The sequence below is a fragment of the Syngnathoides biaculeatus genome, chromosome 2, assembly GCF_019802595.1.
Source record: "Syngnathoides biaculeatus isolate LvHL_M chromosome 2, ASM1980259v1, whole genome shotgun sequence".
NCBI lineage: Eukaryota > Metazoa > Chordata > Actinopteri > Syngnathiformes > Syngnathidae > Syngnathoides > Syngnathoides biaculeatus.
The window spans coordinates 35,807,011-35,879,099 of NC_084641.1; the positions used below are offsets into that span (position 1 = coordinate 35,807,011).

A 72,089-nucleotide genomic window follows, 5' to 3' on the forward strand; every position below is an offset into this window, starting at 1 on the left:
TATAAAATGTGTTGATGTGCTCATACAAGTACTAGAAAAAATAATAGTGTGAGGCGGACCACGTAATTGGTCTCTCTCATAATGTAACAAAAGATCCGCGTTTGAAATGTGTCGATGTGCACGTCGCCCAGCCAACAATGTCTCGATAGTGTTCATCGAGTACTGCGGCGACTTTGAACATACCCCTAAAAGCAACATTGCTAGGGTCCACCTCCTCCTTATATGCCACCACGGAGCCAAAACTTAGCCACACCAGCTGAGGCGCTGCGTTCGACGGTCACAGCTTCTGCAAAGGCTGCGCGTCAAGCTTTACGATGGGGGCAGCTCTGAAGAAACCATCCGAGAATGCGTTGCTCGGTCGGATGCGCGCATGAAGCGTTCCGGCCCGACTGTGACTAAAGCAGCACTGCTCGGCTCTCTCATAAGGCACACCGGCCGGCTGCGATGAGCCGCGAATGCTAATCTCCGCCGCGGGAGTGGATCGGACGGGATGTGGTTTGGCTGTGATCGGATATCATATGAATATGGATTGAAACAATAGTGTAATATTGCCCTGAGGGCTCGAAACAATAGTGTAAGATTGCCCCGGTAACTTCATTTGGTTGTGTGGTGTTGTCCTTTTCGAAAAGAGCTTCGGTGTCAGAAGGGGCATCGGAAAAATGCGAATATCTCTGTTTTTCGGCTTCCGTAGTAGCAGGCACTGCGCGTTTTCAACGGCGGAAGTGACGATGACGTCAAGGACAGATGACGCGACTAATATGGCGACTACTTTGATGCCGACTGCTTTGATGCCGAGGGATACTCAATTGCGCAACTTTGTGCATGGATGACGCGCTCTCCGCTCACTTTTTTTTTCCCGTATAGACATCGAAGTGAATACGTATATGAATATGTATTTTTCATTACAATATCTATTTTAGAATGTTTATAGGGATGACACCCGGGCTTTAAGCTCCAGTACCCTTCCCTCTCTGGGCTCATCTTTGCTTCTTCCATGCTCCATTGACCACAGTTGCTCCAACCATAAGAGTAACTCAAAGAAAAAAAAATGCATGGATTTATGAAACTTGGTGAAAGGGACTTTGGAGTAGACTCCCTAATGTTTAGCAAGTCTTCTTCCTCTGTGTAAATAAGTCTCACAATGTCTCCAAAAACTAAAGAAAAGGACAAAATTGTCAAAAATACCACAGATCATGGTTCTGAGGCAACCGCTCATCGGAAACATTTTTAAATGCACCAGGTTCAAACACTGTTGTGAAATAATCAACGTGGAAAGTGTTTTTGCAGACTTCCAGATCAAAGGGAAAGAAGTATTTGTAGTCTGAAAATATTAGTAAAGTTACAATTATTTTAAATGATTAAATGATTGAATCTTATTTGATATGTTGTGCTGCTTGGTTTATAGTGAATAATTATTTCTTACCCACTTCTACAATTTTATTCCCAAGTTTTGTCTTTGTATTTATTTTGTAACGTGAACGTGTATAACCTCTGAAACCATTACTGAAGGCCTACTTTTGCTGGTGCTGCTGCATGAATAAAAGTGGATGTTTTTACGAAAGTGTGGGGTTCGTCAATAGGATGAATAATTGAAATCATCATTCAATCAAATCCATAAATGTTTGAAATTCAACTGAATTGGGTTTTAAATGAACATTTCTACATTGAGCAGTAGCATTATTGCTGTCATTTGGTTGTCATGCTGTCACAGTCAAACACGCAGTTTCTGTTTTCTTTCTTGTGTTTTTCCCTTTCTACTTGAGGCGCTTGTTCTGAGTGCGAGAACACAATGCTCCTGCAGTCGTACCCGCAGGTGGATTATGTTAGCCCCTGCAACTTGAAAGATGGATGAATATAATGTGATATAGCGCCCCCTTGCAGAATTTATTGTGTTCTTCCAAACTGATATACTGCCGTGTGCGTGCATGTGTGTGTTTGTCTACATATCAGACTGTGCCTAGTAAAAGACTAAACAAATCGGCATCATTTGGGGCATAGTATTATTCATGGCGTCTCTCCATTCTGGACAGAGGTAAAATTCAAAGTGTCTCTTTTGCCTGGCAGGTCCATTCAAGGACACCAGATGCCGATGTGGGTTGAACCTATTACTTGGGAAAATAAGTTGCATTAAATATTCACTGGAGCACATGTCTGGAGAGGTGCAATCATGAAAAATTCATTGGAGTTTGAAGCGACATGTCTGCTGGAACATCACCTATCTTCAGGTGTGTTTTGTTGGAGTTTGAATAAGGTTTGTGTCTTAAACCCATCTATATTTAAAGCAGCACACATTTGCTTCCCCGTGCACTCATGTCTTGCCAATTGTTAAAGTGGGTCATGTGAAGGGGAAACATGATTCAAATTAATATTGAATTCCTTGATCCAAGTCAACACCAGAACCTTCTTTTTGAAATGCTTTTGGGGAACAGTGGAATTCAATCAATGAAGGAATATTTTACTTTTTAATCTTTGGAGCGAAGACAATACAAGTAAATGGAATCACTGCATTTTTTTTCCTGACCAGTCTCTGCAGTTATTCACATCTTAATTTCTTTACAGTGTTAGGTCCATCTGGATTGATGAACAAAACATTCACGTCAATCATGGTCAGTTGGCCTTTGGGGGCTCAAATGGGGTCTATGGTATCTGCTTGTGTTTGCCGAAATTTGGTTATCATTGTGGCTGAGAAATGACCTGCTCAGTTGGAAGATGACCTTAAAACCATGCTGAAAAAAAAAATCAAGAGGATTATGACCCATGCCATATATGCAAAATGGACAGCTTTGTATTTGTGGAAATTTCTGTGAAAGGATTTTTTAAAAGATGGTAAAGAAAAATAAGTCTTCTATATTTTGATTCAAACTCATGTGGCTTGACTACTCTGCATTTCACTAATGAAGTTAACAGTATAACATTCTCTAAGTGGATGGTGTGGGTAGTGTGCAACCAATACATTTAAAACGAATTGAATTGAATGGATTGCATGCTACACTAATTGTAATGGTTAATTATATCTTGCACATTTTTAGGAAAACATCTCATTGCAGATGTGCCCTGCAAATAAATTATTCCAAGTGGTTTTGTGTTATGAATTAAAATTAAGAAAATTGACCATTGAGCATTGTACCAAAAAATTTGTTCAAAGGGGTCATGTTTCAACCTTCATGAAATGATCTCGTCAACTAATAAAGGCTGCAAAAAATGTATTGCCCAAGTGTTTTTTTCAATTGTTTTGTTACTATAATGCTACAAAAAGTGCATAATCCACTTTGCTGTCATTTAAATTTTCATCAATCCCTTCAAAAATCCATGCATAAATCTTATTTCATGTTTTTTTTTTTTTATTCACGTTATCATTACTTTTGCATATAGGCATTCCTTTCATTTGATAAGCAATCCATCCATCCATCCATCTATCCATCTGTCCATTTTCTGTACACCTTATCTTCAGTAGGCTAATGGGCTGTATTGCTTCTCATCTCAGATAACGCTGGGCGAAAGGCGGGGCACACCCTAAACTGGCCTGCAGTCAATTGCAGGCCACATATAAACTAACAACAATTAACACTCTCATTCACACCTGTTGGTAATTCATAGACAGCAATAAATTAATCATAATTATTCCTATTTTATTTGTTGTTGTTTTTATTGTTAATAATATTAAGTAATCATTAATTAATTCCTACTAATTAAACAAATGAGTAATTCATTAATTATTTAAATTCATAATGTGATTAATTGCTTATTAATTATGATTAAAATAAGTTTGATTTATTAATTCATGCATGTTTTGTGAATGTGGGATGACGCCATTGTACCTGTAGAACCATTACCAAATTGTGACTGTTCTCCCTGCTGTAAATTATTTAATATAATTTTATGTAGGCCGTAGCCCAACTGAGCCGGGTCTTAAGTCCCCGACTCAATGCCGCTGGACATAAGCATATATACTCTCAAACGTTCATACTAAAGCTCTGCAGACTTTGCAAGTGGATGCAATAATCAGTACAAATACATATGAAAGATGCAGTGGCAATGATGGCACAATCTGTCAGAGAAGGCGGACAATGAGGTGTATCAGGACAGCAATGATTTGGAAGAAAGTAATGAGAAATAAGTAATGTTTTTGTTTTCATGACAAAATCCTTTTTAACATTGTAAACACAAGTAAAGACATTTTTAATTCATTTGTGCAATACTGTATGCATTTTTCCAATATGCTTTCACTTTGAAGTATTGGAGGAAGGGTTTCTGCTACATGACTGCACCACAGTACACAAAACATGCTCCATCAAGGCATGCTCACAAAAGTAAGATGTGGAAGAATATTCATATCCTTAAAGGTAAAATCCAGTGCTTTGCATGAACAGTGTATCCAATAGGTCATGTAATATGTACCCTATTTTGACAATGTGGTGATAAATCCTCTCTCATTTAATTGTGATTTGAAAAGATTTTTATCAACAATAATGAATTTTAAGGGCCGCTGCCATTTTCACGAGTCACATGACCTACATGCACGGATGTGACGTGTACCGTGCCGCAACAAAGGCTCGATTACATAGGACACCATTTATAGTATGCCTTGCGCCGATTTCTCGTATTTATCCTCATCTAATGAAGAAAAAGCAGTATTGGTTGATCGGGAAGACAGAGGAATACTTCCATACAGATTTGAACCTATGGCTGTAATTAATGTTGAATATTGAGATGGTTCTTCGAATGGAATGACGCGAGTCTGACTACTTGGAGGCCTACGCACAACTTAAGTGCATAAACAAAGCCCCCCGGGAGCTCCGGCGGCGGAGGCCTTGAGCCGAGCTTCGGTGGCGGCGGAGGCCTTTAGCTGAGGTTTGGTGGTGTGGCGGAGGCCTTGAGTCTTGCTTCAGCGTCCGAGGCAAACAGTCTCTGCTTTAATGCTTAAATGCATGACTTCCATTTGACATCACTTCATGCCAAGCTTTGGTACAGTAGCCTTTGCAATTACAGACGTCAAACATTTCCTGTACTTGTTCACCAGGTTTACACACACTGCAGGAGGGATTTTGGATCACTCCTCCACACAGATCTTCTCTAGATCAGACAGGTTTCTGGGCTGTCGATGACAAACACAGAGTTTCAGCTCCCTCCAAAGATTTTCTATTGGGTTTAGGTCTGGAAACTGGCTAGGCCATGCCAGAACCTTGATATGCTTCTTACGGAGCCGCAACTTGGTTTTCCTGGCTGTGTGCTTCGGGTCATTGTCATGTTGAAAGACCCAGCCACAACCTATCTTCAATGATCTGACTGAGAGAAAGAGGTTGTTCCCCAAAATCTCACAGTCATCCTATCCTTAATACAGTGCAGTAATCCTTTCCCATGTGCAGAAAAACACCCCCTAAGCATGATACTACCACTCCCATGCTTCACAGTATGGATGGTGTACTTGGGATGGAACTCATCATTCGTCTTCCTCCAAACACGGTTAGTGGAATTAGTTCAATTTTGGTCTTATCTGACAAAAAACTTTCTCCCATGACTCCTCTGTATCATCCAAATGGTCATTGGCAAACTGAAGACGGGCCTTGACAAGCTGGTTTAAGAAGGGGAACCTTCTGTGGCATGCATGGTTTCATCCCATGACGTCTTAGTGTATTACCAACAGTTACCTTGGAAACGGTGGTCCCAGCTCTTTTCAGGTCATTGACCAAGTCCTGGCGTGTAGTCCTGGGCTGATTCCTCACCTTTCTCAGGATCAATGAAACCCCACGATGTGATATCTTGCATGGGGCTCCACTCCAATTGAGATTGACTGCCATGTTTAGCTTCTTCCATTTCCTAATGATTGCTCCAACAATGGACCTTTTTCCACCAAGCTGCTTGGCAATTTCTCCGCAGCCCTTTCCATCCGTGTGGAGTTGTACAGTTTTGTCTCTGATATCTTTGGACAGCTCTTTGGTCTTGGCCATGTTTCAAGTTTGACTCTTATTGATTGTATGGAGCGGACAGGTGTCTTTATGCAGCTAACGACCTCACACAGGTGCATCTGATTCAGGATCATACATGGAGTGGAGGTGGACTTTTAAAGGCGGACTAACAGGTCTTTGAGGGTCAGAATTCTAGCTGACAGACAGGTGTTCAAATACTTATTTGCAGATGTATCACACAAATAAATTGTTAAAAAAATCATACATTGTGATTTCTGGATTTTCTTTTTTGGATTATCTCTCTCACAGTGTACAGGCACCTACGTTGAAAATTTCAGATCCCTCCATGATTTATATGTGGGAGAACTTGCAATATAGTAGAGTGTTCAAATACCTATTTTCTTCACTGTATAATGGAAAAAATATTCCATCTTGGTCTCTCTTTAACAATGACAAATTGTAAGTCATAGCTTCTTTCACTTATATATTAATCACATCTGATTTCAACTTGGTATTCTGTGGAAAAGATGTACAATATTAAAAACCAATAGTGATTCAACAAACCAAATTTTAATTTCCGAATTGGGGACAGACCCATTCAACTCCCACAATGGAGAGAATCTGTAATTAATCTTCTTGGCAATCTCTATTATGGGAATTGCCTACTCACATTTGAAGATATTAAATCTACTTTTAATCTACAAAACACATCTTTTTATTTTTATTTATAGATTAGGGCTTTGCTACAAGAACAGGATCCATCAAATAAGTTACTTGTAAATCCTGTATTAAACCTGATTGAACATTTAAAGACACGGGCCATGGTCAATATAAATATATATATGTATATATAGCGTATATAAATATTTATATTATATATTTTACATTATATTTCTATTTAAAAAATAAATTAATAAATATAAACCTTTAGCCCTAGATGCAATATGAATTCAGGAAATACCAAGTTGTGAGCCACATTTCATCCACAATAATGTATGGTCAAAATAATTTCATCTTCTAGAAACCCAGATCACAGATCTTATTTCTTATCAATTGGTGCACAAAACATATTTAACACCTTGTAATATTTTCAAATGAATTTCCTCCATAATTATTTTTGCACACTATGCTCTTTGAATTAACTAGTGATGAGAAATGTAAACCTGTGGCATATAATATAAATTAATTTCCATCCGCAAATTTTGAGCATTCAGGCGATAACTTGTAACTAACTGACTAAGTGGACTAGTTGTATGCCTGGTATTCTATTATCTATTCTATCTATTTTGAGCTTTGCTGTGAAAATTTGAGATTTGAGATGTACCGTAATATTTCGAAAATTATGCGCACATTTTTCCCAAAATATTTTCTAAAGCAGCACGGTGGAGCATCTGGTAAAGCGTTGACCTCACAGTTCTCAGGACCCGGGTTCGATCCTGCCCCCCCCCCACCCCCCGTGTGGAGTTTGCATGTTCTTCCCGAGCTGTGTGGGTTTCCTCCGGGCACTACAGTTTCCACCCACATTCCATTGGAAGAATTTTTTTTTTTTTGTATTTTTCCTCTGCCACAGCCAACATCATTGTGAGTCATACAAGTAATCATTTAATCCACATACTTGATTATAAATATATTCAGCTTCTTTATCAAAATTAAATAAAAGGTCGTTAATAGCTGAAGCTTCAAATGGATTTCACAAATAGAATTGACTTACTCAGCAATAGTCATCACAGTCAAATCAAGTTGTTTACCAAATCATAACTAAATTTAATTATCAAAGCTGTTGTTTATCTAATCATAACAACATTTATTTATCAAAGCTAAAGAAATTAATATGTTAAATTAGACAATTACTTTCCAATGTTGTTTTACTCCAACAAAGTGGAGTAATTTAAACTATTAAATTGCCTACACTCACGTATCGCTTTTTAATTTGGGCAAAAACAATAACTTCATTCTATTCGATCACGGATTCACCGCAGGTTCCTGAACACATTTAAAGTGGGACTGACATCCCTATAAACATTCTAAAATATATATCGTAATGAAAAATACATATAACAGTATTCACTTCAATGTCTATACGAAAAAAAAAAGTGAGCGGAGAGTGCGTCAACCATGCACAAAGTTGCATAATTGAGCCATATTATATCCGATCACGGGCAAACCGCATCCCGTCCGATCCACTCCCGCGGCGGAGATGAGCCATCGGGGCCCATCGCAGCCGGCCGGTGTGGCTTATGACAGGGGTATGTTCAAAGTCGCCGCAGTACGCGATGAACACTATCGAGACATTGTTGGCTGGGCGACGCGCACATCAACACATTTCACACGGGGATCTTTTGCTACGTTATGAGACCGATTACATGGTCCGCCCCAAACTATTTTTTTTTTGAGCTGTATACACACCTACCTGTTATTTGGAACCCACGACGCTCTCGTCCTCTGCACCCTTGCAATCTATTTTTCACAACGAACAGGGTCTCTTTCAAACTTATGAAGGGTAATTCCATTGTCCCGAGTGTTCAAGCAATGTCCAGCAATGCAATGAGCCGGCATTTTGGGTACCACGAAGGAACAATGAGCTACCTTCCCAGAGGTAAGACTAATGGAAAGAAACAAGTCCACGTGGGGGCGTCACTGTCCTTTACGTCACTTCCTGCGTCTTCTCGAAAAGAAATCCCTTAGAGAATTTTCATGGCGGGTGTTACAAAAAGCTGTATACGTCAAAATCATGTTTTGTGGTGAAAAACCACATGGGACCATATTGGCCGTGGGTTTTTCATTAATAATATACCAAAAATCATCCGTTTGATGACACTTAACCTTTAAGGTTGCATGATAAACCCACACAGCATACTTTGCAAATGCTGTTTTATTGTTACCAATTAATTACTCTGATATATCCTGCATCTATCACAAAAATAGATGCACTGTTTAAACACACTTACACCTCTAAAAATCTAGTTGCGTACATCATACAGGCATGAAGATTCTGGCAGAATTTACAGTCAATCTGAATATCTTGACACATTGGAACGGCTTGTGACCAACCTAAAGACCTCATCCCGAACTATACAGAGTCTGTCAAAGATGCCAGTCTTGAAATCCTTAATAACAGCATTGCACAACATATGAGCGACATAGAACACAAAATGTTGAAAGATGAAAATCTTGCTCGAAAGCTTGGTTACATGGTCTTGAACTTCAATTCAAATGAAACAACTGAGAGGACACCCATGTGAAGCTGAACACCACAAACAAGTCCAGTTACAACAAGTAAGTTAAAGGAGAAATCCAGTGCTTTGCATGAACAGTGTATCCAATAGGTCATGTAATATGTACCCTATTTTGAAAAAGTGATGCTAAATCCTCTCTCATTTAATCATGTTTTGAGAAGATTTTTGTCGACAATTACGAATTTTTAGGGGCACTGCCATTTTCGCGAGTCACATGATGTACGAGGGCGTATGTAATGTGTACTGTGCCATTCCAAACGCTCGATTACATGGGACACCAATATGCCCAGCGTTGGTTTCTCGGATCTATCCTCATCTGATGAAGAAATAGCAGTGTCTGTTCATTGGGAAGACGGACAAATACTTTCATCCAGATTTGAACCTGTGGCTGTAATTAATGTTCACTATTCGGATGGTTCTTCGGGCAGAATAACAGCCTCCACCACCTTGAAGCTCTTCTTGTGGCCCGCCACCGCCCAGTTCGTTAGCCCCGGACGCCGAAGCTAAACTAAAGACCTCCGCCGCCACCGGAGTTTGTGCCCCGCCTTCGGTGGTGGCGGAGGCCTTTAGCCTAGCTTCAGCGACCTTGTTAACGGCGAGTAGTCAGACTCAGCATCATTCCGCCCGAAGGACCATATGAATATTCAACATTAATTACAGCCACAGGTTCAAATCTTTATGGAAACATTCCTCCGTCCTCCCGATCAACCGATACTGCTATTTCTTCATCAGATGAGGATAAATCCGAGAAATCAGCGCTGGGAATAATAGTGTCCCATGTAATCCAGCATTTGGAACGGCACGGTACACGTCACATACGCCCACATAGATCATGTGACTCACGAAAATGGCAGCGTCCCTGAAAATTCGTAATTGTCGATAAAATTCTTCTCAAAACACTATTAAATGAGAGAAAATTTAACAACTCATTGTCAAAATAGGGCACATATTACATGACCTATTGGATACACTGTTAATGCAAGCGCTGGATTTCCCCTTTAATCTCAATGCCAGGTTGCCCACCGAGCCCACTCTAAAATGCACAGTATCATTTTCAAAGTAATTATGTCTGTGAAAACAGTAGGATTTTGACCCCTAAACTGACAACATGTTAATATCTTGCTTGTCAAAAATGCATTTCAATCCAATTGTTAAATCATATTAATTAATATTAAGTACTCTTCTTCTATGACAGTTTCCTTACTTTTTTTCCCCAGTTTTGTTGAAAACAATAGCATTCCAATGTGATTAACAAGATTAATCCGCGTTTTCAGTATATTTCTGATTACCATGTGTCAAACCAAGTTATCAGTAGGTGCAGTAGATTCTCAGAAAACCAAACAGACCCAGCATTCGTGGTGTACACACTCCTGTGGCTGTGTGCAATTGAACAATTTGTTGAAAGGGCTGTGTTTAAAAAGAATGTATTCCTTTTAATCACTAAACTAATATTTAGTTGTATGACCTGAGTTTTTTTTTTTTTTTTAATATATATATAACTGCTTCAGATCTGTGTGGCATGGAGCCAACCAACTTGTGGCACCTTTCAGCTATTATTCCACTCCAAGATTCCTGAACGACATTCCACTATTCATTTACATTTCTTGTTGTTGCTTCAGAAACAGGATTTTATATGTCACCCCACAAATTCTTGATTGGATTAAGGCCCAGGGATTGGGCAGGCCACTCCATGACAAACTTTGTATGTTTGGAACATAGACTTTTCATGTTTAGTAGTGTGTTTGGGGTCATTGTGTCGTTGAAACACCCATTTCAAGGCAACATGACCTGTTCAAGTATTTTGACATATGCAAACCGATCTATAATCCCTGGTGTGTAATAAATAGGCCCAACACCATAGTAGGAGAATGCCCATATTATGATGCTTTCACCACCATCTTTCTCTGCCTTCACTGTATACTGTGGCTTGAATTCAGAGTTTGGGGGTCGTCTCACAAACTGTCTGTGGCCCCTGGACCCAAAAATAAAAATTTTAATCTCATCAGTCCACAAAATGTTCCTCTGTTTCTCTTAAGGCCATTTGATGTTTTCTTTGGCAAATTGGAGCATCTTCTACACATGCCTTTTTTTTAACAGACTGACTTTACTGGGGATTCTCATAAATAGATTGGCTTCACATTGACGTCTTCTCACTTTCACAGTACTTGTCATGCTCCTGGCACCCTGCCCAGGCTGGGCGTGGCCAGCCAATTAGTCGGCACACACCTGCACCCTGTTTCAGCTGATTATACCCGGTACTTATAGGACACGGGGGACAACTAGTCCTCTGCCAGATCGTTGATTCCCATGCCTCGTTCCCGCACTCCCGTATACCTGACCTACTGTGTACCGACCCTCGCCTGTTCCCTGACTATCCTAGTAAGCCTGCCTCTTCTGATACTGCTGCTTTTCCTGACTGACTCGCTGATCATTGACCACAGACCGTATAAAGGCTTTCTGTACACTACCTGCTTGCCTCTGGAGTCGTGCATTTGGGTCTGCCCTCGAGCCTCGTTCGTGACAGTACTTCCAGGTAACGCCAGACTGTCTTTGCCAATCCGATTATTCTGCCATTCATTTTTTTTTTTTTTTTTTTTTTTTTTGTCTTCCACTTTCTGGAACATGTCTCTGGGTTTGCTCTCCATTTCAAGGCATTAGAGATCATCTTAGTTTAACAGCCCATCATTTTTGTACCTCTTTGTAAGGTTTCCCCTCTCCACTCAAAATTTCAATCAAAGTACACTGTTCTTCTGAACAATATGTTGAATGATCCATTTTCCTCCAGCTCTAAAGAAGAAATGCATTTTCAACAGGTGCTGGCTTCATCCTTAAATGTGAGCCACCTGATTTACACTTGTTTTTCATAAATTGATGACCTCACCGATTCATTGCCACCCTGCTATTTTTTTTAACACACCCCTTTCAAACAAATTGCTCAGTTACACAACCTTAAGAGTGTGTACATCATGAATCCTGGGTCTTGTTGGTTCTATGAGAATCTGCTGCACATGCTGGCAACTTGTTTGACATGTAGCAATAAAAAATATTCTGAAAATGTGTATTAATCTGGTTAGTCATATTGAACACTACAGTTCCTAAATGTAGCATTCAAGATCTTCCTGTGAAATTATACTTCTAAACTGGAGGAGTCGAATTTCCAGTTTGTGCTGCTCAGAGGCAAAAAGAAGAGAGGGTATTTGCCTCTTGGGTCTTTATTTCGAGCTGCTCAGGTTTCTGGAGATGCTTGACTAGCGGACAGTGATATTGCAGGGATAGAACACCTGATGAGATCTCATCATATTCATGTACCTGCAGATTCTTTCATTGTGGCTACAGATGATATGTGTCAAAGGGACGTAGGAAAATAGGAAGATTGTAAGGATGAAATGAATGCAACTATTGCAAAGGTAGGTTGAAAACTCGGAACACAACCACGGCGGAAGTGACGATGACGTCAAGGACAGATGACGCGACATATATGGCGACTACTGTGGTATCCAGATCATTGGTGCAGATATAGTTTGCATGTTCTCCCTGTGCCTGTGTGGGTTTTCTCCGGGCACTCCGGTTTCCTCCCACATCCCAAAAACATGGCACAATAATTGGACACTCTAAATTGCCTCTAGGTGTGATTGTGAGTGCAGCTAATTGTCTCCATGTGCCCTGCAATTGGCTGGCCACCAGTTCTGGCTGTACCCTGCCTCCTGCCCGTTGACAGCTGTGATGGGCTCCAGCACTCCTGCAACCCTCATGACGATAAGCGGCTAAGAAAATGGATGGATGGATTATTGGGTAAGTTAAAGAGGGCATTTTAGCAGCCTATTAATGTTTTTCAAAGAGAATGGCATATTTACCCGTCATGTGTTATGCCATAGGGTAATTCTCATCTGCCTCTCGTCCGGGTTAAAATATACTCATGAGGAAAACATTTGGTCAGGCTGGGTACAAAGTGATATCGGAGATGTTCTAACATTTAGCTTGTTGGCCTAGAAAGCCGGAGTTGGCATTTAGTGACATTTGCCTTCTCGGACAAATGCATTTGGAGGGTGGAGGGAATGAATAAATGGGGGCATCAGTGGTCTAACAATGAGTAGGCGATCCACATAAGCCCATTAAATCAAGTGGTGTTAGCATCAATTGTTACTTAGTCTGAATGATCCTCATGGGGCAGGGTAGTGTAGTCCATCAACCCATGTTGACATGATTTTTTTTTTTTTTCTTCCACTCAGATCCGTAGGCATTTAAAGTTTGAATGTTTAAAGCTATTGCAATAGTACCTATTTTTCCTATAGACTTCTGTTGAAAAGTGAATATGATGCCAACATCGTTGACAATTGTTAAGATAGGCATACATCACAAATAAAAAACGAATATCAAAGGCAATTTCTAACCTCTGGGGGCATCTTTAGTGTACAGGGTTGAATGAAGAGCGTTTTCCTGGTCTCTCCTAAAACGGTTAATTTTTTTTTACTCGGTTTTAGTTTAATACAGAAAATTTTACATGTTCTCTCTTTTTTACTCTGGGTTGTACTAAAATTCTATCGTGATCCCGGTATCAACACACAATTACCTATAAATGTTGTTGCTATCCAATGGAAGTGCCATTACATACTTGCTGACAAGTTGAAGTTTTTTAATATACAGGGTGAGCTTTGTTAAGATTTGATTTTTATTACAGTTGGATTGTATTCAAAATTGATTTAAATGCATCTATTTATTCAGTAGAAATACATGAATAAGAGTAAAAAGCATGAATTCAATGACAAATTTAAAATATGTAGAACTCCATGTTGTATATGCATTACATTTTTTTTTAAGTGCATACAAACTTAAAGGTCCCATACTTCACCAAACCAACTTTTTTTTTTCTAGTATTTGGGATGTTATATTGGTGGCTCAATAAACCTGAAATTAATTACAATCTTTCATGTAGTGTATGCCTGAGTTCCAGATGGTTTCCACAGAGAGGCCTGAAATCAGGTAATTTGAACTTCTCAAGCTTATCTACAGTACATCACTAGCAAAGATCTCTGCCTTTCCTTTGCTCTCCCAAGCCTGCAGTGTCAATATAAGTAGAATACATACAGTCTTAGCCAAATATGGAAAAAGTGGATCCAACATTGGGTTGGACAGAAGTAAGCAGTAAAACAAAACTGTTTTTTGTTTTTGTTTTCCTTTGTTTTAATAGAAGTTACACTTTTACACTAGGCCCATGTTAGAGAGTCACTCTATTGGGGTTTAAATAGCCAAAATATGGTACTTTTAAATGCTGTTTATTTCATCTTGGGAAATGTAAAAAGGTGGACGAAAAAGGCAAATATACTCCCAGCTCACAAACACAGCTAAGCAATATGCATTAGCTGAGCACCTTTTTAAAAGTAAAATTTTTGACTCGTCAGTCAATATGTTTCTTCAAAAGATTTTAGGATCATCAAGATGTTTTTGGTAAATTTGAGACGAGCCATGGTATTCTTTCCTGACAGCAGGGGTTTTTGCCTGGAAACTCTCCCATGGATGCCGTGTTTGACCAGTGAGTGCTGCAGGTATTTAGATGTTGTTGAAGATTCTTTTCTCCAGGGAAAGTTCCCCACTGTTCTCCATTTTTGGATAACGGGTCTGACAGTGGTTCGCTGGAGTCCCACAGCCTGGGAAATGGCTTTGTAACCTATTCCCGAGTGATGGATTTGTTTCTAATATCTTTTTGAATTTCTTTGTATTATGACATGATGCTTGGTTTCTTGAGATATTGCGGCTTACTTCACCTTCTCAGACCGATTGTGACCGAAGTGATTTTCTTCATTCAACAAGTATAGAAGGCTGTGACTGACGTCACTGCCGAGCATGCACATTAATTGCTGCTGCTCATTGGAACTGCAAGGCTGGCCTGGGAGAAGCTCATTCACATGTTGCAGCACTGCTGGTTTGGGTTGAAGCCAGTATCAGGATGCGGGACTCACAGTGTCACACCAGAGAAAGCATACTGGAAGCTGCCAACACCTTTAAAGGATGTGGAGTATCATCCAATTGGTGAAAGTGACTTTACTTCACCAAAGACAAAAACACACCAACTAGATACTGCCCTTGAAACTGGGGCCAGATCAGATCAATTCATTTCCAAGTTCTAGACATCAATGGCATCCCATGTCTCACCAATCTGTAGTCCTCCTCAAAAGTAGTCAATACAAAATTTAAAAAATCCATACCTACCAACCCTAATTTTCTTAGTCTATGTTACCGGAAACACAACATTATTTTTGTTTGGCCTTATCACAATGTTTTGACCATATACATGTGCTGTACCATATGTTATGTAAGTGCGAAAACAAATCAGTTGTAAATTTTGTCTCATTCTCCACCTAACATGTTGGGCTGTTCTGCACCCTGAAAATTGTGTTTAGTTCTACTTGTAACAGTTACGTGTGTGTGTGTATATATATATATATATATATATATATATATGCATGCACACACAAATATACATGAATTGCAATAAATGCCTTCCAAATGTTTTCAATTTACAGCTGTTGATACTATCTTTAAATAACAACATATTCAAGGAAGAAGGGGCATTATTTTGAGCTTTTAAAGCATACTTGGGTATTATATAATTCCACAAAGACATGCACTTAAGAATGCTCTCCACATCATTTTATGAATAAAGGGACACATTTTATTTGAATTTGCTGTACAGAGGGAATATTCCACTGATTTCCATATGATTGTTTGTTGGTTGGAACCGAGTCCGGATTAGTGCAATCATACAGCTGTGCTGGTTTGCCTGAAACAATAATTCTAAATAACAAAATGGTAATATGTATTTTATGTTTGGGCAACCTACTTAATAAAACAGAACACATCACATTCAAATTTCAATAAGTTGTTGAAAGGATGTGGATCTTTAAACAAGTTCCCAGTCCAAAAATATTTCATAATTTAATATATGTAACTCAGTACAGTATCAAAAAATAACCATATTATTTAGAGCACACAAGAAAAAATGTTTCAAAACAGTTTCAGAACATTATTCATTTAACATCATTATAAGCGGAAGCATATTTTCCTGTTTAGTATCAGTTTCAAGTTCACATGTTCCAAGTGCCAACACACCATGTAGCCATACATGGCCCACCATTGTCTGGGCTTGCAGATCTACGTCACCTGTTTACTTAAATGTATCACTCAACTGACAAAAAACACTTGCCAGTGACAAAATGATCTGAGCAGACACGATACTGGGACAGATTAGTCGTGTTTACGTCTGCCATGGACAATGCAGCCAGCTCTGTTGGAGCAGCCAACCACAGCACAGAAGTTAACCATACCTGGAGGCTGGTTGGTTTGTGCAAGTTTGAAAAAATAATGGGGTCACTGGTGCGTGGAGACACTTGTTTGTTGTTGTTGTTGTTGTAGCCAGGCAATCGCATTGTTCAGTTGACTTCGAATTCCAGGAAGGCAGCCACTTCCGTCAGGCGTTTCCACAGGTCTATTACGGTCAGCGTAGTGGGAGCCTCTGCCCAGCTGAAGATGTGCTGCGTGTCGTGAGGGCCCTGTCCGCATTTTGGGCAGAGGTTGACGATATTATTGTCGCCACGAGCCATATAGTCATTGAGCGTGTGACCCTCCAAGCAATCGCTACACTTGTCTTCCAATATGGCGCGAGGCCAAAAATCACCTGATTGTCACATCATGTCGCAGGCCTCTATAGTGGTAATCAGGGTTGGGTGTGCCTTGTGAAATTGAACTCACCTTTCCTAAATTTGGGGTTAGTCACAGTGACTGAGTGATTTAACAATGGGGCAATTGCTTTTTTTGCAGAATGTCAGAAAGGTTTGGATTTTTTTGTGCCTTAATAAATTCAACTGTCATTTGAAAACTACATTTTATAATGCTTTGGGTTGTCTCTGAGTGATACTAAAATTGATTTAATGATTTGAAATCAGAGACTCTAAATTGCCCCTAGGTGTGACTGCTGTCTGTCTCCATGTGCCCTGCGATTGGCTGGCAACCAGTTCAGGGTGTACTTGCTTCCTACCCGATGACAGCTTGGATAGACTCCAGTACTCCTGAGACCCTTGTGAGGATAAGTAGCTCAGAAAATGCATGGATGATTTGAAACCTTTATGTGTGATAGATAGTGTAAAAAAAAAGAAAAACAGAAATCAGGAAGGGGGCAAAAACATTTTTCACGGCACTATAAATTTTGATACTTTTGATACTTCAGTCATTTGAGAGGTTGTGTTTGTAGTATCCTATCACAAAGGAAATTGATGGTATTGATTACTAACAGATGCACATAAGCAGACAATCTCAGTGTAGCAAGAGGTGTAATAACATAAATCACATGCAAAGCACCAGGAGGTGAATTGCTTTGGAGGATTTGCTGAATCAATATAGAATTACGGGTTGGAGAATTGTAACCCATTGCTGAATGGATATTTTAGTCAATCCACTCCTATTAATAAGTAAATCACTGCATTTTCCAGTTTGACTGTAAAGGACTAAATTTTTAAAGGGGGCTGGGGGTGATAAAGACAGACTTGGAACATTACAATTTAAGGAGACTGCCACTACATTTTTTTGACAAACTAATATGGAACGCCATGGAAAGTTATCATTATTGTTTTAACTAGACGACTAGAATGAAAGGTAATATTTTTCACGAATCTATCACCTAAATTGGTTGAGTAAATTTGCCCCTAATGCAGGACAGTGGATGACGGATTCAAGTCTAACAGTTCTGTGGACTGGCGTTCAAACCCCGGCCCCGCGTGTGTGGAGTTTTGATGCCCTCCCCTTGCTTGTGTGTATTTCCTTCGAGCGCTCAGGTTGCATCCCATACCCCAAAAATATGCATTAAGTCAGGGATCTCAAACTCATTTCACAGTGTGTGCCACATATGGCCCCGGTAGATGTCAAGTGGGCCAGCCCATTAAAATTATACCATACTCTGCTATAAATAACCAAAATACCATGTCTTTCCCCTGTTCTAGTGTAAAGAAGCACAAGAACATCAGGAAAATGTTGAAATTTAATGAACATTCCTTTTACAAAACATTTTATGAAACACGTCAGATTTCCTCAGACAAATGTGCAATTTACTTTTATCATTCACATATATGCATTCCAACTGATCCCACTGATTGTACAAAGGCACAAAACTTTAAGAAGTAATTGGTATTGAAAAATATGGTAATGCACTAAGATTAAATGAGATTTATAAAGAAAGGAAATTTTAAAACATTTACACGTGCAAATAAACTCCAAATTTAATTGTCTTTAATTCATAGAGCTCACCTCACCACACCTTACAAACTAAGGAGAGTGCTATTAAATGTGTAAAGAAGAAAGTATTCACATGTCCTGTAAATGTATAAATTTCACACATGAAACACACATACATACATTTTCCATACTGAAAATTCAGAGTTGCATGAACAGTACAATTCCACAATACTTTTTTGTCGTGAAGTTGCTGACTAACATTAAACTGCACATTTTTGTTGTGGTGTCCATCATTGGCACCAACTCGAGAAACTCTTCAGTAAGAGTCAATGTCTCATCAACTCCACGGATAAATAAGGCCAGTTGTACCACGTCTATGATGTCAGTGCTCCCGTCAATTGCAACGAAAAATGCAATCAATGACTTTCAATTGGCTGTCTAAATCTGCTGATAGGTCCGAAATCCTCTCTGCTATAGTATTCCTCGTCAGGCTAATATTGGGAAACGCTTGTTGGTTCTCGGGACATACAAGTTCAACCGCCTTCATCATGCATCGTTTAAAAAAGTCACCTACTTATAGAAAATAAAAAGGAGAGGAATGAGCAAACACTGCATAGTTTGTTAATATACATTGTAAGGACTAAATATATCACAACAAAGTGGCATTTGTAGTTTAGGAAATTCAGGAATGCACTGTTGGAAGCCAAATAAAACATATGAGCCATATGCGGTTGAATTGTCCACCATGCCAGTGGTCGTGTGTGTGTATACTTTGAATTGATCAAGTTACTTAACATGTATGTATGTTTTAGAAATTTAATCAGGAAACAATCTTCTTTTGTAGTTTAATATCTTTGTAAAGAGAGACACATGCAAGAGATCTTAAAAGTTGTGTTGTGTCTCTGCCTGTCTCTCTGAGACACGTATGCAAAAGCAATGCCCAATAAACTAAAATAATTGGGAAGGAAATGAAAAATGAAAGACTGTACATCCGGTTATCCTTTCCTTGAGGGAAAAGGGAGGTTGGTGCAGCCACTTAGATGACAAAAAGGATCAAGAATCAATTTAGCAACTAAACAGTTTAGCTGCTAGGTCACACAACAACAGAAGACTATTGAAGTAATAAAATAATAAAACAATAAACTACGGGGTATAATACATATCATACAATTTTACCTCATTTAATGCTGAAGTTAATCTGCCAAAAACTACCCATGTTAAGTGAAATTTAGGATAGTAGAAGCATATTTTTCCTTTCATTTTTAGTTGTTTTTCATTTACAGGATGTTTTTTTTCATTTACAGTACGTTTTTGTTTACAGGTTGTGTTTTATTTCATTTACGTTATGAGTTTTTCATTTACCCATTTTTTTCATTTACAGTATGTTTGGTTTAAGGGTTTTAAACCCCTAACCACAAACATTTCAAACTTTACTCTGACAGGCATTAACATTTTCTCTCATTTCTCTTGTTTAAACACACTCAAATTTCAAATCTTCGTAGATTAAAAAAAGTACACGACTGTATTCTAAAATTAAACCGAAGATCAAAACATGTTTGAGGCCAAACGATTTATTGGAGAAATATACAACCATCCCTCCATCCATTTTATTTGCTTCTTCCTGCACCAGGTATAAGCCTTTTCCTATAAAACAAAAAATATTATAGTAAAAATTGTTTTCATGATCCTTCTATGAGGTTTGACATACAGGAAATAATTAGTAGCGACTCAGGCCTATTTTACAGTTCCTCTGTCCGTTGGTGCACTGGGTTGTTAATGGGGCTCCTTTTCTTCTGGGCGAGAATATTCTTATTAACAGATATGCCATGTTGGATTATGTTTCAGAACTGAAGCCGTGACGCTTTTGCGGGTGCGCTAACATGCCGCGGGCAGTTCGCTGAAGTTGTTTGGCCATGGTTGTCAAGCGATCAAGTTTTAATGCATCCCTCCTCCTCTTTCTCGACGCTTTGTCCTCTTCTTCCACGACAGCGACACACTGTTGCAATCATTCGCTGTAAAAAATTACACAGACACACATACACACAAATTGTGAGGCCATGCAAAGTGAACCACGTTGTAGCGAGGGAACACATAAAAGAATAAATACAGTATATTTTGTAATTTTCCTATTACAATGATTTGAGAAAAACACCAAACTCTGAATATCATCCGAGTTAGAGAAAATTCTAAAGCTTTGAAACAGCAAGGAAGTGAGCATTTCAACCTTACTTCCTTCTTCAGTGACAATGTCGTATGTAGTCACGCAGACAAGTGCAAAAGGGAGACACACTTATCAATGCAAATGTTACACGATCTCTCGAATGGGACAAAGGTAAAAGTGATGGGAAACATTCATTTAATTGGTATTTAGGACACTCAACCCATATTTAGGACACTCTACCCATAAATTGCTGGTTTGAGTTCTAACTGCTAAATTTTATCCATCCATCCATGATCTACCGCTTTTCCGGGTCGGGTCGCAGGGGAAGTAGCTTCAGGAGGGATACTCAGACTCAGGATAGCCTATCCCCAGCCACTTCGTCCAGCGCTTCGGATCGGGGTCTCTTTCCGGTGGAACATAGCTGGAACACCTCAGCAAGGAGGTGTGTTGTTCTTTCGGTAACGACCCACAGCTCATCCCCATAGGTGAGGGTAGGAACTTAGATAAACTGGTAAATTGAGAGCTCTGCCTTACGACTTAGCTCCCTCATTAACACAACGGACCGATACAAAGTCTTCATCACTGCAGACCCTGCACCGATACGTCTGTCAATCAACCACTCCATTCTTCCCTCATCCATGAACAAGACCCCAAGATACTTGAACGCCTCCACTTGAGGAAGGATCTCATCCCCGACCTGGAGAGGGTACGCCACCCTTTTCCGATTGAGGACCATAGTCTCTGATTTGGAGGTGCTGAATCTCATCCCAGCCGCTTCACACTTGGCTGCGAATTGCTCCAGGGAGAGCTGGAGATCAATGCTTGATAAACCCAACAGAACCACATCATCTGCAAAGAGCAGAGATTCGATGCTGAGCCCACCAAACCGGACACTCTCTATGCCTCGGCTGCACCTAGAAATTCTGTCCATAAAACCTATGAACAAAATTGGTGACAAAGGGCAGCCTTGGCGGAGTCCAACTCTCACCGGAAACGAGTCTGACTTTTTGCTGGCAATGCGGACCAAACTCTGACAGCGGTCATACAGGGACCGAACAGCTCGTATCAGGGGCTTCGGTACCCCATACGTCCGAAGAACTCCTACAGGACTCCCAGAGGGACACGGTCAAATGCCTTCTCCAAGTCCACAAAACACATGTAGACTGGTTAGACGTACTCCTATGCACCCTCGAGCATCCTGCCGAGGGTGTAGAGCTGATAAACTGTTCCACAGCCAAGACTAAATCCACATTGCTCCTCCTGGACCTGAGACTCGACTTTCCGATGGACAGGGGAATCTGCCAGCCATTCCCAGCAGAACCTCACAATACGTTTGGGCTAGCCACGTCGGACTGGCATCTTCCCACACCATCGAAGCCAACTCACCACCAAGTGGTGATCAGTTGACAGCTCCGCCCCTCTCTTGACCTGAACGTCCAAGACCACAAAGTCGATCATTGAACTATGACCTAGCATGTCCTGGTGCCAGGTGCACATGTGAACACCCTTATGCCTGAACATTGTGTTTGTTATGGACAATCCGTGATGAGCACAGAAGTCCAGTAACAGAACACCACTCAAGTTCTGATTGGGGGTGAGGGCGTTTTTTTCCAATCACGCCCTTCCAGGTCTCACTGTCATTGCCCACGTGGGCATTGAAGTCCCCCAGCAGAATGAGTCGCCAGAGGGGGCACACTCCAGCACTTCCTCTAAGGACTCCAAAAAGGGTGGTGACTCTGCACTGCTGTTTTGTGCATAAGCATGAACAAACTACCTGCAGGCGAAGGGAGGCTACCCTCTCATCCACCGGGGTGAACCCCAATGTATATGCACCGAGCCGGGGGGCAATAAGTATACCCACACCTGCTGGGCATATCTCCCCATGGGCAACTCCAGAGTGGAACAGAGTCCAACCTCTCTCAAGAGGAGTTGTGCCAGAGCCCAAGTGGTGCATAGAAGCAAGTCCGACTATATCTCATCGAACCTCTCAACCTCACACACCAACTCGAGCTCCTTCCCTGCCAAAGAGGTGACATTCCATGTCACTTGAGCTACAATGAATAAAATAAGAATTTGAACATCGTACCATATTGCAGGTTCTCCCACTTAGAAATCATGGAGGGGTCTGAAATTTTCATCAGAGGTGCATGTCCACTGTGAGAGAGATACTCTAAAAAGAAAAATCCCAAAATCACAATCTATGATTTTTTTTTTAACGATTTATTTGTGTGATACAGTTCCAAATAAGTTTTGAACATCCGTCTATCAGCTAGAATCTGACCCTCAAAGACCTGTTAGTCCGCCTTTAAAAGTTCACCTCCATGTATTATCCTGAAACAGATGCAACTGTGTGAGAACACCTGTCCACCCCATACAATCAGTAAGACTCCAACTTGTAACATGGGCAAGCTGTCCAAAGAGACCAGAGACAAAATTGTACAACTCCACATGGCGGGCGACGGAGAAATTGCAAAGCAGCTTGGTAAAAAAAAAAAGTGCACTGTTGGAGCAATCATTAGAAAACGAAGAGGCTAAACATGACTGTCAATCTCAATTGGAGTGGTGCCCCATGCAAGATATCACCTCATAGGGTCTCAATGATCCTTAAAAAGGTGAGCAATCTGCCCAGGACGACACGACAGAATTTGGTCAATGATCTGAAAAGAGTTGGGACCACCGTTTCCAAGATGACTGTTGGTAATACACAAGGACGTCATGGTTTGAAATCATGCATGGCACGGAAGGTTGCCCTGCTTAAACCAGCACATGTCAAGGCATGTCCTAAATTTGCCATGGACCATGTGGAAGATACAGAGGAGTCATGGGAGAAGGTTTTCAGATGATCAGATGAGACCAAAATTGAACTTTTTGGTCATAATTCCACTCCCCGTGTTTGGAGGAAGACGAATGATGAGTTCCATCCCAAGAACACTATCCCTACTGTGAAGCATGGGGGTGGTAGCATCTTGCTTTGGGGGTATTTTTCTGCACATGGGACAGGATGACTGCACTGTATTAAAGAGAGGATGACTGCTGCCACATAATGTGAGATTTTGGGAAACAACCTCTTTCCCTCAGTCAGAGCATTGAAGATGGGTCGTGGCTGGGTCTTTCAACATGACAATGACCCAAAGCACTCAGCCAGGAAAACCAAGGAGTGGCTCCGTAAGAAGCATATTAAGGATCCAGTGTGGCCTAGCCAGTCTCCAGACCTAAACCCAATAGAAAATCTTTGGAGGGAGCTGTTTCTCACCAACATGCCAGAAATCTGCATGATATAGAGAAGATTTGTGTGGAGGAGTGGGCCAAAATCCCTCCTGCAGTGTGTGCAAACCTGATGAACAACTACGGGAAATATTTGACCTCTGTAATTATACAAACAAAGGCTGCTGTATCAAGTATTAACATTGGTTTTCTCAGGTGTTGAAATACTTATTTGCAGCTGTATCACACAGATAAATCTTGAAAAAATCATACATTGTGATTTCTGGATTTTTCTTTTTAGATGATCTATTTTACAGTGGACATGCATCTATGATGACAATTTCAGACCCCTCCATGATTACTAAGTGGGAGAACTTGCAATATAGCAGGGTGTTAAATGCTTATTTTCTTCACTGTAGTTTCTGTACCCGGGGATCGGATGGCCAAGGTTCCCGCCTTTGGCCACCGCCCAGCTCACATTGCACCTGACCCCTAAAGTCCCTCTCACAGGTGGTGAGCACATGGGAAGGGGGACTCATGTTACTGTCACGGCCCATCGGAACGGAGGTAGGACCCAAATGCAGGAGGACACGGGAGACGCAGAGGTAATTCGGGAAAAACGTTTATTATTCAGTGGTCGGGGATTGGGCAGGCAGTCAGGTGCAGCAGCGGTAGTTGGGACGTCGGGCGTAGAGAGCAGGTCAGTGGGCAGGCAGGAGTCGGTACATGGGAGAACGATCAAGGAAGGCAGAAGTGTCAAAGGAGTCAGGCTTACGGGGTCGGTTGGAGAACAGGCGGAGGTTGGTACACACAGGAATACGATCAGAGATACGGGGGTGCTCGAACAGTGCATGAACCTCAACGATCTGGCGCCGGACCAGTCGTCCCCATGGTCCTATATACACTGGGGCCAATCTGCCAGGATGAGACGCAGATTAAATTAGCGTGACCGCACGGGCACCCGCACAGCCCGGGCCAGAGCAGCAGGATCATGACAGTTACCCTTTCGGGCTGTGCCCAGTCGAGCTCCATGGGTGCAGGCCTGGCCACCAGCCGCCTACGAGCCCCACCTCCATGACTGGCTCCAGAGGGGGGGATCAATTACCCGTTTCCAGGCAAGGGAAACCAAGATCCAATTTTTGTAGTCATCATAGGGGTTTTGGAGTCGTACTTTGTCTTGTCCCTCACCTAAGACATCTTTGCCATGGGTGGCCCTACCAAGGGCATGAAGCCCCAGACAACTAAACTCCTAGGATCACTGGGACACACAAACCCCTCCACCACGATAAGGTGACGGCTCAAGGAGGGGGCCAAATTTATTGATTTTTTTAAAAAATGTATTATTTTTTTTTAAAGGTCAAATTCCAGTCCATTGTGGAGGTTGGGTAAAATATGTGTTTTGTGTATTTCCAAGTGAAAAGTGAAAGTGAAGTGAAAAAATGTGAAAAAATATTGAAAGCAAGAGTTTTTTAAGGAGAGGAAAGTTGAACTAAGTGTTCCTGAACCAGCGCCACCATCCATCAATGATTCTGAGGTCTCAAAGGGACCTTTGAAAGCAGTGGAAAGCCTTTTCCATTTTGTGACCCATACAACCTCACATTCCAAACAGCTTTCTGACTTAGACATGTGTGTGAGGAATGTTATGCAACACGTCCAAAACACAAAAGCTCAAGTAGACCAGCCTAGTCAGAGTTGGGTCCACTCATAACAGCCTTGAGAAATGTGGCTCCAAGCAAGGACAAATGTGGCTTTTGGACACAAATCATTTCTGATAGGAGCATCGGTCTGAGACTCAAGGTCATTGCATGATGCTGCAACACTTGTTACTCATATCTTAAGATTACTTTTACTGTATGTGCCAGGGTGTATTGCAGGGGGGCAGTGAGTGTAAATAGTCGTGTACATTGTGTGGAGTAGTGTTTCAGTTTGGTTAGTCATGAAGCCAGGAGTAGTTTTCCTGACGAAATCTACAGCCATCAGATTTATTTCTCCAAGGGACACACTTGAACTAGTTCAGGGGTGAGCAATTCAATTTCCTAATGGGCCACATGAGAAATGGAAATGGCCGTTGAGGACCACATCAACATGCTAACCTCAGCTATCTTTTATAATAATTTATAATAATTCTTTAATCAACATTCACATCAACCATGACCAAAATGCAATGTTTTTTCCACATATTTACAATGAATGTTGCTAACTAGAAGACCACTGCTGACATTCTTACTAATCTCATTTAAAAAAAAAAAGGTCATTAGAGAGGTCTAAAAATTCACAAAATGCACTCAAAACTGTGCTAAATTGGCAATATTGCAGACAGTAGTCCTAACTGTTACAGTACTTGTAATCCACACACATGCAATAAAAAAAAACAGCTCTTTTAAAATGAAAGCATTGGCTAGTCTGTTTTTCAATTTGACCTGGTGAATTTGTAAGAAAGTGTACTCCCCTGGTGAAAGAATGAAAATTGAGTGTTGCTACAGTACATATCTTTGAAATTGCTATAGTTACCCAAGTCATTGCAAAGAGGAGAAAAGCTCCATATCTTGTTCAATGAGCCATTTGCAGTTTGAGACTATGTGTGGAGGTATGTATATACTTAGACTTGCACAGCTTCATCTTTGAGATACTCAACTCTCATCTCAACTTTATTTATAGAGCTTGAAAAACAACCATAGCTGAGTGCTGTACATAAAGATTGAACGATGAACATCAATAAAATAGAGAGCCTTTTTTTTTTGTCATTGCATAGTGTGGATACAAAACAAATGGTGTTATGAAAACAAAACACATCCAATTAAATAATATTACATTGTTCCCTCGCTACAACACGTTTCACTTTATGCGGCCACACAATGACACCAAATTTTTTGGGGGTGTTTTGCAATTTTTTTTACAGAGTAGTAGGATTTTTTTTTTTATAGCGTATGAATGTGCATTATGTTCTGTGTCCTGATTCGCTAAGGGAAACCCGGCATCATGTTCTGCATTCCGATTGATGAAGGAACTGTACACTATTGTTAACCACCCTCAGCCCAGTGAGTCACTCACTTTTGTATTAATATTTTTTTGTCCTCCATCCATCCATCCATCCATTTTCTGAGTTGCTTGTCTTCGCAAAAATTGCAGGAGTGCTGGAGCCCATCCCAGCTGTCATCAGGCAGAAGGCCAGGTACACCCTGAACTGGTTGCCAGCCAATCACGGGGCACATGGAGACAGACAACAGTCGCACTCATAATCAGACCCAGGGGCAATTTAGAGTCTCCAATTAATGCATGTTTTTGGGATGTGGGAGTAAACCCGAGTGCCCGAAGAAAATCCACACAGGCACTGGGAGAGCATCCAAACTCCATAAAAGTGGGGCCTGGATTTGAACCCCTGTCCTCAGAACTGTGAGGTCAAATCTCTACAGCTGTGCCACTGTGCCACCAGTATTGTATCGTATTATTGATAAAATCATCATACTGAATATTAACTGCCGGCATGGTGGCAAAGCTGTGAAATGTTGGCCTCACAGTTCTGAGGACCGGATGGTTTTCAAGGAGGCGCTGGAGGACTCCAAAACCAACAAGATCCAGGATTCATGATATACAGACTCTTAAGTATGTGGAATAAGGCATTTATTGAAAGGTGTGTGTTAAAAAAATAGTAGTGTGTCATTCAGTCAGTGAGGTCATCAATTTTGTGAAAAACAGGTGTGAATCAGGTGGCCTCTATTTAAGAATGAAGCCAGCACCTGTTGAACATGCATTTCTCCTTGAAAGTCTGAGGAAAATGGGCCGTTCAACACATTTTTCAGAAGAACAGTGTACTTGGATTACAAGTTTGATTGGAGAGGGGAAACCTAATAAAGAGGTGCAAAAAATGATAGCCTGTTCAGCTAATATGATCGCTAATGCCTTAAGATGGAGAGAAAAAACAGAGAGATGTTGCAGAAAACAGAAGACAACCATGACAATGGATCGCAGAGTAACCAAAATGACAAAGGCTCAGCCAATGATCAGCTCCAGGATGAGCAAAGAGAGTCTGGAGTTAACTGTAAATACTGTGACAGCAAGAAGACATCCGTGTGAAGCTAATCTATTTACAATAACCCGCCACAAAGTTCCGCTGTTAAGGATAAGGCATGTGCAGAAGAGACTCCAATTCACCGAAGAACACATCAACTGGCCTAAAGAGAAATGGAGGAACATTTTGTGGACTGATGAGAGTAAACTTGTTCTTTTTGTGTCCAAGTGCCACACACAGTTTGTGAGACGACCCCCAATCTCTGGATTCAAGCCACAGTACACAATAAAGACAGTGAAACATGGTGTTGCAAGCATCATGATATGAGCATGTTTCTCCTACTATGATGTTGGGCTTCTTTGTTACTTGCCAGGAATGATGGATTGGTTTGCATATGTCAAAGTACTTGAAGAGGTCACATTTACTTATGTTCGGGGAAAACCCACGCAGGCATGGGGAAAATATTCACACTCCACACAGGTGGAACCGGGATTCGAATCCATTTCTTCAGAACTGTGAGGCCAACGTTCTCACCTATGGTCACTGTGCCAACTGTAAAACAAGACTCTGGTTAAAATATATTCCAAATTAATTGGCCACTTGTGTAGTCAGAATAATATTAACTTACATACTGTTTTCTGGGCACTCAAAGACACTTTACAATTTCACCCATTATTCATTCTCACCTCAGTCACAGTCTGGCTGTAGTAAGCGAGTTGTATAACCACCTCTGGCCAGGGGCAGACTTCTAGAAGTGTGGCGGCCATTCAGCCCCGAGCCGCTCTGGCCACATGTATTTGTCGGCAATGTAGGCTACGAATCTTACCCACAGTCACAACAACATGTGCTTAGGGGATACGAACCAGGAACCCTCGAATTTCAGCGTAGACTCTTACTCACTGTGCCACGAAACCCATTTCGACGCTTACTTCAATGTTAGTCGCTTTCTCCTTCTTCAATTGTGAAAAATGTAGCTGAATGCCTTTCTAAGAACACAAGATTAAAGTAGGGCTTCATGTCTGTAATTTTATTGAAGAGTTCTATTTGCAAGAATCCTACTTGTAAGAACCCTGCCCTGTTTAATCAAGATATAATAAAAGACATTTTGATTTAATATATAGTGAGAATGTTGCTCTGTAGTTACAGTTCCACTTACCTTAAAGAAAGTTTTGGTTTGTTTTATTTCTTTCATAAATGTGTTTAATTATTTGCTATGTCAATTATTTCCTATCCCAGTGGAGCAGAGCTTTTCTGACTGCTTAATGAAACCCTTGCAAGTCAGGTCTTCCTGTAAAAAAAAATAAATAAATAAAATAAAAAATGCACAGCTTTGATACATGTTTAGGCTCTCGGCATGCCATTATTGAAGGCGTGATTCCACTGCAGAATTGATACTTTGATGGGTTTTCTGAACAAGAATAACATGATGTGAAAAAAGTGCTCACTCATTGCACAATGAAAGCCTAAATCTCAGCAACAGAACTGTCAGAATAGTATCCATTTTGACAGTGAACAGAGGGACCAATAACTATGTGTGATGCCAGCCTTGCTCAACTCACTCACAAGTTTGTATGCCTTTTTCCAAAAGGGGAAAAAACAGCACCTGCAGGCTCTGGCAATTTTGTGTGAACATAGTTGAGGTTCGGGTGTGTTTGGAGCTAAAGCTCTGAGAAAAGACACTGAGTCTCTTTCAAAGAAAGACAAAAACTTTTTAAAAGTGACTTTCACTTGAATGTCACATTTGAATTCTCCAGATGTAATTTTGGGATTATGTACCAAATGCAACAACTGGAAGCCTTTGTCAAACATGCTTAGTTTAGTAGCAGAAGACATTTAAGCTCTGGAATTGTCTTGCAAATGATGATGAAAGGCCACACGAACTGTGTCTGCCTCATTTCAAGAAGAAAACTAACACCGATGATGTTTTTATAAAAAGGATAACGTGAACGCTAATCTTTCATTTGCATTTGCAATCACCAAGCGGCATCATATAAATACTGAACAAAAGAGGGCTGAGTACTGATCCCTGTGGGACTCTCTGCAAATGACATTATAATACTCTGAGGTCACATTACCATGAATTACAGTCCAAGATATGAGATCCAAACCAAGAAGTTGCTGATCCAGTAGCGCAGGTACACATTTCGAGACTGTCTTCAGGCAAATGGTTGAATTCCTTCTCAGTCTTTTACGACTGTGAGTCAAATGTGCCAAATGATTTCACATAACTCACAAAATGGAAACGGAAAATGAAGGAATGCAGCAGTTGCTGATAAATGGAGGGTGCTAGGGCACCTCTCCATTAAACTGAGTCATGTTGCATGTGACAAAAAATAAATAATTAATTGGACACTCTAAATTGCCCCAAGCTGTGATTGTCAGTGTAGCTGTTGCTTGTCTCTATCTGCTCTGCGATTGGCTGGCAACCAGTTCAGGGTTTACCCTGCCTCCTGCATGTTGTCAGCTGGGATAGGCTCCAGCAGTCCCACACCCTTGTGAGGATAAGCAGCTAAGAAAATGGATTGATGGATGGATGGACAAATGGATGACAGAAATATTTTTCATTTACACCAATTATATGAGCAAGATAAATATACACAGTGGATGATGATGAGTAAAATGGTTTTATCCATCTCTGTTGTCTGACTTTGTGACACGTATTAAAAATATATGCCACAGCTCCTCTTCAATGCAAGAATCAGGACCAAGTTGGGGCACAACATTACAGCACACCGAGACTGCCGAGGTTTCGATCATCAACAGTTTGATGGGATGGGTAGGAAGGTCGTTGGATATAAACAGATCTGCGTTGACAAGATGAACTTCAGCAATTGAGATGAAAATTAAGAAAAAAATTGCAGATTTCCTTTTTGACACTTTGAAAAGAAAACATATCATCAGATCAGATATCAGCCGAATCTCAATATGAATGACTGAACGTAACACAGAAGTCCATAGATACATTCCATAAGCGGTGGCATGGATAAAGTGGTAGTGGCTGTCATGCTCCTGGCGCACAGCCAAGCTGGGTGGGGCCAGGCAATAAACACTCACACACCTGCACCTCATGAACCCGAATGACTTTCAGTTTATATAGGACCTGGGGGACGACTAGGCCTCTGCCAGATCGTTGCCTTTGATGCCTCGTTCCCACACTCCCATTTGCCTGACTTCTGCCTTCTGCGTACCGACCCTCGCCTGTCCCCTGACCACCCTTGTAAGCCTGCCGCTACTAGTACTTTTGTTCGTTTTGACTAACTTGCTGATAACCGAGCCTCTTGAGTCGTGCATTTGGGTCCGCCCTCGAGCCTCGTTCATGACAGTGGCTGTGAAAAACAAAAAAATATATACTGCTATTGTTTTAATCTAGACAATGACAATTACATTATATAGTATTAGTGGCATGAAATGATGTGAACAAGTCAACCTCCAAATCAGACAATTGGATATAAACATTGAACTCCTCATTCCACTACACTTGTCTGCCACTGCATATAACATGGCACGGCAACAACAACCATTGTAAAATGTGCCTTCATTAACAAGACAACCACATGTAAAACACACCTGCAGCACCTCAAGAAGGATTTTATGTTAAACAGCTAAGTCCTCATTCTCCATAGACAGAAATAGACCTTCATGCACCATTATTTAGCTTCTGATATGTCAGTTTATAGCAGATCCATCTATTCACTAAGATGCTTATTCTCACAAGGGTCACAATAACGCTGAAGCCCATTCCAGCTATCTTCGGGAATGTCATGTTCTTGCTGGTCCAGCCCTGGCCGGGCGGGCCCCAGCACACTGGCGCTGATTAGCAGGCACACACCTGTGCCTCATCCTCGTTGAGTAACCCCTGTATTTATAGGACCCAGGGGACGACCGTTCATCGCGAGAACATTGCAATTCATGCCCCGTTCCTGCACTCCCGTATTCTTGATCGTGAACCCTGGTGTACAGACGTCCGCCTGTCCTCCGACCGACCCCATAAGCTTGACGTCTTTGATACTCCTACCTTCTCTGATCGATGTCCCGTGTACCGACCCCTGCCTGTCTGCGGACCTGCTCTCTACGCCCAATGTCCTAACTACCGCTGCTCCACTTGACTGTCTGCCTAATCCCCGACTTTGGACCGGATAAACACTTTTCCCAAACTGCCTCTGCATCTCCGGAGTCCTGCATTTGGGTCCTCCTCCGTACCGATGGGTCGTGACAGGGAAGGAGGCGGGGTACAGTGCGCATATGCTGGAATGTTGAACAGAATAAAAAAATGAACTGATACACAAACAATTTATTCAAGCGATCCGGCCAGATGAGCTGTGCCTGCATGTCAAGCCTGCCACCATGATGCCCTGTGGTGGAGGTACACAGTACTGATTTGATGACCGCTCTGTAGAACTGTCTCAGCAGCTCTTTTGGCAGGACGGGCTTCCTCAGAAGCCACAAGAAGTACATCCTTTGCCGTTGTTTTTTTTTTATTTTTAGGATAGAGTTGATGTTTTTCTCCTACGTCAGGTCCTGTACCACTGTAATTCCCAGGAACTTGAAGGCCTAAATAGGTGACACAAGATAGTTGGACAGCATGAAATTGATAAGAGGAATTGAGAAGGGAGCAATCAAATTCTGCACAGGGAAAGTCATCATTGACCCCAGGCTACTGTGAGGAAATATTGCACAGTACTGAGCCAACATGAGCCTGATAAAACTCAATTACCATCAAAGCTATTTTGTTGTTTTAAGGGGGAACCTTAACAATTTTAACCCTTTTAAAAAAAATGGATGAAATGGCTAACCTACACTGCCACTATTACTTTTGTCTGATACAACATGTTGCAGGAGTGATTGAGACTCTTGAGTCGAGGTGGAGATAGAGTGAATAGATGATTGTGCTTCATTAACTGTGTTTTCTTTATATGGTGTCAAGTTTCACAGTGATTTTTAACAATTAAATCCAGCATTGAACAACATGGGGAATGTGGAATGGTAACTAATTGTAATCAACACTCAACCATTTAGGGTGGCTTTGCTTAAGTCCTTCTTAAACCTTAAAAAAAATGTAATCAACCAAAATATCTCTGTTTCCGTGCATATTTTAAATTAAGAGCTTCCTGTCTGGAGCTTGTATTTTCTCCCCTTTCTTGTGTGGGTTTTCACCAGGTGCTAGGACACCTTCCAGGGTTCCATCAACATTCATGTTAGGTAAATTGAAGACTCTAAATTAACCTTAGATTTGACGACAAGTCTTATAAGTTCTTTTTATTGTTTTGTTTTATATGTGTCTCACAATTTTCTGTTGAGGTGTCAGTCTTCCTTTTTGCCCCAAAACTGAGAGAAGCTTCAATGGAACAGCAACGGCAATGAGGATTACGCAAGTGGTTTTCATGTTGTATCACTGATGGACATTTCAGTCAGAACAAATCATTTCAGTGAATGTATTGAGCTTTGTTTCTTCTTCTTCTTTTTCTTTCGGCTTGTCCCGTTAGGGGTCGCCACAGCGTGTCATATTTTTCCATCTAAGCCTATCTGGTGCATCCTCCTCTCTAACACCAACTGTCCTCATGTCCTCCCTCACAACATCCATCAACCTTTTCTTTGGTCTTTCTCTCGCTCTTTTTCCTGGCAGCTCCATCCTGAGCACCCTCCTACCAACATACTCACTCTCTCGCCTCTGAACATTTCCAAACCATCGAAGTCTGCTCTCTCTAATCTTGTCTCCAAAACATCCAACTTTGGCTGTCCCTCTAATGAGCTCATTTCTAATCCTATCCAACCTGTTCACACTAAGTGAGAACATCAGCATCTTCATTTCTGCTACCTCAAGTTCTGCTTCCTGTTGTTTTTTCAGTGCAACCGTCTCTTATCCTTACATCATGCACGGCCTCACCACTGTTTTATAAACTTTGCCCTTCATCCTAGCAGTGACTCTTCTGTCACATAACACACCAGACACCTTCCGCCAGCTGTTCCACCCTGCTTGGACCCATTTCTTCACTTCCTTACCATACTCTCCATTGCTCTGTATTGTTGACCCGAAGTATTTGAATTTGTCCACCTTCGCTATCTGTTCTCCCAACAGCTTCACTCTTCCTCCTCCACATATATTTTGTTTTATTTTGGTGAATCTTCATTCTTCTCCTTTCCAGTGCGTAGCCTCCATCTTTCTCAATGGTCCTCCGCCTGTTCCCTGCATTCATTTCAGATCACAATATCATCTGCGAACATCATGATCCCAGGGGAATCCAATCTAATCTCGTCTGTCAGCCTATCCATTACTACCGCAAACAGGAAGGGGCTCAGGGTGGAACCCTGATGCAGTCCCACCTCCACCTTAAATTCTTCTGACACACCAACGGCACATCTCACCCTCATACATGTCCTGTACTATTCTAACACATTTTTCTGCCAGACCAGACTTGCACATGCAGTACCACAGTTCCTCTCTTGGTACTCTGTCGTAGGCTTTCTCTAGGTCTACAAAGATACAATGTAGTTTCTTTTGATCTTCTCTGTATTTTTCCACGAGCATCCTCCGGGCAAATAGTGCATCTGTGGTACTCTTTCTAGGCATGAAACCATAGTGTTGCTCACAGATACTTCTGTCCTGAGTCTAGCCTCCACTAATTTTTCCTATAACTTCATTGTGTGGCTCCTCATCTTTATTCCTCTGTAAAGTCAGTTTATGAAATGATTTGTTCTTTGAGCTTGCCATCATGCCTTGGCTGCTGCCATGAGAGCAGAAACTGAACTGCTGATGCGTTCTGTCACTCACTTCACTTCTGAATCTTTGGCAAACGATCAATGAGCAGCAAATGGGCGGGCAGAGGATAGACTTCACTAAATATACACGTGTACATACTCATATGTACATGAGTAAATTTGGGCTAGCATTGTGACTGACTCTAGAGAATGATGGAATTTGCAGTCATCGTCAGGCAGCACCTTGCAAGCTGTGTAGGGACTGAAATTAATTTAAGTGAACTGAATGTATTGTCAACCATAAGTGATTTGTTTGTTAAACATCTTCAATTACGATCCTGGAAGGAGAGACGTACTGGTACAGTGAAGAAAATAAGTATTTGAACACCCTGCTGTATTGCAAGTTCTCCCACTTAGAAATCATGGAGGGGTCTGCAATTTTCATCGTAGGTGCATGCCCACTGTGAGAGAGATCATCTAAAAAGAAAATCCTAGAAATTACAATGTATGATTTTTTTAATGATTTATTTTTGTGATACAGCTGCAAATAACTATTTGAACACTATCAGCTAGAATTCTGACCTTCAAAGACCAGTTTGTTCGCCTTTAAAAGTCCACCTCCACTCCATGTATTTTCCTGAATCACATGCACCTGTGTGAGGTCGTTAGCTCCACAAAGACACTTGTCCACCCTATGCAATCAGTAAGACTCAAACCTGTAACATGGCCAAGACCAAAGAGCTGTCCAAAGACACCAGAGACAAAATTGTACAACTCCACATGGCTGGAAAGGGCTACGGAGAAATTGCCAAGCAACTTGCTGAAAAAAGGTCCACTGTTGGAGCAATCATTAGAAAATGGAAGAAGCCAAACATGACGGTCAATCTCAATCGGAGTGGAGCCCCATGTAAGATATCACTTCGTGGGGTCTTAATGATCCTTAGAAAGGTGAGGAATCAGCCCAGGACTACACGACAGGACTTGGTCAATGACCTGAAAAGAGCTGGGACCACCGTTTCCAAGGTGACTGTTGGTAATACACTAAGACGTCATGGTTTGAAATCATGCATGGCACGGAAGGTTCCCCTGCTTAAACCAGCACATGTCAAGGCCCGTTTTAAGTTTGCCAATGACCATTTGGATGATACAGAGGAGTCATGGAAGAAGGTTTTGTGGTCAGATAAGACCAAAATGGAACTTTTTGGTCATAATTCCACTAACCGTGTTTGGAGAAAGACGAATGATGAGTTCCATCCCAAGAACACCATGCCTACTGTGAAGCATTGGGGTGGTAGCATCATGCTTTGGAGGTGCTTTTCTGCACATGGGCAGGACAACTGCACTTTATTAAGGAGAGGATGACCGCGGCCATGTAGTGTGAGATTTTGAGAAGCAACCTCTTTCCCTCAGTCAGATCATTGAAGATAGGTTGTGGCTGGGTCTTTAAACATGACAATGACCCGAAGCACACAGCCAGGAAAATCAAGGAGTGGCTCCGTAAGAAGCATATGAAGGTTCTGACGTGGCCTTGCCAGTCTCCAGACATAAACCCAATAGAAAATCTTTGGAGGGAGCTGAAACTCTGTGTTTCTCAGCAAAAGCCTCGAAACCTCTTCGATCTAGAGAAGATCTGTGTGGAAGACTGGGCCAAAATCCCTCCTGCAATGTGTGCAAACCTGGTGAACAACTACAGGAAACGTATAGCTTGGTGTTCAAATACTTATTTTCTTCACTGTATGAAATAAACAGCCATTCACACCTACTGTATGAGCAATTCAGCGTCTTCAATTCACCTCCCATGCATGTTTTGGGCAAAATGGAGTGCCCAGGAAAAAACAATGCAGGCACGGGGAGAACATGCAAACTCTACACAGGCGGCACCAGGATTTGAACCCCAGTCCTCCAAAACTGTGAGCCAGCCATCACCATGCTGCTAGCCCATCAACCAACCAGTGTAATCAAAAAGCGGAGAATAACAGATGGCTTTGCAAACTTACTAAATTCTGCTTGCATAATTTATGGCACTTGAAAGTCACCAATGCTAGTACACATCTCATGCTTAATAAGGACTCGCTGCCCTTTTGGGTGAGTAACAGCCAACCTGTCTTTCATTGCATTCATCCCACTTTCAATTTGTTCTTTTTCCATTATCAAATATATAAAAAAAGTTTTATATCTGCCTGTAAAATTTCTATCTTGATTTTAAGGTCTGTGAAATGTGTATATTTTTTATTGATTATATGTATTTAAAGTGGTGACATAGTGGATCAACTGGTTGGAGTGTTGGCCTCAGAATTCTGAGGTCCAGGGTTCAAATCCTGGCCCCACTTGTGTAGAGTTCACATGTTCTCCCCATGGCTGCGTGGGTTTTCTCCAGGTACTCATTGCATTTGGCTGGCAACCAGTTCACAGTGTTCCCTGACCGTTGACAGCTGGGATAGGTTCCAGCATTCCCGCGACCATCATGAGGATAAGCAGCTCAGAAAATGAATGAATGAATGTAATTTAAAAAAGGTTAAAAATTCCCACACTGCCCTCAGAAATTACAAGTACATATGGATTCTGAGAAATATGGAGTCAAAATGAAGGCAAAAATAGAGTAGTACAGTATATACGATAGTATTCAAACAAATCTCTTCTTCCGGAAGGCTTGTAAATTGATATCAGAGGAACATCTACAGTATCAATGGCTACTGTGTCAATTGTTTGTTTTTTTTCCTTTCACTTTCCCCTCTTCGTAAACATAAGTGTTTAGTGGATGACGGAAAAAAAAAAAAAAAATTCTCTATGCCAAAAAACGCATTGTGTTGATTTGTTGAGAATGGTACATCTATTAAATGCAGATTGAAGGTGATTATGGCTTCTGTTTTGTATACTGTTCATCTGTTTGTTTGTCAATAGGGTCGTGGGTGTTTGCAGTCTATGCCACCTGACTTTGAGTGAGAGGCGGGGTGAGTGCTCACAAACTCACCAATTAATGACAAATTATTGTCTCTCGGGAACTCTGGCTGTATTCATGTGCCTTTCAAAGATTGTTGTTCATGTGCCTTTTTTGTGAGATGTTGTTGGGAGGCACTGGGATGAAAAAACCCTCATCCTTCAATTGTTCCAGTAGATGAATGCACCACATCCCATATTATTTTAAAAACAAACACTGACACTAGCTTATTACCTTTATATGTCTGGTTAATATACGCTATTTTTTTTTTTTTTTTTTTGCGTGGATTTTCTCCAAGTACTCCCGTTTCCTCCCATTATTCAAAAACATTTCTTAATTGAAGACTCTAAATTGTCCATAGTTGTAACTGTGAATGTTTTTTTTTTTTTTTTTTCAAATGTTCACAGTTCAGAGTGCACCATACGTCCTACCCGAAGATCCTTGGATGGGCTCCAACACTCACATGACCCTTGTGAGTACAAATGCCAGAAAATGGACAGATGAATGTTTTACACCACCACTTTTATTCTTAACTCCTGGAGCCTTTGTCAGCAGCAAACATAAGCCCAGGCTTTGGAAGAACTGAGTTTGTTTGAACTAAAGTTTCAATTAGACCATGTGAGCACTCTTTTTTTTCAATCTTATTTTCAAGAGTGAACTTCCATGATTGTTTTCTTTTGCTGCAAAAAAACGAAACTGAAAATTTGAATATTTTCAACTTGTTACTCTGGATATGCAAGCCTATGCAACCCTACCTCTTATAGCACACCAAAAAGCTCATTGAAAAATAGCAGGTGTGTCTTTGTGCAGATTATTTTTTGCAGCTTCTTCATTCGTTTTCAACACTTCTTTGGGGTGGGTGGATTGTAGGTGTCGGGGCTGGGGCAGTTTTTTTTTTTTTTTTTTATTTTCATTTTGGGCAGTCCTGGGGGTGGGGCAGGGGCATTGGTCTTGGTTCTTGATGCCCAACCCTACTCAGAACGGGTGATTAACTGACGCTGGTGTCATTCACCTCCGGTGCGGTGCTGGACCCAAAAGCAGGACTCCGAGGGCATGATGTTAGGCGTAGTTTTATTCAAAGCTGAGGTCATGCACGGTGTAAGCAGGATAGAGGTACAGAAACGCTAGGCTAGGCAGGATCCAAAAGACATACAGCGAGGTCTGATGAGTAGGAGACAAACTTGGAAACATGAACTAGGACTTGACTATGACTATGAAACATAAACTAGGACAGGACTAAACAGTGGTGGCACAGAAACGTTGTGACGAGGATAGCTCAACACTACAATATTTTCAGTGGTGGTAATTCCTACTGTCAGTGAATGCAACTCACTAACTCAGTGCAACAACGAACTTGCAAATGCCAGTGACAAAAACTCCAACTTACATACAGTACCTGTCTAATTACAGTCCCAATGTGAAACAGTTGTGAGCGGTGACAGGGGTCACCGCCCAGAGCGATGGCATGGCCACACCCCTCTTAACAGTGGCCACGTCTTGTTCATGAGAGTTCGCTTTGGTGGGCTATGATGGTTATTGGGTGGCATCAGGCTCCTGCATTGGGCCCTGTTGGTGGCTCGGCCCCCCATGATCTCTGGAGATGATGGGGACGGTGGCATTGGTGGGGCTTGCTGGTTTGGTTTAGGCGTGGGGGCCAGTAGTCTGATGCCTGTGATCCTCCCCTTGGGAGTGGTCGGGTGCTTCAATTGGGTTCGAGACCTCTTTGCATCCTTGGTGGTCTGTGGAGTTCCTCTAGTTGGTTCCCCCTGCTGGATGGGCTTGCTTACTCACACCCCTGCTCCTGCCCAGCCTCCCCCTGTGTGGAGTTTATATGTTCTTTCCGTGCCTCCATGGGTTTTCTCAAGGCATTCCGGTTTCCTCCCACATCCCAAAAACGTGCATTAATTGGAGACTCTAAATTGCCCCTTGATGTGATTGTGAGTGCAACTGTTGTCCTTCTCCATTTGGCCTGCGATTGCTGGCAACCAGTCCAGGGTGTACCCTGCCTCTTCCCCGATGACAGCTGGAATAGGCTCCAGCACTCCTGTGACCCTCATGAGGATAAGCAGCTCAGAAAATGGAAGGATGGATCAACATAATGAGCATATAAGAAATCAGCTAGGAAAAAAAGAGATCCATGAATGCAGCCTTCATGCTTAGAAGAGCTTTGATGGGGTTGATTGGTTGTTCCTACATCATACTTAGTAAAAGCAATTTTTTTATAATACATTTGGAACATTGTACCTGAAGCCTCCTCCCAGAGTTCGAGTAAATGTCTATATATCTGCCCAGGGACCAGGGAACAGATGGGCTTGTCCCCTCAGCCCTTTACTGATTGCAATTAGTAGAGAGGCATTAGTTGAAATTATTGGAGAAGAACATGGACTACCAGGAATAATCATGAATAGAACAGAGTTCAAAATATCATTGTATGCCATTGAGATCATATCATACATTACTTTACATTACCAAGAGAGTTTGGGTTGGTTCCCGGTACTCAGTAAATGAGGCAAAATCACAAGCATTGATGTTGGTAGGGGAGTAATCAAGAGAACTAGAGAGATTAATCGTTCTTCAGGGTGTTTGATGGGTACATTGTCTGGATGTGTAGGAGGCAGGAATGGCTGTCACTGACCAGTCGAGCATTTAGGATGGTGTCGTCCGCCCGGATGATTTGCAACACCTTGACCATTGCTCTGATCTCCACCTGGAAGGAGGAACACCATCAGCCTGTTGGAATGGCGAACCGCTGTCTGTTGCGGTACCACGACAGGAGCGAGAGGCGTCTGTGGATCAGGCACCGCCGCGACAGGAGCAAGAGGAGGCTGTGGATCATCAGGTGCGTCCTCAGCCTGCTGCCATCGTAACTTGGTTGGAGTGGATACATGAGTGGCAGAATGCTGACAGACTCGGGAAGGTGAATTAGGGAACATGTGTGAAATAGAACGAGTTGACTGACTGACATATTTTGCTTGGTGTGGCTTGGGAGTAGTGTAGTGGGAGGTATAAAGCTGCGCTCTAGTTGGGTGCCTCCTCTAGCCACCATGCAGGGGCCCCAGATAAATGGCCAAACGGGTGCCCCAGAAAGGGTCTGAGGTAGAGGACGTGGGCTTAGGCACAAAGGGGATGGAAACTAAAAATAGGGAGAGAAAAATCAAAATCTATATCCGAGTCAGAATCGGGCAAGCCGTCATATCAGTTCAGATCCTCATCAAAATCTGAGTCTAGCAAAACATGTGGTGGTGAACCGGTCGGGCCTGGGGGATAATGATAACACATGTATGGTGCAGGTGGCAAGGTAGGAGAGGACAAAAAGACAGAGCCCACTCGGCTAGGGATACGCTCGGTCAACAGCCTGAATGCGCTGGGAGGCAGACCAGCGACGTGAGCAGCAAGGCTGCGTTTTAGCAGCTGGGTCTGGTTCTGGCCAGTTCCTTCTGTCACAAGCATGCATGTTGGCGGAACAAATGCAGGACTCCGAGGCAGGGACATGATGTTGAGGGTGGTCTTATTCCAGACAGAGGTCATACACAGTTAAGCAGTCCAAAAAGGCATAGGCACAAAAACAGGTGGCAACAGTCAAGGTCCAAAAACATGAAAATGAGGTTGAATTACTAAAAGTAAGTTTCTTTCAGCTTGTTCCGTTCGGGGTCGCCACAGTGTGTCATCTCAGATCACACTCATATTTGTTTGGCACAGTTTTTACGCCGGACGCCCTTCCTGATGCAACCCCCTCAGGGAGAGTGGAGGCCCCAGTGAGATACGAACTCACGACCCCTGGTTTACCAAACCAATGCCCTAACCACTGCACTATGGGGCCTGAAAATGAGGTCACATTACTACTAGGCAAAAAAAACAAGCTTTGACTTAGCTGTGGTGGCAAAGGAATGCTGGCCGTGACAGCGAGATGAATACACAACAAGAGGCTCATACACTCATGCAGACTCATGCAGTCTCAAGCACAACGAACTGGCAAATGAGAGTGATAAACTCAAGGGTTATGTGCCTTATTAAGCCTGGCCACACCCCTGACAGAGCCCTCTCCCAAAGCGCGGATCCCAGACGCGACTGAACAAAAAACTGACAAGGGGTACGGTAGTACATGAAGTGTTTGATCGGGAAGTTCTAAAATCAATTACAAGATTAATTTGAGCTCTGCTCTAAAGATGTTTCACCGATATTTACAGATAAGGGATTACATAAGATCCAAGGAGGAATTAAACACTTTGAAATGAATGCTTACTACTGTTGAAGCCATTTAAAATTATCAAAGAAAAAAAACAAGGCCAATGTTTTACAGACGATGTACACACTTTTCCAAACAGCTAATGGATAACTCCCTTGACATAAAGGGTAGATGGGAATTGGAAGCACATGTTACAATTAAAGATGAAAAATGTGTACGACTTTGTCAAAATTGTTACAAAACCACAAATACACTGTAGTCCTGTTTGGAAAGAATTTAGTTAAAAAGTGATGAGATTTTTTTGAATTCCATCTGTTACATTTAGTTTTGACAGAAATAGATTGGGATAATGGTTGCACTTAAAGAGGGTTTTAAAAAAGAATACATTAAATTGATACAAATTCTATTGTTAGTTGCAAGAAAAATTATGACAAAATATTGACACAAACCTTGCGACAAAGTACAGAGTGTTTACCTCACAGTTCTGGAGTCCAGGGTTGTGTGGGACTTCTCTGGGCGCTCCGGTTTCCTCCCACATCCCAAAAACATGCATTAATTGGAGACTCTAAATTGCCCTTAGGTGTGATTATTAGTGCAAATGTCGTATGTCTCCATATGCCCTGTGATTGGGTGGCAACCAGTTCAGGGTGTACCCCGCCTCCTGCCCACTGATAGCTGGGATAGGGTCCAGCACTCCCGTGACCCTTGTGCGGATAAGCAGCTAAGAAAATGGTTTGATTAATGGATGGATGGATAGTTGTACCTTGGCAGCATGGTAGATTAGCGGCAGAGCGTTGTTCAGAGTGCCAGGGTTCAAATCCCATTCCCGCCTCTGTGGAGTTTGTATGTTCTCCCCATACTGTGTGGGATGGATGGATGGATGGATGGCTCAAAACTCCACCCCCAACACTTGCACAGTGACGGGCGGGCTTCAAAAGCATGTATTGTATGGAGAAAATTACAGCAGAGTTACAATTAAAGGCTGCGCAATTTACTGACATCTGGGCAACCACTTTGGTTGGTCCAATTAGACTAGGTGCTTGTGAATATTGTCATATTACTATTTTGGCACGTTTTATGGGATGGGAATGCATTAAAAAGATGAGGGAGAAAAGAAGAAAAGGCGATACGAGAAAGGGTCAAAAAGAAGCAGAAATTGTATATAGTATGGATATGTATAATACATATGTATGTATAATTTATGTCTAATTTATATAATATTTGTGACTACTGGCAAGTTGCCACATTCATTTATAGTTTTTAATTCTCTAACATGTTCTGGAAAATGTGAACAGAAATTAATATTGATCCAATGAATTTGTTGAAAAGAAAGAACAAGACCATGGATATAAGTGGCTGAAACCGATTTCGCACGTTAACCCTTTCAAGAAAAGTCAGAAGAGGTGGCTTGGTTACCTGGTTAGGATGCCCCCTCGATGACTCTCTGGTGAGCTGTTCAGCGCATGTCTGACCTGGAGAAGGCCATAGATAGGTGATACGAGACACGCCGAAAATACTATCTCATCCAACTGGCCTGTGGAAGCATGGAAACCACCATCTCGGAAGAGCTTTGATCAAGTGGCTGGGGAGAGGGAAGTTTGGGTTACCTTGCTTAAGCAGCTGCCCCATGATCCAACCCTGGATAAAGGGAAGAAAATGGATGGAATGATGTTTGTCGAGATTTTCATTTTTATCTAAAGCATTTCAATTTGCAGGGTTCAATTATATACACTAATTGGCCCACTTTACCTTAATTAGAGCTCAAGAGGGCTGGACCATAATATTTGTGACTTTAAAAATCCAAAAGTAACATTTCAAATATAAATACACCACTTTTTCCTCCCATTTTTCATGAGCTGGACTCCAAGATCTAAACCTTTTTCGATATACACAAAAGCCTATTTTCCTCAAATACTGTTCAAAAATCATCTATATCTGTTTTAGTGAGCAATTTTCCTTTGTTGGGATAATCGAGCCCACCTCACAGGTGTGGCATATCAAGATACTGATTAGACAGCATGATTATTGAATGTGTTCAATGCAGCCCTATTGGGACACAAGCCGGTGCAATCTGTTGGCCGGTCCCAAGCCCGGATAAATGCAGAGGGTTCAGGAAGGGCATCCGGCATAAAACTGTGCCAAATAAATATGAGCGTTCATCGAAAGAGTACCATACCGAAACAGTCGTGGCCCGGGTTAACAACGCCCGCCCCGGCAACATTAACCTGCAGGGTGTCGGTGGAAATTCAGCTACTGTGGGTCGAAGACAAAGAAGAGGAGAAAACAGGATTCGTCGACAGAAGAAAAAGAGGAATGCACAGAGCCTACAACTGAGTGTTGGGACTTTGAAAGTTGGGACAATGACAGGAAAAGCTCAGGAGTTGGTTCACATGATGATTAGGGGAAAGGTTGCTATACTGTGCATCCAAGAGAGCAGGCAGAAAAGTAGTAAGGCTAGAAGTTTAGGAGCAGAGTTAAAATTATTTTACGATGGAGTAGATGGTAAGAGAAATAAAGTAGGGGTTATTTTAAAGGAAGAACTGACTAAGAATGTCTTGGAGGTGAAACAAGTATCAGATCGAGTGATAAGGCTGAAATTTGAAATTGAGGGTGGTATGTATAATGTGATTAGGAGCTATACCCCACAGGTAGGATGTGACCTAGAGTTAAAAGAAAAATTCTGGAAGGAACTAGATAAAGTAGTGGTGAGCATCCCAGACACAGAGAGAGGTGAAGGAAACAGGGGCGATGAAGAAGTGATGGGTCAGTACGGCATCTAGGATTATATATTGCGCAGACGATGTAATCTGAAGGAGGTTACTGACTGTAAAGTAGTGGCTGGGGAGAGTGTAGCTTGACAGCATAGGATGGTGGTGTGTAGGATGACTCTGGTTAAGAAGACTCTAGTTAAGAAGACAAAGGTAGAGCAGAGAACCATATGGTGGCAGCTGAAAAAGGAAAAATCTTGCGCGGCCTTTCAGACAGAGGTGAGACAAGCTCGCCAAGGACAGGAGGAGCCAAGGTGATCAGAGAGACGGCAGGAGAGTACCTAGGGTGTCTTCTGGTAAGAAAGGGGAGAAGGAGACTTGGTGGTGGAACCCCAAATTACAGGAAGTCAGACAAGGAAAGAGGTTAGTGAAGAAGAAGTGGGACACCGAGAGGACATATGGCTCAGGATGTCCACATCCACCAGCTTCACCTCCATGATTATCTGAGACCAGCTACCGGGACAGCTGCTGCAACAATCGGTTTGCATAACCAAACAATTTCTGCAGAAACTGTCTCAGGGAAGCTCATATGCATGTTCACTGTCCTTATCAGGTCCTCAACATGACTGTAGTTCACTGTCATCATCCACTTGGCTGGGTGAATCCTCACATTCCATGCCATCTAGCACGTTGGAGAGGTATTTTCTTCATGGATGAATCCGAGTTGTCACTGTTCAAAGCAAAAAGCAGCATGTGTGACATCATGTGGGTGAGCGGTTTGCTGATATCACTGTTGTGGATACAGTGGCCTATGGTGGTGGTGGGGTTATGTTATGGGCAGGCATATGTTATGTGCAGAGAATACAGGTGCATTTTATTGATTTTAAAAGCAGAGTAACCTTGATGAGCTTCTGAGGCCCTTTGTTGTGCCATTCCTTCATGACCTTCACCTCATGTGGCAGCATGATAATGCACGGTCCCATGTTTCAAGGATCTGTTCACAATTCCCAGAAGCTGAAAACATCTCGTATCTTGCATGGACAGTACGTCACCCATTGAGCATGTTTGGAATGCTCTAGATTGGCATATACGACGTGTGCCAGTTCCTGCCAATATCCGGGAACTTTGCACAGGCATATTCCATAGGCTACAATCAACAACTTAATCAATTCTGTGCATGCACAGGAAGTGTGTTGCACTGCATAGGGAAAATGGTGGTCCCACACCACTGACTGTTGTCTGACCCCCCCCCCTCCCCACGCACACACACACACACACACACACACACTACTGCTACTTTGTGTGGACTATGACTCTCTGAGTTCATTGTGAGGACCACCACTTCCACCATAGCTGGAATGATGCAACTCACATAGCCATCACTAGAGGGGTTTAGAGATCCAGAATATCACTTTAGATTGCAAAACACTCCAACTAAAAACCCAACTAAAAGCCAATCTTATTTTTATGTAGTTGTGTGGACTTGGCCCCTTGTTGCTAGGCAGATTTGATGACACACACACGTTTAATTTTAAAATTTCTCTCTCAATATTATTCAAACAAAAGACACTGTATTGCTCATATTTTGGAGACTTATTTCAGCAACATATAGTGCAGCTAAATTAAATACCATGTGGGGTTTTTTTTCACCATTGTAAGTTTTCCCCTATTTTAAAATGAAAGTGAGATGTAAGACTTGATAGCAGAATACCTTTTTTAATACAACTGTAGTATTTAGTATCCATTGTTGTTTAAAAAATATATATATCTCTACTTTCCCCTTTTTTGTGACATAATTGAATTGTGAATTTGATTTTGAATATCCCTCCAATCATGATTGGAGAGAATTGGTTCTGCATCTACAGTGCCGTGAAAAACTATTTGCCCCCCTCAAGATTTCAGTTTTTTTGTTTTTTTTTTTTTTTTTTTTGGTGGCGGAATAAATCTCAAACACAAAGGTTTAAAATCATGAAATGAATTTTAATATAACTCAGAGACAACCCAACGAAATACAAAATGCATTTGTCAAATGACATCTTAATTTATTATAACTCTATGCTCCTAGATGTCACAAGAACTGCTCCATTTGCTTCATAACTACAAGGCTTCTAATGACATTTCTTTCTGGGAAAAAATATGTGATCCGGACCTGAAACAGAAATCAGAAATGAAGAAATGTACTGGCATCCACACTGAAAATTGTTTTGTTTTATATAAACAGTAAAAGTATGACAATTCTGCTGTGGTTTATACATAGCAAAAACAATCTTATAAAGTGAATTTATCCTAATTCTAGTGAAAATATTTTACTCCACTTACTTTTAATCATTATTCCATTTTACACCTAAGTTTTCTGAAAAGAAAGAACTTAGTCTTTCTCTTCTGTTTTATGTAGAGAACTTGAACCTTTCTTAAAATAAGTACAGTAACTATTTTTCCAACAAGAAATAATGAGAAACAATTCATTGAGTAAGATTTTGTGTCTTTTCAGTGACTTCAACTCATGGTTTTTGACACAAATTATTTTCAGGGAGGTTCTAAAGAGACATGGTAACAGAATTATAGACACACTACTGCGATATCCTCTTGACAGTAGTACAGAACTGCCAACCTCAAAGTTCAATACAAATCACAAAATCACTGGAAAAAAAAAACATCTAAATGTCCAGATTTTTTAAATCATGGCTGTATTTGTCACGATGCGGGGCTCAAGGGTGGACCCAAATGCACGACTCCAGAGACAGCAGACAGTACAGAGGAAACCTTTATTCGGTCCGAGGTCTGAGATCAGGTAGACAGTCCAAACAATTCGTAGTACCAGTACGAATGGGCTTACGAGGGTGGTCAACGAACAGGCGTGGGTCGGTGCACGGAGGTCAGAAGTCGAGAAAGCAGGAGTGCGGGAACGAGTCATGAAGAGCAACGATCTAGCAGAGTATCTGTCGTCCCCCGGGTCCTATATGTACTGGGTCTAATCAAAGGTCATGAGGCGCAGGTGTGCACCTTCAGATTAGCTGGCCACGCCCAGCCCTGGCTGGAATCCAGGAGCATGACAGTATTAGAAGAAAAATAAGTCTGAGTACTCTTCAATTGCACAAAACTATTACAGTAAACCCTCTCTACTTTGCGCATCACCTATAGCGGATTCAGTGCATCGCGAATATCTGAGCACCCCCCCAAAAAAGAAAAAAAATAGCCGGATCGCTGCGTGTCATTGCGCCATGACATGGACCAATGAAGGCATAAATAAATAAATGAAACAATTTGCATACATTAGTTCAGTACTGTAGCGGGAAGCCGTCTTGATAGGGTATAATGCGGCATCCCCATTGAAACAACAAAGACCTATGAATCAAATAAATAAATAAATAAACCCATTTACTCCTACTTGGCGGTTTTTTACTTTTCACTGGTGGTTCTCTAACCACGAAAAACGAGGGATTACTGAACTGTAAAATCAGTCGTTCAGTTTAGCCTTTATCCTTTTAGGCCTCCTTCTTAAATTACTTTTTTAAAGCCTAGTTATCCCATGTCAATGTTTAAGAAAATGTAAATATCAGGAAAATATAACCCAAGTGGATGTTAAAATGCTCTTGGTCCAAATTCTGTACTTGAAATTTATACTTCTATTGCAGAGACTGTGATATCTACTAAAGATGACAGCTTGGAATAATCCCACCTTTTGCATGATTCCTTACGCACATAAGAATTGTTGACCGCATATCATTGGTATTTTCCCAGATATTGTTGTCAAAGATTCTAAAAGAGTAGCTTTTAGGGGGAGGTCTTACAAGTTCAGTCATCTATCGATTAAGTTGAATTTACTGTGCAGCCCCAAACATCACATTTTACGCATTATTATTTTCAGCCAAATCCGTCCAGAAGTTCCTGAGATACAGTATATCATCACTAGTTAAATTTACAATTATGTTACAACATGTCTGTTAACATGGCAACCAACCTGATGTTTTCAAGTTTTTATTTTTTTATAGAACATTATGGGTTCATATATAATGTAAAAATTTCAATGTTACCTTTATTATGTCCCGGTTGAAATGTACCTGCTACTCTGGTCTCGTCTTCTTTTTCTTTATCTGTAGAGTAGAGTTATATAAAAAGGATGAATTTCAAACTGCTGAGAATAAGGCAAAGATATAATTTTCAAAATCTCTCTTTATGTTTATTGACACACCAACTTCTCTATTTTCTGACACTGATTTATTTTTTGTGATGCATCTAAGGACACGTTTAATTAACAATTGAAAAATTGTTAAAAAACTTAAAAAACTTCGCACATTTAGCGTGTTTTACGTCCTCAGAATGAAAGTGGGGGGAAAAAATAGAAAGGTTTGCTGACGTTAGCAACACTTACATGTCAATCCATGTAGTTCTGTAACTTCCGTACTAATTAAAAGCAACGTCTCATGCAAGTGCATTCCCCTCCCCCACAAGAGTCTACCAACTTCCAAAAGCAGTCACAGCAACTCTCCCCTCCCCCACTTTGGTTTGATGACTGCACAGAAACTAACCAACAGGTTGCATGTAACAGAAATGTAGTTTGAGCAATGTACTGAACCTCACAGTTTAGTGTCACCCTCATGTGATAAAAAAATAAATAAAAATAACTCTTTAAGTAGTCATATGAATTCCAGAGAATTTTAGTTCAACATTTGAAATCACTCTGCATCATTTAATTAAAAGCAGGATTGTTAACTGTATGGCATACATCCCCTGTGGTATGACTGATTGTTGTGCTTAGTACCTTTTTATTTATTTATTTATTTTTTATTTCCAACATTCTACAGTCCTCGAGTCTGAGCTGAAAAGGGGAAAATATTGTTTGGTCAATCTGCTGCTTCCACCTCATCATAAATTATTGCCCCCACTCCCCACCCCCACCGCACAGTATAACTTTGTATTCCATACCATTTAAATAAATAAAACCTTATTGCTTTGCATCAATGTTAAGCTTAAAATACATTAAAGTGAACACTGTTTATGTATATAAACTATATCACAGATCTCAAGATGATCTATTCTACCTACAAAGGTAAAACTAAGATATTTAGCTTGCTACTAAGTAGTTTTATTTTAAGTATGAGTATTTATGCTACAAGTGGAGCAGCTGTAATGCGCTGGCCTCACAGTTCTGAGGCCCGTGGTTCAGATCCTGGCGTCGCCCTGTGTGTAGTCTGCATGTTCTCTCCGTGCCTGCGTGGCTTTTCTCTGGGCGTTACAGTTTCCTCACACATCCCAAAAACATGCATTATAGTAATTGGACTGGTGTGATTATGAGTGCGATTGTTGCGTGTCTCAATGTTTCCTGCGATTGGCTTGAAACCAATTCAGCGTGTACCCTGCCTCCTGCCCAATGGCAGCTGGGATAGGCTCCAGCACTCCCGTGACCCTTGTGAGGATAAGTGGTGAGGAAGATGGATTGATGGATGGATGGATGGATGGATATTGCTACATAGCATTAGCGGTTCAGCCACCAGACAACCTAAGCAGCAATTAGTCAATTAATCTATAATGATTTTAAATATTGACCGTGAGTAGTGTTATTTCCAATTTCAGTCTGCATCAATTAGTTTGCAATGGTCTTGAGAGAGCCATTACTTACATATGAAATGTGTCTTGACTTCCACCTTGGCAAGGAGACCTTTTTGTAGGCTATCATTTAAGACTGAACCAACTAATATTCATTTGCACTGACAAGGGGCTGCATTGCTGTTTGTTTATTGGTGGATTTTAGGTGTTGTATTGGGTTTACATGTTTTTTTGCACCTCCTTTTCTTTATGTGTTCAATACCTTTTGCGTCATTTCACATTATCATACACAACTTCTTTTCTGGTCTTATTCTACTTTCTTTGTATGTATGGATTACTTGGGTTGTTCCAAACGGGTAAAAAAAAAAAATCTCAGGTCAATAGCACCCTTAGTAGTATATTATGTGAAGAAAATGGTCACTTTTAATGTTTCTTTCAGATGTCTTTCTTTCTCTAAACCCTCATTTATCTACCATTTCTTAAAAGACATCGACGGACAGTTGATGAATGTACTGCTTGATCGATGGCTCGATATCTCGGATGGTTTTGCGCAACGCTCTGGGGCACGAGTCTTGCCTTGTCATCTCGTGATTAGGATGTCCGGCGAGGTAGCACTGAAGCGCGTATTCTTTCTTGAGCATTACATTGTGCTCGCATAACTGAAGGAATTTCTGCTATGTTTTGGGTTTCGACTCGGCGTGTAGGTGATATATGGAAGCCATTTTGTGGCAGCCTGTGGTGGCTCGAAGGGCAGTGTTATGAGCTGCTTTGAGGGAGTCCCAGGGAGTTGGCTTCAGGTTGGGAGTCCACACAGGTGCTGCGTAGTTCAGGATCCATCTTCCGATGGCCTTATGCATCGTCAGGATGGTCTCCTTTGTCTGGCCCCACTTGGTGGGTTAAAGCGTCAGCGTTAAAGTGCCACAGGGGACCTGTGTGTACTCATAGGTTCTGAGGTTTCTAGCTCCCTGAGGACATTCTTTGAAACTTTTACAGAACATTTGTTAGGACTAATGGAGCTAATTTAAGCATTATCTTTGTGAGGACCATCCAAAATGTCCTCACAAAGCGGAATGTCCTCACAAAAAAGGTGTTTTGCCAAGGGTTGGTTCACACAAGGATAGCAATACAAGTGCACACACACACACACACACACACACTCACACTCACACACACGCACACAGCACCAAAATAAAGCAAAACTGCACATTTCATCGCGGCCTTTTATTATTGCCAGCCTGGAACACAGCTGTGCAAAAATCATCCAGCAAAAATGTTGCGTATGTATTTTTGTTCAGTATAAATGTATACACAAAAATTTAAGTTGTGGCATTGCATGGAAAAAAAGGTTCCAACAAACCATTCATTTTTAAGTAGAGCTTTTGAGTGGGATTTTGTAATATTTGTCATGACCCTGCCGTTCCAGTCCTGGCTGGGCGTTTCCCAGAAGACTGACAATGATTAGGAGGTGCACACCTGCGCCTCATCTCCGCTGATTAACCCTGGTACTTATAGGACTCAGTGGACGACTGTTCTTTGCCAGATCGTCACCTCGCATGCCTCGTTCCCGTACTTCCGCATTCCTGACGCCAACCTCCTGTGTACCGATGAATGCCTGTCTCCCAACCTACCCTGTAAGCCTGTCACTCCTGTTCCTGCTGTTTGTGCTGATTAACTCCCCGGTTACCGACTCTGGAATGAATAAAGACTTTCTCCTTACCGCTTGCCTGTCACCCGAATCGTGCATTTGGGTCCACCCTCAAGTCCCGTTCATGACAATATTCAATGTCTTGAAACATTTCTACAGGAGGTATTTATTTTCACAGTGTTACCATGGCACACCATTTTATATTAGTGTGCTCCTCAATGTTGGCATTGTTTTTCCTTAACAATTGCATCAATATAATTTAAGTGTTGTCAGTGCATTCTCCAGTGAACAAAATTAGCAACGTTTTTTTTTTTAAATTCCAGTAAATGGATTCTCTATCACTACGGGCCGGTAGGACAGTTTTGGGCTGTATGTTTGACACCTTGATCTAAAGGATACCTGTGTTGTCTGGTAAAATTTCATTAAAATCTATTGTCCTTTTGATCATTTGGTAAAACATTGACAAAACTGTGGGTATTTCCATATTATAGAGCTGTGATCCAAGTGATCTGATTCCACTGAATAATGTATGTATGTTAATAGGACCCTATTGAATTAATGACTAGTGTATTAGCGGGACATTACCATATCTGACCTCCTGCAAATAAAATGGTAGGCCACAATTCAAATGAGCAAATCCATACACTCCAACCCCATTTAGAAGCAATTCACTATAATTCCTGAACAGCCACAGCTCAGTTAGTTAGCTCAAACCCTTTTAGCTATATTTTCAAGAATAAATTATTTTAGAGTGAAAGCATCATTTGAGAAGCCCTTCAGCCTCTAATAATGTGGTAATCGCAAAGGATGATGAGCACACCTCCATTTGGTGGATTAAAGCATACTAATATTTGCTATGACATCATTTTATTCACTGGACGGGCCTCCCATAAAGGGACTATGAATAACAATATTTTCACAAATAGCAGCCTTAATAAGTTATGTATAGCCATTTAGTTATCTTGCATCCTTGTTAGTTTCAGTTTAGTTACCAACATGAAAGTATCTTCAATACGCATCACCGAATACAAACGAGTATCTGTGGGAGTGTAGTGAGAGAGACATAGTTGAAGAGATATACCAATGCCTACACGATTTAGAAAGCTGGACTCGTTAAGATTACTGTGAGTTTTCAGGTGATATATGAGCTGCTTATTCACCAGATGAGAGGAGAGATGCATTGACGCAAAATGGAAAAGTGTTGTGTTCTGATGAGTCCATATTTCAAGTTGTTTTCCGAAACTCTGTCCACCGAGCCAAAGAGGAAAAGCACCATTTGGATTGTTATTAGTTTAGTGTTGGTATGGGGGTCTAGCGTCCTTGGCAAGGGTAATTTGGACATCTGTGAAGGCAACATTCTTGTTGAATGTTTCAAAAAGATTTTGGAGCAACAGGTGGTGACATTGAAGCAATGTCTTTTTTTTAGGCACATCCCTGCTTATTTCAGTAAAACAATGGCAAGCCACATTCTGTCACAACAGCTTGGCTTAGTCGTAAAAGAGTAAATCCAGACGTGTCTCAGATTGAAAATGTGGGGCAGTCTTCATTCCAACAAAGTAACAAGAAAAAAAAAATGAAAATAAAATGATGACTAGGGGAAAAAACATAATTCAAACAAAAAGCTATACGAGCAAACCATGCTATTAATACAAGTGTGCAAAGAAAAAAAAATAGTACTTCGTAAAAGCAAAAAAAAAAAAAAAAAAGAGAGAAAAAACATGACCAAGACAAGAGAACAACACATGTTTGGCTTAAAGGCTGACAGAGCACAAACTAATACACTTGTATTCACTTCTACATATTGAAAGACCTAGTCCATTATACAAAACACAAACTACGCACAAAGTTAATAATACAAAGTCACCATTAATTATTATAAGGATGTTTAAAATAGGAGAATATTTATAAACTGAGGAATAAACGAGACACCCAAGCAGGATTAAGCAGGCTAACATGAACAGTCGGGTGGTATCCAAAGTGTACATTATGTAAAGAGTCATAAAAACTTCATGTTCATTTATGTTTGACATTGAGTACGTGGCGAGCAAAAAGGCATCGTGGCATCATCAGAGGCGGACCCACGCACACAACTGAATTCCACTAAAATGAATAAATTCAATCAGCTATAAATTCAAACATTAATATTAACTTTCAATGTTTTATGAAGAACCACTCCAAGTATTTTTGCCTTTGAGGTATTTTAATATTCTTGTGGAAATATGGAAGGAAATCATCATCAAAATGAGCAATCACCCGATTAGTTTACACATTTTGGATGATTCTTTTGAATAAATCTGGAAATGTCATGAATTGCGTCAAATTCGTCTTTTATTCTGGTTGACGTAATAGTGGCTGCCTCTTCCTCTAAGTGGCAAACTGCTTCTGCATTGTCATGTGAGAACCAACTTCTCAATGGTCTCGCTTCTCGGTCAAAAGTTCCAACTGAACCAACTCGTCGATGTCCCCCTTAGCTTTTCCCACTGAAACAATTTCCTCAAGTTCAAGTTCACCCTCCACTTCGAACCTCTCAAGACGAGCAGCAGCAGCATGAGGTTACATGGCAGCAGCATGATGGCATGGCATTTCTTGGGCCCATGGTGAAAAAAGATGAATAAATCCGTGAAGAAGTTGTCGAGTGTGCGCGAGCGTATGACAATGGATTCGATGACGAACAAACAGGAAGTGCGTCACGTATAAAGATAGACCCCCCCCCAGAAAAAAAGAAAGATTGACGTTACTCCGATCCAATGGAGGAATGTGATGCCAGGAAAATGCTACGTGCTACCCAATTCGTGAAGCTGCTCTATTGCAGAACACATACCAAGAGAGAGGATGTGTGTCATGGCTAAAGATTGACATCTCTCTCAACCAATGTGATGGCAGTAAGCTTCTCCAGTGGTGGCCAATGGGAAAACAGCTCTATTGCGCCTCTTTCAAACCAAGATAGAGTACAGGATGTTTACATTTGGTGGACTCCTGCCTCATTTTTTTTCCTTTCATATCCTGATTTTCTTCCGTCACTAGGGCCAAAAAAATTCTGGGGAGGCCTTTGGTAACCTGAATCTTTCGTTAGTAGAGACTTTCGTAGGGAAAGGTCCCCACTGTACATGAAACATAATACTCAATTTGTTATCACGCGATGTATCGATCAGCTTCCTCAGGAGTCCCACAGCCCAAAAATGTCGGATAGGACTTTTTCTACAGCTTGACAGCATCCCTCACTGCTGGTGAGCAGCATTAGGTTTGGGGATTGTCACCATTACAAGCATTGACTACCTTCTGGCCACAGCTACAGTCGGTCTCGGGCAAGAGAGGTGCAGAACATGGTCTACTCAGACTCAATTGCTTTACCTTCTCTGAAACGTGGGTATATTTCTGCTGGAGGTGGGAGTTGAAACTCCTTCTGATGGGAGATTCTGCTGGACGTTCCCACCAGACTCACACAATGTGTTTGAGCCCATGGACCGCCATCTTCCCCCACTATCGGAGCCAACTTACTACCAGGTGGGGATCTGCGGACAGCTCTTCCCCTCTATTCACCTAAGTACCCAAGACATGCGTCCGCAAATCCGATGACAGGACCACCAAGTCAACAGCAAACGGTGTCTTGGTGCCAAGTGCACATATGGACAACCTTATGCTTAGACATGGTGTTATGGACAATCCATGGTGAGCACAGTAGTCCAACCACAGAACACAACTCAGGATCTGATAGAGGTTGTGGTGGAGGTCGTTCCTCCCAATCACATCTTTCCAGGTCTCACTGGTATTCCCCACATGAGGTTTGAATCCCCCCATCAGAGTTCCCGGTGGTTGCGCTCTCTAGCAACCCCTCCAAGGTCTCCCAAAAAAAACCCTCTTGTCCACCCGTGTGAACACCAACGTATAGGTGCTGAGCCGGGCACCAATAGGTATACCCACACCTGCCCGGTGCCTTTCACCATGGGCAACTTCAGAATGGGAACCAGTTCAACCCCTCTCAAGAGGAGTGGTACCAGAGCCCAAGCCGTCTGTGGAAAGAAGCCCGACTATATCTAGTCGGAAGTTCTCAACGTCACACATAACTCAGGCTCCCTCCAAGAGAGGTGACATTCCACATCACTAGAGTAAGATTCTGTAGCCGGGGATCAGATCACCAAGGTTCCCACTTTTGCCACTAACCAGCTCATACCCAATCCTGATGGCCCCTCCCTCAGGGTTGAGCTCATGGGAAAGGGGACCCACGTGACCCTTTAGGGCAGTGCCCCATGTGCTCAGGCTTGGGCAACAGATGCTTGTCTTTGAGGTCTATGGATTGGAACATTAATAGGGGCTTTCCTTTATGCTTAAATATAAAAAAAAATATGACTTGATCAGAAATATTTGATAATTAAAAAAGAAAATTGATGAAATATTTATTTCAGAGATGGAATATGAAGACATAACCTTTGCTTGTTTTTGTTTAAAATCTGATTGGGTGATATTTTTTTAGAAATGCAAAATGATGTAAACAAAGATGTATCTTCAGCCTACATTAATTTGTTTTTTTTAAATATTGCATTATGTGTGTCACATCACATGTTGTTTGTTTGTAACATTTAACTGAAAAAAAAAACACAAAATCACAATATTGTTAAGAAGAACCATTTAATTCAGCAATATTTTTTTTCCTCACATGTAACCTCATTCTGGTCAAGAGTGTGCTGGAGCCTACCCTAGCTACCAATTGCAGGGCACAATTAGACAATAGATATCAAGACAATTCTTAAATTACACTAACATCCTTGGTTTTGTAATATGGGCGGGAACAAAACTACCTGGAAAAGAACCTGTGCAAGTATGGGGAGAAGATGCAAACTCCACACAGGAAGGCCACAGCTGTGCGGCATATGTGGTAAACAATCAATCACCACGCTCCCAGAATCACTTCAAAATTCTGAAAAGAATAATTTTAAGGTTCTTAATCCCAGAAAGCTAAAGTTTCAGAGCATTTGAAAATTGCTTTGTCTTTGACTGATGACCAATGACACAGAGCACTGTCATTGGACATAAACGACTGGTACTGTACTTTCATTAAGCCTAAAAAAAAAATGAAACTTTGCTGAGTATTCCAAGGTCAAAGTTCACTTACTGAAACCATATGTTAAAAAAAGAAGCAGATTTTGATTGAATTTCTTCTTTTCAATGCTTAACAATATTTTCTTTTCTTTTCCTGAAACTACTGCAGCCCCATTTTTACTGCAGTCCTAATTGCAGACTCACTTGAAGTTTTCTTATCTGTAATTTACAAGTGACAGAACAATTAGGTCTGTGATTCTAAACACAACCAACAGTATGTTTGAGAAACAGCACTTGAAGGGAAAAACAATTATCACCTTGGAGCGTAGCAGCTTTGTTTTCAAACTCACCACATGTAAAAATCATTTCTCACTTGGATCACGCTTTAGGTTTTGCTTTCCACAAATCTTTCAATGTTATTTCCATAAATCTTTCAATCTTCCAGTGTCAAGAGGCAGCGAAGGTGGATTTATGAAAAAAAAAAAAAAAAAAAAAAAGAAGAAACTGGGCAATTTCGTGATAGGGCAGGTGACAGCCACCTAAATACCAAGAGTTTACGTAATGTGTGAGATGTCTATAGAATTGAACAAAAAGAATGAACAACAATCTAAATTTTGGGCAACCCCTTCTAATCACCAAAGACTATCATCGGCAGGTAATAGTTATCATGCAAACATTGTCTGGCTCAAATAACATCAGAAATGTCTGACGTTATTCACAGAAATTTCATCTGATATTCCTGGGTCTTCCCTTTGAGCAAGCGGCAGCATGATGAAAAGATGAGAAACAGTCAATGCTGTTTGTTACAGGGAATGCATTGTCTGTCGGGATATTTCACCAACTTGTGACCTATTTAATAATATGTAGTACCAGTTTTACTTCTGACTTCACTGCCTAGGCACACCTTTTTAAGCTTATACCTTGGTCTTTGAATCATTTCTGTGATCTTTACTTTCACCCTCTGCATTTTATCCACCATGCTCAAGCACAATAAGGCAAACAAGATGTACTTTACACTGAGTGGTAACAACTGTTCAGTGAATTGTAAAGTCGATATAATTACCTATCAGAGAAAAACAACATGGTGGACTTCATTTAAGGGATAGTAATTAGCCTGTGAAACTGAAACAACTGTTGAAATGTGTCAAACTATGCAATTCCTACTTATAATTGGGCTACACACTTCTGCAAATATTTTTGAGCAAAAAATGGGGATTTTGGAATTAACCATGTGCTTGGTTGGTCCCGTATTGTACGGTCTTTTGGGCTTTATCTTGTCAACTCAAAGGCGTCCAGATACACATGTTACCACGGCCACAACAATAAATGGGGTAAAATACGTGCTGTTTGTCACCGCTGCTCTAATTCAAGGCTTCCTTGACATATGTTTACATACTTTTATTACTATATGGCGAGATTCGTCCAACTCCAGTGAGAAACACTCACAATCTCTTATGTCCTTTGCTAGGGTAAATGCTCAGCCATGTTTTCACAGCGACATGTACTATAACTGTATGTCTTGAAAGCTTCAGAGCTTTCATTGAAGATAATATCCCTGCCTTATTTTTAAAGTCCTGGAACAATGAGTCAGCTGCTTCAACGAGTGCCTCTTTTACCATCTCTGTCTTGGAAGGACTTATTGTTTTTAACAATGATGTGACTCACCCGGAATAATGCTGTGGTGGCGGCTTTTGCTTTTGAAGTTTATTGAGTGAAAAATGACTGCTGTGCAGACAACTAGGATTTTCCTTTTCCTAGGTTGGTTTTCGGTGGGAGGTTGGTGCATATTTTCCATGAACAGTCCAAAAATGCCGCTCCACATTTTTCTTATTTGTTATTGCGATGGTAGGCTGCCAGATAAGGCAAGCGCACTTCGAAAATGACGTGGAAAAATAGTCCACCTCCCTTTTCGCATGAAAGTGATGTGTTTTTTCCTTCTCACTTGGTCTAGCTTCTCATTTATTTTGATGACCATAAACTGAGCAAGACCTTAAAATCGGAGGTAATTCACTGACTAGTTAGTAGGTTTTGCTGCGCTTAGTGCCATTGTTTACGCATGAGCTGTGACCTAAAAGTAAAAATTCAGTTGTCATCTGACTGGTTGTCCATATGCAATGTCCATATGCAATGAAGTAACTCAATTGATAATAGGCTGACATCGTAAGTTCTGCTGCACTAAGCACCGTTGTTTGTGCTTGATTGGTCACCTGAATGTCAAATTCAGTTGTCATCTAACTGGCTGCCCTGTATATAAATAAACTGATAAGATGAATGATAAGCTGATATTTGTTTAATATCATCTCCGATCTACCGCTGGATCGCGATCGGCGTAATGAGCACCCCTGGTCTAAGATTAAGTTTGGAGCAGGAGGCAGCACGTCAGTTTTGTACACATTGCAAAAGCCTCCTTTGCACAATATAATCCTTTTCCAAGTGTTGCTCTGAGGCAACTGGTCATTTATTTTTAACAAAGTTAAGACACACTGCCGTCCGCCACTGCTGATGAGGACAAGGGTGTCTTTGTTGGTTTTCAACACTTTCTTTTTCAGGGTCGGTGAACCGTAGGGAAGTGGGAACCGATTTTTTTTTTTATTTAAATTTTTAATTTAAATTTCGGGTGAACTGGAAAAACAGACCCTGCTCCAATTGGTTCTCAATTCTCGATTCCCAAACCTAGTGACCACACACGTCGAACATGTCATTTACTACCACTATACAGAAGCTAGATATATTTACATACTAAATACTACAGGCACAGTTGTTAATATTTGTATCATTTTTGTTTAGTGTTAGCTCATTTTAAATGGCGCTCACATAACTAAACTAACCCAAGTTGACCAATAATTTTCAAGTAAATAATTCAATCAGGATTGCTGTTCATGAGCATGAATCCAGAGATAAAAATTAAAATAATTAAAAGGCACCGGATAGAAAACGGAGGGGTTGATGCTGGCTTGAAATCTTTTACAGTCCACAGTCACTGGGTCAATAGAATAGTGCAATAGAATACTCCAAGCACCTGTTCTTACATATCATTCGACTGAGATGGTACACAGATTGTGACATATAAATGAAAAAAATAATAATTAACTAAGAACTTGAATTATTTTGTAGCTAATATGCTAGTAACATTTAGTATCGTTATAGTATAGTTTAGCATATATTCAGTATATTAGATACATTTAGGGGTTCGTGGGATAAAACTCAGAATCAGAACCAGCTTTATTGGCCAAGTATGTAACAACAAACAAGGAATTTGTCACCGGTAGTTGGTGCCCCCCAAGAACGACATACATGTTGAGTACGAAGAACAATAGTCACCAGTCATTGACAGGGAACTTTTTTTCTTTCTTTTTTCCTTATAAGAATTGATAGTTGTTCAAAGTTGTGCAAGGATGCTGATTCTTTTACCATTAAAGGGAAATTCAGTTGGTTTGGATTAACAATGTATCCAATAGGTCATGTGATATGTATTGTACCTTCACAATGTGACATTAATCTTTTCTCATTTCATGTTTTTGAGAATATTTTTATCGGCAATTACCATTTTGGCGAGTCACATAACCTACGTGCGTGGATGTGACACCAAAGGCACGCTTACATTTGGAAACAATTGTGACCAGTACTGAAGTCCCTCAGATTTATCCCCATCTGATGAAGAAATAGGAGGACCGGTTGATCGGGAAGATGGAAGAATACTTCCAAACAGATTTTAACCTGTGGCTGTAAATAATGTAGAATTTTTGGATGGTTCTTTGGACGGGAATGACGCGGAGTCTGACTACTCAGCCGACGTGTGGGACATTAAGTGCGTAAACAAAGGTTTGGTTACATTCCTACACAATCATTGACAGCACTGATTTCTCATATTTATACTCATCTGATGAAGAGCGTGAATCGGCCGACGCGCGGGACACAACATTCATCCATCCTAATCCTGATTTTGGAGTGCGTTTATGTGAGCCAGCGGAAGACTGCACTGAGGACAGCACTCGTGGCCATGAAGGATGGTAGAACCCATCAGTGAAAGGTGGGCCTTATATTGTGGAAAAAGTTGTTTTAGCCAACAGGGTGGTCGGGGTCCAAGTGATAATGAAATGATCTTTGGCTTGGTGGAAGTCAATCCTGCCTCCACAACAGCGGCACAGTAGCTCACCTGGTAAAGCGTTGGCCTTATAGTTCTACCGACCCGGGTTTGATCTTTGTGGAGATTTTTTTTTTTTTTTTTTTTGGTGGAGTTTTGTGTGTTTGTGTGTGTGTGGAGAAATATGGAGTTTGCATGTTCTCCCTGTGCCTGCGTAGGTTTTCTCCAGGCACTCCAATTTCCGGTCCTTAAATGATTGTTTTTCTTACTGAGAAGAACATGCTACCGAACATTTCTCGGATTATTCCTATCCGAATTATGGATAAATTTAGCGATACAGTACGGCATTTTACCGTGTCCGATCATGGTGGTAATGCATGTGAAGATGCTACAAACCGGCGAGGATTTCTTTGTTGCGTGCCTATTACATCACTCCCACACACGTAGGTCATGTGACTCGCCAAAATGGCGGCGCCCATGAAGATTGGTAATTGCTGATAAAAATCTTCTAAAAAAAATCATTAAATGGGAGAGGATTAACATCATATTGTCAAGGTACAGTACGTATGAACTGACCTTTTGGATGCATTGTTAATCCAAACCACCAGAATTTTCCTTTGAAAGCAGTTAGATACATAGCTTACTTAATATGACCATTATTTTACCAGCGGCTGCTTGTCACACTTATTTTGAATATGAACATGGAAAGCTGTTAATTTATTAACACCCTGGGAATTTTTCACACAAATTCCAGGGTTAGAGTAAGTACACAAATGAATTCATGTCCAACTTGTTAATGCACTGCAAAGTATCAAGTCAATAATTTACTTAGGGAAAATATTGATGTTTGTAACATTGACTAAAAATACAACATGGAAAATGAAGGACCTGAATACTAACAGGTATAAGTGAATGAATTTGGTGGATATCAGAACTTAATAGGACTTGTGAATTTTCAATATTAGTTTCATTATTTGGTATGATATCCTTTTGTTAGACTTTCAACTTAAAGCTTGAATGTTGATATATTCCGTCATTTAAGATTTTTTTTAACTTCCAATTAAACCATTTGAGAAACTATGTACACAATCAGTCAGCACGGTGGATCAGCTGCTAAAGCGTTGGCCTCACAGTTCTGAGGTCCCGGGTTTAATCCCGGACCCGTCTGTGTGGATTTGCATGTTCTCCCCATGCCTGCGTGGGTTTTCTCCGGGCACTAAGGTTTTCCTCCCACATTACACGAAAATATGCAACATTAATTGGACACTCTAAATTGCCCCTCGGTGTGATTGTGAGTGCGGCTGTTTGTCTCAATCTGCCCTGCGATTGGCTGGCAACCAGTTGAGGGTGTACCCCACCTCCAGCCCTTTGACATCTGGGATATGCTCCAGCACTCTCCGCAACCCTCGTGAGGATAAGCGGTGAAGAAAATGGATGGATGGATGTACACAATGAAAACTCTCTACAGAAGTGAACTCAGTGCCTCTGAGAAAGCTTATCGTGGAATGTCATTTGCTGTTCCTTGGTAAGTGCTCCTTTTAGCAGATATTGACAAAGTGGTTGCATGATTTTGCCGATGTGTTTTCACACTGTGCATATTTCTGGTGACTGCTAAAACGTCACACTTTGCCGATAGTCAAAAACTACAAAAATGTTTTTGACATGGTTTATTGCAAAATAATTTCCAGTAGAATTTTCTTGATACATGACTCCAGCACTCCCCATGACGCTTGTTAGGATAAGCGACTAAGAAAATAGATGGATGGATGGATATTCTTGATACAATATTTTATATCTATACGTTGACAACTAATGACTGACAATATGGTTGTAATTAATATTTTATGCCTTTTAATGTGATAAATTCTTGTAACATTTCACTACATGAATGGAATGACCAATATACAAGATGCTGCTTTGGAACATGCCCTGATTAAATTGGAATTGGCAGCTTCTTTTGTCAATACACTCTGCTTGCGGGCTGCGAATGACTGGAGACCAGCATGTAGTGCTCTCACCCAAAGTTAACTCGGATATTAACGAGCTACCTGTGACCCTGACTTGGTAATGTGGTACACAAACTGGATGGATGCGTATTGTTATTTGTACATTGTCATATCTGTAGCCATTTAGTTGAGACAGAGTACGTATATTCCTTTCATGTTTTTTCAACATACACATTTATAGATAATGAATATTTTTACTGACTCATGACTCCATCATCCTTGTGATTGAATTACAAATGAGTGCTTCATATCCAGTTGCTTGAATATGGTGTTAGTGTTATGTTCAGAATGTGTATCTGGAAGTTGCTGCATCAACTGGAAAGCTAAGAATTTTATGGGATGCAATCGAGCACAGGTGTCAAACTCAAGGCAAGTTGGCCAGATCTGGCCCATCACATGATTTTATGAGGCCTGCAAAGCCAAATCTAGAGTCTCAATTTCCATGATTCTTGTAAAAATCTGCACTAAAATTTCAAATTTTCATATATCATGAATGATAAAGTTGAGATATTACAGCAATTTTTGTGTTCTGAATGTGAATAGTTGAAAAACACATTGCCCTTGATTTCTGATTCCAAAATTAGTTCATAAATTGATTATGTAAATATGATAAGATGATTAAATATTTTTGTATCACAGTCGTAACGGGCCTCTGAGGGAAACCGGAACAACAATGTGGCCCGCGAGAAAAATTAGTTTGACACACCTGCACTCGAGGAATGAAACAGTGGGTAGGTGAAGATGAGGTGGGTGAGAGAGAGAGAGAGAGAGAGAGAGAGAGAGAGAGAGAGAGAGAGAGAGAGAGAAACTAGTTTTGTTATGGCATGATGGATGGCCAGGCAACATTTCCATCTGTGCCCATGTGGATATAGACATGGGAATATTGGCATGGGTTTCATCTGGTTTTGCTCCTGGGTTCTAACAGGGGCACACCTGTGTTAGCCCAAGTGGGCTTACATCGCTTTTTGATGGAGTCTTAGGTAGGTCCCAACCAGCAATTTTATGAGTGGACCAGTTGTGTACCACCTGTGTTTGCCTATATGGGCTTGAACTGGGATTTGAATGAGCCTGGAGTGGATTTGTGCTGGGCGAACTAAATGTGACCTATCTAGCCAACACTTGTTTCTACCGGGTTTCACTTGGTTTTGCTCCCGGGTTACACCAGAGCATCATCTGTGTTAGGCCGTGTGGGCTAACATGGGTTTCTGACTTAGTCTAAGGTGGTTTGCAATTGGGCTATTTTATGTCTCAACATCCTTGCGTAATGTGTATTTGCCTGGATGGGTTTGAACTGTGATCTGAAATCTGAATGGGTCTTATGCAGGTTCTAGCTGGTCAAAGTATATGCAATTCACGAAGGCCACAGTTCTGGTTGCCTATTAAGGGCTCAAACTGGTTTTGGTGGGTATATGTAACACGCATAGAAAGTAGTACACCTATTTCACATACCTACAAACCCTTAGACAGATATACAATATGACAAATTTGGTAAAAATAATAAACATGTTTAGTTTGCACCCCCAAACATTTTTTTTGCTCAAATATGTTCATTATATTGAAGCAATTAATATAAGATCTCAACCTGACTTAATAAGTCAGCAATAACTTAATGCATTCACTCAAACTTCCTAAACTTTGGCAGATTTAAAATTAACCAGGGTGGAAAAAAATATGTTCTGACAATGTTTGTTGCACATTTCCCTGTGCTGGCCACAGAGTTTAAAGTGTAAAACTTATTGTATACACTTTAAGTATATCATGCTGACAGTATAAAAAAGGGAAAAATATATATGCATCAAAATAAAGCAGTAACACTGCTCTGCTGGATCTGAATGAAAACTAATTTTTAAAGTGCAACAGTATATACAGATTTTCGTCTCTTGAACTAGTAAAGAGGGTTCTTCTAAGGAGTTTGGTTGTTCCCCAACTGCACATGTTCATGTGCTGATACATCGTAAACCTAAAAAATGATTTTATAAACACACAACTTACAAATCAAAAAACGAGGAAGCCTTGAACTAAGAACACACATTGTCTGTCTCATACAGACAAAGATAATGTCAGGCTATTGGCAAAATCACTTAAACCCCGACATGCTTCCCCTCTGAGTGTCATCATCCCACACGATGGACAACTAATGTGTGTATTTGTGTATGTGTCAAATACCAAGACAATTGTAAATGACATTCTGCCTATTTGCCCCCTTATCCTGTGTGTTGTCTTGTGTGTTGCCAAGTGAGTTGCTATCTTCCTGTGTCTTGCCATATGATCTGTAAGCGCTAAAGTCCACTTCCTACTTTGATCTCAAGCGAGATTCCATGAACCACTTAGACACAGCTATTTCTGAGTCCTTCTGGTTAATATCCATAGCTCCTAAAAATAAATCCTAAAAAGAAGCCAATTTAGTAAAGCTATCTTGATTTTTTTTTATTAGAAAACCAAATGAGAAAGATATCCGTTGAAAACTCTTATATTACTAAGAAATGTATGTGTTTGGATTTAACGTGTATGTGTATAAGTGTATAGGAACTTGCATGACTATGTACACTGTACAACTTGACAGCAAGAATGGCGAAGGTCAGTGACATTACGAGTTTGAGTCTAATTCCTGACAAACATTAGTGTAGGTACCTCCCCATCTATCCTGTTTATCTCCAGTATTCTCTGTATTAAAATAAAATCAAAAAAGCCCCTGTTTCAGCAGTTAAACCAGCTGAATAAAGTGTGATACTTCTACTTACATATACCCATCATCCATACATTTTCTTAGCCCCATATCCTCACAAGGGTTGCAGGAGTGCTGGAGCCTATCCCAGCTGTCACCAGGCAGGGGACAGGCTACACCCTAAACTGGTTGCCAGCCAATTGCAGGTCACATGGACACAGACAACAGTCACACTCACAATCACACCTACGGGCAGTTTAGAGTCTCCAATGAATGTTGCATGTTTTTGGGATGTGGAAAGAAACCGAAGTGCCCGGAGAAGTAGACAAACTCCACACAGGCGGGCCGGGATTGAATCCGGTGCTCAGAACTGTGAGGCCAATGCTTTACAGCTTCTCCAACGTGCTGTCTCTACTTACATAGATTAAATATATTGTAAAATTACTTTTAAAGTTAAAAAGACAAAGGGAATTACAAATGAAGACTCAAATTTACAACATCAAAAAGAGGCAGGTCTTGGAACTTGTTTTTGCCATTATGTCCAGAGAAGTTGTCTTGGAGAGAAAGTAGATTTAAAATGATTAATGCCCTCAATCCTTCTGACACTACCATCCAATGCGGTTCCACTACTATCTGCAACATGACATCCTGGGTATGATAAAAATCACAGGAAGGAAACTATTAAAGCCGAAGTGTCATCCCTATAAACATTCTAACATAGATATTGTAATAAAAGTACATATAACATTATTCACTTCAATGTCTATATGAAAAAATAAATGTGAGCGGAGAGTGCGTCATCCATGCAAAAAGTTGCAGAAGTGTTATTCTACGATATCCAAGCATATAGGCTGCATCCTCCGTCCGTGACATCACCCGGACATTTGCCAATGAAAACACGCGGTGCACCCTAACTCTGGGAGACAAATGCTCCCCTTCTAACACGGAAGCTCTTTTCCAAAAGGAGAACACCACACAACCGAGTGAAGTTACCGGGGCAATATTACATTATTGTTTCGACCCCTCGGGGCAATATTACACTATTGTTTCGAGCCATATTCAGATGATATGTGATCACGGCCAAACCGCATCCCGATCCGATCCACTTCCGCGGTGGAGACGAGCTATCGCAGCTCATCGTAGCCAGCCAGTGTGGCTTATCACAGAGCCAAGCAGTGCTGCTTTAGGGGGTTGTCCATAGACGCCATAGTACCGCTGAGTGAGGCATTCTCGGCTGGGTTCTTCAGAGTTGCCCCCGTCCGCAAAGCCCGACGCGCAGCCTTCGCAGAAGCTGTGAACGCCGAACGCAGCGCCTCAGCCGGTGTGGCTGATGTTCAGCTCCGTGGTGGCATATAATGGAGCCGAGCCGTGCTGCTTTTAGAGGGATGTTCATAGCCGCCGCAGTACTCGATGAACACCGTCGAGCCGGGGCGCATTACTGCGTGCACGCAGCTGAGTGAGGCATTCTTGGCTGGGTTCTTCAGATTTGCCGGAGTCCGCGCAGCAGCCCGCCGCCGTCCGACGCGCACATTAACATATTTGATATGTGGATCTTTTGTTACGTTATGAGAGACTGATTACGTGGTCCGCCCCAAACGATTATTTTTTTTTAGTAGCTGTATACACACCTACCTGTTATTTGTAATCCATTTTTCAGAACAAACCGGGTCTCTTGCAAACTTATGAAGGCTAAATCCATTATCCCGAGTGTTCAAGCAATGTCCAGCAATGCAATGAGCCGGCATTTTGGCTAACACGAAGGAACAACGAGCTACCTTACCGGAGGTAAAACTAATGGAAACAAACGGGTCCATTTGGGGGTGCCGCTGTGCTTTACATCACTTCCTGCTTCTTCTTGAAAACAAATCCCTCGAGAGGATTTTCATGGCGGGAGTCACAAAAAGCTGTATATGTCAAAATCATGTTTTGTGGTGAAAAAAATGCATGCGCCAATATTGGCTGATATTTTTTCATTCATAACATACTCAAAATCATCAATTTCATGACAGTAGCCCTTTCAGTGAAGAGTTCACATATCACTCTGTGCATGCACTCAAACAGCTTGATCTTAACAGGTTAGGTTTCTATCAATGTGATTTGGAAATAGTAGCTATAGAAGTGAATAAGAGATTTTGTCATGACCAGAACACAATGGCTGAACCCAATATGCATGACTTACGAGACAAGGCACAGTTCGGGAAGCGTATTTATTCAGTCCAAGGTTGATACACAGGCAGGTAGTCCAAACAGGCAGTAGTGTCGTAATCACAAGGCGGCTAGGCAAGGTCATTAACGAGGCAGGGTTGTATGCAGGATGCCCCACATCACTCATGAACACAAAATATATATTCTTAATGTAATTTAAAAATCTTTCACAAAAAGCTGCCACATGCGAAGCTTTTTCAATTAATTTTAAACATATGGAGCAGCGAGAAAGAATCTACTATCACTAATGGATTAAAAGGCTGGACTGCTACATGAGGAGAACACAACTTCAGCAGCAACTCGAGATGAAAATGACTTAGATCGACAAAGAGTCTAACATGATATGTGAGACTTTCTGAGGCTGTTCAACCCCAATACTTTTGTGGTTTCAGTGGACAGGAGGAGGATGAATAAAAACATTGACTTTTCCGTTATGTGTGAGCCATTTTACTGGTGTCTTGCAGTCAGTGTTTAGAAACAAAGTATGTAGATAAACATTTACCAAGTCTTTCTGTGCGAATATCTAATTTTTATAATGCATCAGTGTGTACAGTATACAGTATATCTGCGGCGTGTGGTCTGGCACAGCTTGTGTGTGAGGGGGGGGGGGGGATGCTACACAGAGTGGGCACGGCCTATTAACAAGTGCGCACTGTCGTTCAGAAAATACAGTAAGTGTGAATGTTTTTAGGGTTAGGTTAAAAAGTATTATTTTTTATTTATGCTTTTTTTTATAGCATTTCCACTTTTAAATAGACTTAAGATCAATATTATTGGCCTGATCGGTATGAACCGTTAATGGGCATTTTATTCTGATAATCTTGAATGTCATAATACACTGATTCAATTCATGACATCATTGATCAGGTCAGCAAAAGACATTTATTCCATGTCGCCGTCGTCCACAGTATATCTGAATCCTAAAGCTAGTTTAGTCGCGTCTTTTGACATAGTACAGTAAATATCTGACAGCCAATAAAGTCCATCTCCATTTTCCAAGCCCCTTACCCTTACAAGGCTTCCTTACATGGACGATGAGAAATGCAAATGACAGCCATATGACAATGACAGACGTGTTCCCACTCAGCACTGACCTGTCACCAATACATTCTTTCGTGCATGGAGGAGGGGAGAAAACACCTGAGTACTTGCACTGCCTCATTGATGTTTGTGAAAGCCATTCTGGGCTTTTTAAACCAGACAGTTTTGATGGCAAGGAGACCTCCTTGAAGTCAGTTATGAAGACAGCATTTGTGGAGGGTCTTATTTCTCCACTGACCAAAATCACGGCGAAAACCCTGATAGGCGGCTGGACAAACAACTGCCTGGCAGAGAATATGTCACATACCAAACATGGTGAGACAAAAGAATGCAACCAGAAGAAGAAAAAACAACAAAAATGTGGTACATGTGTGGTACATGTCAGCAACTTTAAGATGAGATTTGGATCATCAATAAAGACCATCGTCAACTCGACCACACATCTGCCCAAGATGGGCCTGATTTGTTTTGTGATATTTGGGCCAAATATAGCATTTAGCACAAGGGTCAGTTTAGGTTCACATCTGTTTTGTCCAAACCAGGAGAATACCTACAGTGCCGGATTGTTGCTAGAAGTGGCCCATGAAATAGAGGACAGGACATGGTTGGCCAGTGTTAAACCAATCACACTTTACCCATTTGTAGCCTATGTGACACCTACACATTGATGGCCAGTTCTTACTAGCGCATGCAAAATCCATACAAGAACCAGACATTGGAGAAAATGTCTAACCCATATCCAATTATCCCTTATGATGCTCACACATGAATGATCACCTGTAACCCATACCCAATTAGCTCACAAATGACCAATACAGGACAGAGAAATTGTCATGGTCCTGCGGGTCCAGCCCTGGCTGTGCTAGTTTCTGCGCGGCCACGCTGATTGGTCTGACTGGTCCAGGGCCATCCTCCATTCCTGCTTCATTGGCGACCGGTCCAGGGCCGTCCCCCATTCCTGCTTTTTCTGCGACCGGTCCACGGTCGCTCCCCATGCCTGCTTCAACGGCGACTGACACATGGTCATTCCATCCCCCTGTCTCGACGGCAACAGAGGATGGCGACGGCTCATTGGTATCCTCACGTTCCTGTCCAGCAGATGGTGACGGAACCACAATCGTATTCATTCCAGTTCCGGCGGTGACCGGTCTGCGGCCGTCCCACGCCCCTGTCTCGACGGCAACAGGAGCTGGGGAGTTCTGATGGGCCACCCCGGAACTGGAAAGGCCTCGGGATGGCTGTGAGGGTAATTGTGGCGGCCATGGCTTTGGTCCTTCTCTCCGTCATCCTCTTCACCCCTGATGTTTCAAAGGCGCTTCATGACCTGGCCTCTGCAGCGGCGACTGCTCCCTGGCTCGTGCCAGCATGAATTTTCTCCTAGTACTCTGGTTTCCTCTCACATCCCTAAAACAAGTATTAATTGGAGACTTTAAATTACCTGAGGTGTGATTTTGAGCGCGACGCTCATCTATGTTCATGTGCTCTGTGATTGGCTGGCAATTAGTTCAGGGTTTAACCTGCCTTCTGCCCGAATTCAACAGGGATTCTATCCACCACTCCTGTGACCGTCGTGAGGATAAGCGGCTCAGAAAATGGATGGATGGGTTCCCAACTGAACATATTATCTGACAAACAGTGATGTAATGGTCACGAACAAAATGGTTTATAGAGCCCTTCAAGTGCTTCTTGGTGGAAGCTACCAGACTCCCTTCTCCCACTCTCTCATGAGGGCAACTGTGGGAGGGGCGGCTATTAAGAGCAGCACAAGCAGAGAGCTTCAGCCCTGCAGTGTACCGTGTGCATGCTCGGGATTTGTCATTGTATTTTTTTGGCATTCATACATAGCGCACGGTGTGTGGAGATAGACTTCATTACCACAGGAATTAAGGACAGTCCAACATTCAGCACAACGGGAAGAAATGGGGCAATTGAAACTTTCAAAAAGGAAGATGCCAATGTTTCTACTGGAACTGTTGCCACAAATGCTACAGTGGCTCGAGCATCATGCATTACACAAACAACATAAGAACAAATTAAAAGTTAAAAGTCCTTAAATCATAATTGTAAATTGTAAATATTTTTTTTTCCTATTCATTAAATTTTGCAGTATTATGATGAGACAGCACAGTCGAACAAATGGATAGACCATAGAGCGTCTGCCTCACTGTGGACCCGTGGTCGAGCACCAGGCATGGGCAAGAGGCGATGGCTGCTACTGCTGGTCGAGCACGAGTTAAGAGGTGGCTGGGGGTCAGGAATCACTGCAGCATGGACGAGAGGCAATTGGGGGTCAGCCACTGCCGAGGCAGGAACAAGAGGTGGCTGCGGGCCAGGCATCACCATGGCAGGAGCAAGAGGAATATGTAGGTCATTCACCACCAAGAGAGGAGCAAGAGGCACCTGGGGGTCATGCACCACCGAGACATAAATGAAAGGAGGCTCGGGGTCAAGCACCGGTGAGACATGAATAAGAGGAGGCTCAGGGTCAGGCTCCGCCGAGCATGAGCAAGAACCGGTTCGGGTTCAGGCTCTGTTGAAATAATGAACGAGAGGCGGCTACAGGTCAAACTCTGCTGAGACACGAGCGAGATGCAGCTCAGGGTTAGGCTCTGCCGAGACATGAGCGAAAGGCGACTCGGGTTTCGGGCTCCCCCAAGACATGAGCAAGAGGTGGCTCAGGGTCAGGCACTGCCGAGACTTGAGCGAGAGGCGGTTGCGGGTCAGTTTCTGCTGAGACATGAACGAGAGGTGGCTCGATGTCTGCAGATGCTTCTTCAGCCTGCTGTCAAAAGGGGCACAGTGCACAGAGACTCGCAAATGTCAACTGGAAAACATGGGTGATATGGATTAAGTTTACTCAAGAGTGGATTTGGCTTGGCCTGGCTTCATCTCACTGCACACGAACACTGACTTGGAATTTCCAAAAAAGGGACTAAACCTCCCAGTCATAAGTTAGTCGCTTTGAAAATCACAGAAAAGCAGATGCAGTTTAAAAAATAACAATAATTTAAAAAAAATAAAGCATCCAGACATGAATGCTTACGTCATATCTAGTGGCTTGGAACATTTGAAGGGCCAAAAAGCCATACATTGGAGGGTAATTTATTCAAAAATGCCTCAGTGATGTCAGTGAAATCCTGTGTCCTCATAACAAAAATCTTAAACAAATGGTATCAGCGCTTCAACTGCCTCACCACACTGTTGAACAGAGAATATCAGACACGAACTTTGCTACTGATTCACAGTTGCATTCAGACCTCAAATCATTATTTGCTTGACATTACTGGCTTGTGGCCTTGGTACTTTGTATGAGTCGATTTTTCTTGTTAACATGTTGGTGTGTGACATTTACAATAAATCTGGCTGAGCAAAGGTTTGGGTGTGAGGAGGGAACAATATCCATGTGTATGATGTGGCTATCTGCCGTAACAGTAAAAAAATGTGTCTCATCTTTTCTGACTAGTTGGCCACCCCTGATTTAGACAAACACAGAAAAACAACGGTGGCACGGTGGCACAGCTGTAAAGTGTTGGCTTCACAGTTTTGAGGACTGGGGTTCAAATGCTGGCCTGCCTGTATGGGGTTTGCATGTT

General features: G+C 41.5%; 1 long non-coding RNA gene across 1 annotated transcript; it reads left to right on the forward strand.

The window, feature by feature from the left end:
• The first annotated feature begins 11,442 nt into the window (after positions 1 to 11,442).
• On the forward strand, positions 11,443 to 40,197 carry LOC133495750 (uncharacterized). Its single transcript, XR_009793653.1, has 4 exons — positions 11,443 to 11,521; positions 37,336 to 37,385; positions 37,780 to 37,844; positions 39,984 to 40,197. It is a non-coding gene; the product is annotated as an uncharacterized LOC133495750 (long non-coding RNA).
• The last annotated feature ends 31,892 nt before the right edge of the window (positions 40,198 to 72,089 follow it).